Here is a 71,485-nt window from a genome sequence, read left to right as displayed (position 1 = left end):
AGGAAACAAACTCAACAGATTCGGACCTGAGCAAACAAACTATAAGTGTAAAATGCCTTTAAATGAACAGTTTGAATTATGAGGATGTTGCATCTCTTCCTAGGAGTAAACATTCCGCAAAGATCACACCTAAAGTGCAATGCTGATCAAAGCAAACATTGATGCTATTTTTGGTGGAACTGCATAATGCTCATGTTGTTCGGAGGAGGGGAAAAGGCGGTGTGTGATTTTAACTTATCTGTGAAGCATGATGGAGGGAGCATGGAGGCCAAATAGCAAAACTGTATTAAGGTTTTAAGGCATTTTAAAGGGTGATTGAATTGCTTTAAAATCTAAATACTGACCACTTGTATAGAATGTCTAATATAATGATTTATTTCTGCCTAAATACCGGTCGTTCAGGTAAAGGGGGTCACTAACTTTACAAAGGTCAGTGATTTATACGCTATAGATGAAAAAAATACCACTCAATAGCAGCAAATGTGAAAATACAACATACCAGCGCCGAGATTCTGAACTCCTCGCTTCGAAACTTGGTGGGTTGGGCGCCATCTAGCGGGCATAATTGGCAGTGCCTGTAGCAGACACATTTCTGCTAAGGTGGGATGACCGGTCTCTGCGGGTGGGGTCTGATCGGCAGATAGAGAGGTGTCTGTGCAGAGGGCTGCACGCAAGTCGGAGGGGACGCGAGCAGCAATTTACCCACCTCAACTGCAATCAGGGATCCACAGCACTCTCACTCTCTCACTTATCCAGTCAGGGTCGCAGGGGGGTGCTGGAGCCTATCCCAGCTTTTCAATGGGCGCAAGGCACACAGCAACACCCTGGACGGGGCGCAAATCCATCGCAGGGCAGACACACACACACACACACACCAATTCACCTATAGGGCAATTCAGTGTCTCCAGTTAACCTGACTGCGTGTTTTTGGACTGCGGGAGGACACCGGAGCTCCCGGAGGAAACCCACACAGACACGGGGAGGGATCCACAGCAGCGGAAGACAAATGGGAGAAAATGCATAAATAAAATAGAGAAAAAAATAATAATAACAATAAACAACATTCTAGAAATGATAAATTATAATAGTTTTATTTTATTATGATTTAATTTGTAATAAAAAAAAAAAAACACTCATCCAGTACTAGTCAAAAAAAAAGATTTGCATTTGTGCTCCTTAAATCACTCGCCAATCACGGTACTGGAAGTTGGTGCCACGCCGAGACGTGTATTGCAGAGACCAGTGTTTGATTGTACGTGTATCCCGATGCCAGTCGTGCCAGGACGAATTTGAAAAAGACGCCCCGCCGAGGCCGCTCAAAAGACCGAAATACTTTGTGAAGAAAATAACAGTTAGTCGCTCGAGCTTCACCCGGCCTGGGAAACGCCTCGGTTTACTGCGCCGCGGATGCTAAAGTGCCGCTGGAAATTGCATGTTCGGATTTGAAGCCACAGCTGCCTTTTGATGGGCTTCGTTCACACTGCGGGATTAAGTAGGTTTCTCTGCTGGATTGATTTCCGGTTCAACACAAATGGATGGAAGAAGAACTCGACACCGGGGAGCATATACATCTGCTTAGTATTTGTCCAAAAGTGTTTGGACACCTGACCGTGAGCTCGTTGGACGTCCCGTTTCAAGAACAAATGCTATTAAAGAAGTGAGCTCTGATCTTTTATCACTATGGCAGCATTTGATGTTGGTCAAGAAAGCCTCAGTTGGTATTCCAGTTCATTTCAAAGCTGTTCAGTGGGGCTGAGGTCATGCAGGAAAAAGGAAAGGGCCTTCCCTAAACTGTTGCTGCAAAGTTGGAAGCATATAATTTCCTAAACACCTACTAACACCACCTATTAGCAATTACTGTGGCTGACACACGAGTGGGTAAACTGCACCAGCCCACTACAGCTACCCAGGGTTCAAATCCCCAGCTGTTCTGTGGGCCGGTCGGACAAGCATACAGGTGGATTGGTTACATCTGAGGCTGTCCAGGATGTGTTACTGCATTGTGTCCAGCGATTGATTCCAGGGAAATCTGGACCCACTACGACCCTGACCAGGACAAAGTGGTGGTAAGACATGAAAAGAAATTTTAAAAAGGCTAATTTAATAATTCGGTTGAATTTTTAAGCCGTAGATTTACCAGATACAGATCGGATTTGCAAACTATGTGTGACTGTCACAGATTGAGATAAAAATGCCACATATCTGTACCTGCAGTGTGAACGAAGCCCAGTTTAACAGATATAAAGATGCCCAGAAATGCCCAAAAAACATGTCGGGTAAAGAAAAATGAGCTTGGTGACTCGTCCAGCCCATCGTAGCCTGCGCAGCTGATTTAAAAAGCATGTCGATCGCAATTCTGCCTGCAAGTCCAGCTCATTCTAGCTTGTGTATTTAGGAACGACGCAATCCGCAGTTACAGCATGCTTAAAACGGCACTGTCTGACCAGACTGCGTAGATTTGATCAGTTTCGATTGCTACTTGGGCTCGCGCTGTTTGGGCACGCCGCGTTTCAGGCAGTCCTCGGTCACCCCCTGCGCTGCCAGCTCGGCCAGGACGTTGTCCAAGTAGTTGGGGTCGGGGTAACCGTGACCCGACACGTTGGACATCATCTCGGTCTTGTGGTGGATCTCGTTCCACACCACGGTGTCGGGCTCGCCTGTCGTGCTGGACGTGCCCACTGTGAAGATCAGCCGCCGCGTCCACGCCACCTTCAGTAGCTCCAGGACCTAAGGGCGGAGCGCAGACGATCAAAAACTGATACGAGCTGAAAGCCTTGACAGCAGTCTAATGCACTAGATCAGGGTTTTCCAAACTGATCTTTACTGCAACCCAGGCAACACAAATAATGCATCAATTTCAAAACACAAATTGATGAAATTGGTGGCAATCTGCTCCCACTGTGGTTTACAAGGTGTAACATAAAGCCTCCACAAGGGGGCGCTAGTGTACAATTTGTTTATTTAATTATTATTATTATTTTTCTCTGCAGGGTGATCCTGCACTAGCCCATCACTTAGATCTCGAGCTTTTGCTATCTGTGCTTTCAACCGGCCAGGTGCGTACACAGAAATGGCCGTGTCTGAATGAGGGAGCGGTCAAACGAGTGGGGCCAAGCATGTCTCTCTGTACACAATAAGGCTCCTAACGCGAACCCTATACTGGCAGGTGCTAAGAAGACCGGACACGAGGATTCACAATCGGGAATTGGGAATGACCAGACTGGGAGATAAAGGGGGAAAATCCAGAATGCAAAAGGAACTTAAAAAAGTGAACCAGCAGATATTGCAACATTACTTTAGAATAGAATTTGCCCACCTTTCTACCCTTCTCGTTATCAGGCAGGAAGCAGAGGCGAGGAAAGCCTCGACTGGTGTACGCCTGGCCAGGTTTCGGGTGCTCCGGGCCCTGAGGACAGAGAAAAGAAAATCCAAGGGCATCTGAGGAAGATGAGTACATTCCCTGTAGCTAGACTGACATGAAGAGGCAGCGGCACGCCGAGGTTTCAACGAGCCGGAACCAAAATAAAATACTAAACACATTTATGCAGAAGAGAATGAGGAATGCACGGCTGGATAACATAGTTTAATGTGGTACCTGTATCCCGGGTGGGACGTTGTAGATGATCTGGATGGTGCCGCAGTCCGAGTGGCCGGGGAGGGACAGGGGGACGCAGTAGATCTCCATCTTGCCTTTTGGTTGGGTGCCAGTCTTTTCTCCGTAGATTGTCTTGCATGAGGGGCACTGCAGGCTGCCATCCTGATACAACACAAACAGGAAGTTTGAATCGATGCTGATATTTCTGCTAATGAAAGTGTTCCGAATATACCGACTTGCATAGAAATAATAAATACATAAATGTATATAGCCCACTAGCGCTGGGATCCAGGGTTTGAATCCCCAGCGGTGCTTTAAACGGACACGATTGGCTGTGTCTGAGGGGGAGTTCGAGTCCTGCCCGGAGTGTGTGGCCAAGAGCATGACCCACCACAACCCTGACCAGGATGCAGTCTCATACGAAATGGATTTCTGTTCATCTCCCCCCCCCCCCGAGAACTCCCAAGATACTCCCGAGAAGAGGGCATGTCTAAATACTCAGATCCCTTAAAATGCTGCCTACTGAGGCGCCCTAATTCCCCCTAATTGAGGGAGCGTCTGATGCTTCCTAAAAGGCGAGGGCGATCCCAGCATTCAGTGCGGCACGACTTTTCTCACAGAAAATGACAAACATGCCGGACGAATGTGGAGCAACTAACAGAGTTCTGTCATTCAGGTGTCATTTATTCGGGCTCGTCAGGGACAGTTTAACCGTTCTCGATACACGGAGGGTGACGTAAGCTGGCATGCTAGCGGGTTGTGGCGCCTCGGCACATTGGTTTGAATGGCCTGAGGCTAACCGTGTTAGCTTAGTGAGTGAAAACTGCAGTGAGAACGAAGTACAGCATCTAAATTCTAAATACCCAAGTAGGCAGCAGGCAGCTCACTAGGGTATAAGATAAGGGTTTTGAACTGGTACCTTGTTTCCGTTGTTGTACATGGCCAGCATGCAGAGCATGTGCAGGGTGTGGCCGCACTTGGTAAACTTCCCCACCATGTTGGGCTTCAGGGACCGGCCGCCGTCTTCAGGGTTGTCGTAACCGGAGAGGCAAGACAGGCGCTCCATGCAGATCATACAGTCCTGAACGAGCAGCCACGGTCAATAAATCAGAGCAAGAACAAACAGATGCACGTCAATAAGGAATAAATCAACTGCTATTCATAGGACAACAGCTGAATCAGAGATACGACTTGTACACACGTTTATTAATAGTTAATTAATACAGTAGCGAAGGGATATTTTTCTTTATTGTACCTCGTCAGGAATAGTAGACACTTCCTCCATGTATCTCTTAATGACTTCCTCTGGTTTCTGGCCAGCTGGGGACACAATGGAAACATTTGCACACATCACCTGTTGTACCTTAATCGCTTCATTCAAGCACAAACATTTAGCTCCACTAAGATGCTGAACAGGAATACTTCTGCCTTTAAAATAAAGCCGCCTTGCACTGCTGCACATATGTAAAGAGCATACGGGTGTCCTTATATGACACTGGAGCTTTTCCATCCAGCCGTCCATCGGTTTTCCCAATAAGAGCATGTCAAAAGATGTAGGCGTCTGTATTATGCAGGGGTTGAACTCAACTCACAAGTATGAGCATAAGTCTAGCAGCATAAACTGCATATAATCTATTTATGTATTTATCTGATTATTTTAATATGTTTTACACTTGGGTTACATTCATGACAGAACAGTTCATCACTGGTTGCACAAGATTTATCTCCAATTCACCTGACAGCATGTCTGGCTGTGGGAGGAAACCCAGAGGGGACCCACGCAGATACGGGGAGAACATGCAAACCCCACACAGAAAGGACCCGGATCTCCCCACGTGGGGATCGAACCCAGGACCTTCTTGCTGTGAGGCGACAGCGCTACCCACCGGGCCACGGTGCTGTTCTAACTGTATATGAAGTATACAAGGCAGCATAAAGTAATTCATTGTAGTGTCTGCAACAACACAGTAACTAGTGCAGTAACACTACTGGTGGGTTTTCAGTTCTTTTCTCTACTGTGGACTGAAGAGTAAATAATAATGGTACTTTTTAAAGCTTGGGCATTCTACTATTATGCCTGGCTATTTAAGAGCAGAAAAGCAGGGCTACTGACTTTGGAGCTGTATCCTCCTCACAAGCTGTGTTTCTAACTGTATAATATCATACTATAACAGAATAACCTTGATTACTAACAGACTGGTTGACTAAAGTATTATTTAGCACTTCGAATTAGATTACTTCCCAAGGCTGCGTAGACAAGGACATATTCGGCATCTGGTTCAGAGGGAGGGACGGTGGGTTGGGAATTCCCTCACACAGGGCTTACTGTCGGGGCTCAGGCTTGAGTTGGGGAGGTACACGGAGGGTTGTCTAACCTCCATGCAAGAATCAGAATTGTTGGAGGAAGGGGCGCACATCAGAGCTGACATCTCGAACTTGTCGGTTCGAATCTCAGCTCTGCTACCGGCAGGCTGGGCGCCTACACAAACGACGATTAGCTTGTTGTTCAAGGGAGGGCGTCAGCGTGGATCGATGCAATTACGACCTGTGCTGGCTGATCGATGGTGCCTGCACAGAGACGAGGGACGATGGGATCAGGGTGTGTCTGTCCGTGCACAAAGCTGATGCACATACGTACTTGCACATGTGTCAGAGGGGGCGTGTGTTAGTCACGGCTCTCCTCAGTCAGAGTGGAGGTCAGCATCAGTAGAGAGGAAGTGTAATGCAATCAAGGTATTGGATACGACTGGACTGGGAGGAAAATTGAGGGGAAAATGCCAAAAAAATAAAGAAATAAACTGTTTTAGCCAGGGTGGGGGGTTGTGTTTGACGCAGAGGTTGTGATTGCAATCGAAAAATTGAAACCAGAGGAGAAAAAGGAAACCAGCATCTCGTAAACACGTCGTCTGGATGCTGAGAAAGTCCTTGTGAACGTGGCCTACATGTATTGTTACGTTTATGAGATTATTCTGTACGTGTAAACTTACCAACTGTTATTAAACACAGTGTGAATCAAAAACAAAAAGTACACAGAAAGGAAAAACTGTGCCAACGTTAAACAGTAAGCAGCTCAGGATGCCATACTCTCGGAAAGCGCCTCGCTGCCAAACATTCGCTTAAAGAAATTGTGATTGAATGTGCTGAAGAATCATCGTGTCGCACTTTCGGAGAGTAATAGGATCTTGATATGCAATATGTGCTGATTTAGGTCTCCTGAGATCCCAGTGCGTTTTAACGACACAAGAGCTGGGCACACGCTGGGCACAGTCAGCATCCGGTGACGAAACAACGCGGACGTTAAATTGCGTTTTTGGTTAGCTGATATTAGGAATAAGCGTCTGACTGTATGACCTTAGAACGCCAAGCGGTGAGTCGGTTTAGGTTGTGTGACTGGTAGAGGAGATTTTTCACAGATTAGGAGCGTCTCATGCAAACAATGAGGACAGACAGACAGACAGACAGACAAACGTGATGTACTGATGTAATGACTCAACCAGAGCGGCGATGCAGGACAACAAAACAAACACGTGAGAAGTTTCCCGAAAGTACAAAATGACTCCATACTTTCGAGCAAAATTGCAACTCTGCGTGGAAATGAAGCAGCATTCAGAGCAAAGCGAGAACACAAGGGGGCGGGCAGCGGGAAAGGGCGGGCAGCTGGCGTGAGGTTTGGATTCAGGGTTTTGGCGAGGCTGAACTACCTGTCCTGTGCTGTCTCTTTGCCCTCTTAACGGAGCCGGCCTGGGCTTGGCTGGGCTTGCTGGGGGGCCCGGTGATGAAGCGAACTCCCAGTCCTGCTGCTGACATCAAAATGGAAGCCATGCCTGGATAGTAGCCGGCCCCGAGGGCCAGGTGGAGAACATGCGGGGAGGGGAGGGGAGGAAAGGGGAAAGGAAGGGTGGGGAGGGGAGAGGAAGAATGATGAGCCAAAAGTGGAGCAAGCCAACCACAAGTGTGTAGGGCGGGTGGTGGTTGCATGCTGTGATGATGGTGTGGCTCGGAGCTTCTCTGAAGGGGGCCGCCGCGTCCCTCCACGTTAAGGAAGTCTGACGGCGAGCGTCGTTCATCTGATTAAAGAGTTACGGTGTCTGAGAGGTCCGAACCCTTCCTGCGCACCACGGAGGGCAACAACAAACAGAGATTTGTCTTTCTGCACTTCTTCCTTCCTAGTGGATAATAATAGCGGCTCTGAAACATCCTCAGCATCCTGTCAACTCCAGATTTAAACTACTGAGTCTAGGAGGTTAAAATAGGTCTGCAGACATGAGACGTACACTATAGACGTACACTGATTTATTACACCTGTTAGCAATCGTTATGACTGGAATATGAATTCAATCATTAGAAAGGGTGTCCCAATACTTTTGTCCATAAGAGAATCCAGAGCAAACATGATCTGATACCAGCTGCACTAATGTGAGTCTAAGACCCCTGAATAGTGAAGCTTTTATGTACACTGATCAACCATAACATTAAAACCACCTCCTTGTTTCCATTTTATCAGCTCCGCTTACCATATAGAAGCACTTTGTAGTTCTACAATTACTGACTGTAGTCCATCTGTTTCTCTGCATGCTTTGTTAGCCCCCTTTCATGCTGTTCTTCAATGGTCAGGACCCCCTCAGGACCACTACAGAGCAGGTATTATTTAGGTGGTGGATCATTCTCAGTACTGCAGTGACACTGACATGGTGGTGGTGTGTTAGTGTGTGTTGTGCTGGTACGAGTGGATCAGACAGTTTTTAAACACCGCACTGTCACTGCTGGACTGAGAATAGTCCACCAACCAAAAACATCCACCCAACAGCGCCCCGTGGGCAGACCACTGATGAAGGTCTAGAAGATGACCGACTCAAACAGCAGCAGTAGATGAGCGATCGTCTCTGACTTTACATCTACGAGGTGGACCGACTAGGTAGGAGTGTCTAATAGAGTGGACAGTGAGTGGACACGGTGTTTAAAAACCAGCACAACACACACTAACACACCAGCACCATGTCAGTGTCACTGCAGTGCTGAGAACGATCCACCACCTAAATAATACCTCAGCCCCGGTTCTGGACCGCTTTGCTTGGGGGGCAGTAAAACCCAGGTGCGTCGTAGTGGGGGGGCAAAGTGGGATAGAGTCACCAGGGCCCCAAATCGGGGGAGGGCCCTAGAGGGCACAATGAGAAAAGAAACGTAGAAATAGAGCACCCGATGTGGATCGGCAGTCCGGCATCCGAGCGCAGGTTCACTAAGGGGAGGGGGGCGTGGCGGAGGAATACGGGACCGAGCGCAGGTTCACCAAGAGCGACCGCGGTTCGAAGGGGGCCCACGGTCGCTTCTTGTGCATAAGGCCCAGAATTTGGTGCTACGCCCCTGCTTGGGGGGGGGGGGGGCAAAGACACAATTTGGGGGGGCAATGCCCCCCTCAGCCCCCCCCCAGCGCCGGCCCTGTAATACCTGCTCTGTGGTGGTCCTGAACATTGAAGAACAGCATGAAAGGGGGTAACAAAGATTGCAGAGAAACAGATGGACTACAGTCAGTAATTGTAGAACTACAAAGTGCTCCTATATGGTAAGTGGAGCTGATAAAATGGACAGTGAGTGTAGAAACAAGGAGGTGGTTTTAATGTTATGGCTGATCGGTATACGTCCCAATATATTTTCCACCATACGTCTATATTAAATAGTAAAGTCTGAATAATATAAAACAAACTCGGTCTTCATACATCTATAATTTATACGTCTGCCTCACGTACTAGCTCGTAGGTGTGGAGACCGGATTCAAGTCTCAGTCTTCTTGCTCTGCAGTCGTATGGAAAGCCAACAAGACAAGAGCACAGTCTATTCCTCATCTATGACCAACAAGGTTCCGATCTGCTCATGCTAAGCCTAAATAAGCACCAAAACTTGAGAACAACCAGAGTCTCAACTCTCTCTCTCTCTCTCTCTCTCTCTCTCTCTCTCTCTCTCTCTGAATGTCTGGAGCAAATTCATGACAGAAAATACTCGTCAGACAATCCTGGCCTTTTATCTACTCACCGACTGACTGACACTCACAAGAAACCTTTGAACTGTTGCACTTTGATACGTCTGTACGCGACGGCTCACGAGTGTAAGTGTGGGATAGAGGAACTGAACAAGGACACATGAAGGAGCTGTTTTGAAGATGTGCGTGTAACGGTACCTGCCAGGGCGGCACTCACGCTGCTGGAGCCGTTCAGCTGCAGGGGAATAGCTGTGACGCTGTGGGAACACGAAGACGAAAACAAAATCAAACATCATTTAGAAATAATATTTTCTCTGCCATGATGATGCAATTTGCATTTTTTCGTGTCAAGTTTTGCATAAACTGTAAGCTTGGATATATCCAACTCCCTTATGCACTCACTCGCACGACCCCTGCCACGCGTCTTTTGGCCAAGGAGAGTTGCAGGTGGCACACACTCTTTAACAAAGAGCTTTAACAAGTTCCAGATCTGTTAATGCCTCAACCGGACAGTAGATGTCACTGCCGCAGCAACAAGTCGACATTCCGTTCTAAATCCTTGGCTCCCGCCTTTACAGCTTTAACAGCCTCCACTCTTCTGGCAAGATTCAGCCCAGAGAGCATTTGTGCACTCGGGTGGCACAGCAATCCATTACCCACCACCAAGCTGGTCATGCACTCAAGACGACTCCCTATTGGCCTTCCCTCTTACGGACACGGCCCATAGTGTCTGTAGGGGAGACCTGCACTTGTCCATTCGACTGCTGCTCCACCCAAATCCATGAGTATCTCGTGGAATGTCCAAGACTAGAGCAGAATTTCATTGAACTTGCTGTTCTACCATCGCTTTATCCCGGTCAGGGACGCGGCAGGTGTTGGTTCACCTGAATAAATGTGCGGTAACACACCTTGGCACCTGATAAAGAAATAGCCAATCACGACTGTACGTAGATGCCCGGCTGATGGCAACACTGGGGATTCGACCCTGGATCTCAGTGGTATCTTGGCATAATTTAACACTGCGCCATCCTAGCGCCCTGCTAGTGAATTATTGATAGTTTATAATTAATAGTGCCACTGTTTTGATCTTCCCTACTTCAAGTTGGTAACAAGATACGTCTTGTTTATACACTGAAGGAAAAGCATTCTGTCTGCAGACACATAATGCAGTCTTGCTCTGCTTCTGTTGGTCTCTATTGGCCAAGCGTGACTTCCTACTTCTAACTGAATAATGACACTGTGGTCTAAAATAACCATCGCTAAAAACAGGTTCTTCCTGGTCGTCAGCTCAACCAAGCTAACGAAAGGCAAAAAAAGCATTGCGGTGTGAATCTGTGATGTTCATTTCTCGCTCTACATTAAGGCTGCGACCCTGAATTCCCCCACGCTTCCTGAGCCGGGCCTCCGTTCAGACCTCAATCGGAACTAAAAGGAGAACGTCCTTCACTCACGGCTGACGCGGTATCATACGTAACTGCAGAACAGAAACCAAGATGATGTTTTCATGACCCGGTAACAGAGTGTGTTGACTTGATGTGGATTTTCAATTATGGCTCGGTCATTTCTATATTTCATTCGGACATTGATCTCGAAGCGCCAATGTTTAACTCCCTACGCAGCACGACCTCATTTACGGGATGTAATAAAAATGTAATAAAGTGTAAAGAGTTTTGCTGCCCACTGGAGCAGAGTAAGCAAATCTGAGGCTCAGCTCCTGTACCTTGACAGAGCCACATAACAAAGAGGAGAAATTCAGCAAACTGAGTGTTATTTGATTTTTAGAGGGGAATGTGGAGTCAGATTGAAGCTGAATAATGTGTAGAATGATATTCAATATAAATGACTTACATTCATCGCTTGATGTCTGTATAAATGTAGTCTTACAACTAGGGATGTAACGATGCACCACAAGACAGTTAAAAATCAGTTTACATGTATAAAGAATCGATATTCACTTTAAACAGCAGAGGGCGCTGGCGCTATTCACCTTGCCCGGTTGACGTCACTACAGGGTTGCCAGGTTCGGAATTTATTCATGTGAGGATATTTTCTTTATTTGTATTGTTCATTTATTAAAAAATAAATTTTTAAAAATTCGGGAAACAATCGTATCATGAATCGCATCGCATCATGAGTGCAACTACAGTTTTTTGTTGAAATGTGTATATACTTTAGCCCCTTTGTATATAGATATACAGTATATACTGTGTCGAATTTAACTACAGGAGAATGCATATTTATTTACAGGTTTTACATTACATATGTACACATTTATTTAAGTTGTTCATTTTACTGTTGATCATACGTGCATGTTTAGCACTTTTGTGGACCTTAGTGATGTGTTTTTGTATGTTTTCGCACCCCATGGGAACAAAAACCCTTGCTATTTCGGACAATCGCATTTTACGGACCACTGCTTCCCCCTTTTAGTCTCTTAAATCGAGGTTCCTCTGTATTTAGATGTAATATATAATTATGTATGACGTAGCGATCTGCAAAAAAGGTCAGCACTCTCACCTTAATCCGTTTGCGTTCGTAGAGAATGAATGCGACGGCCCTGGAGGCTGACCCATAGACGAAGCTGCCGGGCTCCATGGGCCTCCCAACGCCATGTGCCCTACAGACAGCGGCCTTCTGGGATACGGCGAGTACGACGGTCCGGCCCCACCCGAGAAAGAGTTGCGGGACCGGCCGGGCATGGGACCGTGGTTTAAGCACTGATGGCACATGCACGCAGCGCCTGAATGGATGACGGAGCCGGAGGCTGAACCCGCGTTCGAGCCAGACGCAGAGGGGTAGCCGACGCCGGACTGCCTGCGCACGCGGCGCCTGTAGCCCGATTTCTTGTTGATCTGCTCGAGCGTTAGGAGCTCTATGACGTAGTTGTGGCCCTGCGGAGCCAGGTCCACCGAGGCTTGGCGGGTTTGGTAGCTGTGCTCCAGGAGGAGGGAGGTGTGCATCTCGTAGGCCGTCCAGCCTCCTTCGTCGTTGGCCCATTCCCAGAGCACACCGCTGCTCAGGGCGGAGGACTGTGGGTACAGGCTGCGCCGTACAGAGCGCATCTTACCTGTGAGATGAGAAAGAAAACGTTTTAAACCAATAATGCCGCCAAGGAAAAATAACCACAAGCAATTCGTAATATTCTTATAACCTGATGTATTTTGTATTATACATTTTGACAATGTATTCAATAACTACAATCAAATACACTGATATAGTTCTTGGTTTTATAGATTTTGTGTAATGTTTGTTTACTTGCGCCGTAAGATACACATGCACCACTTTTGTAATCTCTCTTTACCTCTATTTAACAATACAAGGTAGAAATTTTATTTTTTCATCATTTACAACATGCTCGAAGGATCTAAAACATTTGGGTGGACACGGTACTAATAACAACCCTTAAACAAACAGGCTATACAATACTACTATACACTTAGACCATACAGTCTGCTAAAGCCTATTTCCTGCTATTATTTTCCCTATGGCCATCCTGTTCGGTCTGCAGGGTGCTGGTGTCACAGGTCTTCAGGAAACCAAACTGCAGCTGTGGCGACCACATTAAAGAGAGCTGGCAGCAGCATATCTCGCCCCACAGACAGCATTTATCTATATGATGCCACGGAAAAGGTCAACTGTCAAACAGAAACTTTCCACAAGCTGGGCCTGTCCGTGTTGGCACGAGGCTGTACTGGATTCCAGGGTACAATACGTATTTATGAGAATTTTTTTAGTATTAAGTCCTACCAGACTGGATTGACTGTTTTATGAGTCGTCACAATGGCTTTGTTCACGCTGCAAGATTCAGTGCTCGGCTCATTAAATCTGTTCATATTACTGTATGTATTAATGTACTCTGTGTCCATCACTAGTCTAAACCGATTGTGCCCTTGAACCAACTTCCACCAGAGCTTCAGCAAGGACAAAACACGTCCTTGGTTCAAGGCCCCGAGATGGAGTGGCATCCTGTCCGGGGTGTGTTACTGCATTGCAGCCAGCGATTCCATGGAAGCCAAACCCTCGAAGTGTTGGCTTTATATTTACCATGTTATTACTACACAAATTGTTCATTTTCTATTTATAGAGCAAGTAGGTAAATAACACCCTCCATTATTCTGATAAGGCTCTCCATTGAATTTTGGACTGTCTGTGGGAATTTGTGCTTATTCAGTCAAAGGGTATTTGGAAGGTCAGGCACCGATGTGGAACAAGAAGGCCTGTTACAATTTATATCCCAAAAGTATTAAAAGTGTATTAAAGTGCTCTCTTTTACACATCTTTTATACAATCTTAGGGCAGTGGTGGCTCAGTGGTCAAAGCACTTGACTAGTAAACAGAAGGTTGCTGGTTCAAGCCCCACCACCAAACTGCCACTGTTCTCCATAAGTGTACATCTCAATAATTAATAATTAGAAGCTAAATACATATTGTCAGATGGATCTACCTAGGGCAGTCGCAGCACAGTGGTTAAGGTACTGGACTGGAAATCGAAAGGTCACTGGTTCAAGTACTTGACTAGTAAACAGAAGGTTGCTGGTTCAAGCCCCTCCACAAAACTGCCACTGTTCTCCATAACTGTAATTCTCAATAATTAATAATTAGAAGCTAAATACATAGTGTCAGATGGATCTATCAATGGCAGATGCAGCATAGCGGTTAAGGTACTGGACTAGTGATCGAAAGGTCGCTGGTTCAAGCCCCACCACTGCCAGGTTGCTACTGTTGGGCCCTTAAGAAAGGCCCTTAACCCTCAATTGCTTAGACAGTATAATGTCACAGTACTGTAAGTCGCTTTGGATAAAGGCGTCTATTAAATGCTGAACACAAAATTTTAGGGCAGTGATGGCTTACTGGTTAAAGTACTTGACTAGTTAACAGAAGGTTGCTGGTTCAAGTCCCACCATCAAACTGCCACTGTTTTCCAAAAGTGTAAATCTCAACAATTAATAATTAGAAGCTAAATACATATTGTCAGATAGATCTATCAATGGCAGTTGCAGCACAGTGGTTAAGGTACTGGACTAGTGATCGAAAGGTTGCTGGTTCAAGTCCCACCACCAAACTGCCACTGTTTTCCATAAATGTAAATCTCAATAATTAGACTGATCTACCTAAGACAGTTGTAGCCTAGCGGTTAAGGTACTGGAAGATCTTACTCACCGCTGTCCTGTCGGAACTGTTTCAGGTTCGGTATATCGATGATGTAGGCTGACAGGCTGGGATCGGACTGACCCAGGGAGATGCTGCTGATGGCCGGACAGCCCGGCCGCTGCTGCTGCTGGAGACACTGCTCGATAAAACAACTCACCTGGCTGCTATAAGGCCGCCACAAACCCGAATAGTCCTGCCATTCCCAGACCATCACCATGGGCTGAGCCTGGCTGGCTGATCCGGAGGAGGACGCGGAGACAGACGGGCCACTTCTGGAGCCGTTTACACCCGAGGAGAAGCCTGGAGCGGTGGCCATGTTGCTAACGATAACTGGCTAGCTAGTTTCAGGGCGAGATACCCGTTTTAAAGCTAAACAGCCGTTAGCTGACGAGTTTCATTTGTTTGTTCGCCCGAGATTAAACCTAAGAAATAATTCAAAGTTAACAGTTTAGCTACATATTCACTGCACTGGCGTTAAGCTAACCGACCTGCATCTTTTGTCGCCTACCAGCTGATCGCAAAGCTAACAGGCTAACCTCCGAATGCTAGCTTTCCCCTCAGAAAACGAAACCGTCAACTGTGAAATTAAAACATGTCAAAATACAATAAAATTAACCAAAGTTGTGAGGAAAACACAACGTCTTAGACGATACTGTAAGCATTGCTGTGTCCTGTGCGCCACTTCTCTACTCGTCGCCTTCAGGGTTCCGCTAAACATCCAAAACAAACCCACACCGCTCAGCTATGTGATCCGAAACTAAAGAGTCGACTCTCTGGTTGTAGCAAACAAAAACCCAGAATCGACTCAATCTTAGGAGTCGATTTCACTCGAATTGACTCCGTAAAAAGGGTCGATAAACTGCGCTCATATGACCAGAAAAATCAAATAAATTAAAACATTTGCGCTTTTTGTGCAGTTTTCAAAAATATGACTACAGTTCATGCATGATACGTGAAGCTTTTCTCTAAAGCAAACTGATATGATACCAAAAGGAGTCAAAAGTCTAGGTTTTGAAATGTGAGAGTCGACTCCGTATCTATTTTTAAGGTTGATTCACCACAGTGAAATTGATTGAAATTGAGATAAACTCGAATTAATCCAAAAATATTACAAAACAATTATTTTGTCGTTTGTGTCTGGACAGCACAATTGCACAGCAGGTAGTGTTTGTGTGTACTTTATTAATATAAGTTTTTAATATATATTTTTAATATAATAAATTTATGCATCGATATAACAGGTATGTAATTACTGATTTACATCCTATTCATTCATCCTATTAAACAGATTCCTGCCTCTATATGTTACCCTATATGTTAATATATATTACTCTATATGTTAATATATATTACTCTATATGTTACTCTATATGTTAATATATATTACTCTATATGTTACCCTATATGTTAATATATATTACTCTATATGTTAATATATATTACTCTATATGTTACTCTATATGTTAATATATATTACTCTATATGTTACCCTATTACTCTGTTACCCTATATGTTAATATATATTACTCTATATGTTACTCTATATGATAATATATATTACTCTATATGTTACCCTATATGTTAATATATATTACTCTATATGTTACTCTATGTTAATATATATTACTCTATGTTACCCTATATGTTAATATACGTATATTACTCTATGTTAATATATATTACTCTATATGTTACTCTATGTTAATATATATTACTCTATATGTTAATATATATTACTCCATATGTTACTCTATATGTTAATATACATTACTCTATATGTTAATATATATTTTTAATATAATACATTTATGCATCGATATAACCGGTATGTAATTACTAATTTAAATCCTATTCATTCATCCTATTAAACAGATTCCTGCCTCTATATGTTACTCTATATGTTAATATATATTACTCTATATGTTATATATAGACAATATAAACACAGTAAAAACTACGTGGTATGAGTTAGCTGCTTGGTGGTGATACGCCGTGATGGTAACGTTGTGAGAAAGTGAAGCACCAGAAACAATAAACCAGACCGCTTTAAACAACTGAATTTATCTACAACCCTACTGCGAGCAGCTACTTAATAAAAATATATGTATTACAATAATACACTTAAAGGTCATGAAAATTCAGTATCGGCGATACTGGCCCTGTATTTACTTGGTATCAGATCAATACCAAATTTTGCAGTATCGCACACCACTACTTTTCAGGTGGCACATGACCTTCTGCGACCCTGATCGGAACGTGGCGGGTATTAAAAACAGTCGAACGAATGAATGCAATGTGTATGACAGCAGTAATAACTACACTCCAAAACAATGAACGCAAGGCATCACATTTTATTTGAAAGGCCTAAATGGCATTAAGGTACAGCGTATAAATATCAGTGATTCCAGAAACTGTCCATACTGTCCGTACAACATTATGTTGTTTTATCCTTTACATACAATACATTCATGTCTTCTCAAGGAGCTACAACATAATAATAACGATAAAAAAGATTTTCATTGGAATATAAGTTAGTGCTATTATGTTAAAATATTCCACCTTCAGATCGTGAACTCCTGCAGAAAAAATAAAAATACTAAATACTAAATAACAATAATACACCTCTCGGTGTACGTACAGTGTTTATGTTCTGGAGTTAGCAGTAATGTCGTTTAGCACTTGACATTTTATACTGAATTGTACATTCCCTGCATATACAAGTTCCATTCTTTTTATCTCAATAAATAAATAAATAATACAACATTTAGCTAAGCATAATAACCCAGCTCCTACATGAGGAATACGAACTATGTGTGTTCAGCACCAGCCGGGTTTATTTTAATCCTATGGATAACTGATAACAGCGTGGAAACAGAGTTATAATTGGCTGCGGTGAAATACAATGTATAATTTAGCGGTAATGATGTGGAATTACGGCAGCTCACCAGCACTCTTGAATTTCAATTCTTTCTGTGACTGATTTAACGGAACGTGCACATTTTTGTCCAAAACATTTTGATTAATTCAAATTTAGGTTCCTTTAGGTTTCCGAATATAACAAAACCTGCTGGGTCTATTACTTAAAGCAACAACTTGTGGTGTCAAAAAGTACTATAATGTCATTTACCTTTATAATTGTGATTAACTTTTCTGTACCCGTATACATAGGGATAGTATGACTATATGTACATAATAATATGTACAGTGTATCACAAAAGTGAGTACACCCCTCACATTTCTGCAGATATTTAAGTATATCTTTTCATGGGACAACACTGACAAAATGACACTTTGACACAATGAAAAGTAGTCTGTGTGCAGCTTATATAACAGTGTAAATTTATTCTTCCCTCAAAATAACTCAATATACAGCCATTAATGTCTAAACCATCGGCAACAAAAGTGAGTACACCCCTAAGAGACTACACCCCTAAATGTCCAAATTGAGCACTGCTTGTCATTTTCCCTCCAAAATGTCATGTGATTTGTTAGTGTTACTAGGTCTCAGGTGTGCATAGGGAGTAGGTGTGTTCAATTTAGTAGTACAGCTCTCACACTCTCTCATACTGGTCACTGAAAGTTCCAACATGGCACCTCATGGCAAAGAACTCTCTGAGGATCTTAAAAGACGAATTGTTGCGCTACATGAAGATGGCCAAGGCTACAAGAAGATTGCCAACACCCTGAAACTGAGCTGCAGCACAGTGGCCAAGATCATCCAGCATTTTAAAAGAGCAGGGTCCACTCAGAACAGACCTCGTGTTGGTCGTCCAAAGAAGCTGAGTGCACGTGCTCAGCGTCACATCCAGCTGCTGTCTTTGAAAGATAGGCGCAGGAGTGCTGTCAGCATTGCTGCAGAGATTGAAAAGGTGGGGGGTCAGCCTGTCAGTGCTCAGACCATACGCCGCACACTACATCAAATTGGTCTGCATGGCTGTCACCCCAGAAGGAAGCCTCTTCTGAAGTCTCTACACAAGAAAGCCCGCAAACAGTTTGCTGAAGACATGTCAACAAAGGACATGGATTACTGGAACCATGTCCTATGGTCTGATGAGACCAAGATTAATTTGTTTGGTTCAGATGGTCTCAAGCATGTGTGGCGGCAATCAGGTGAGGAGTACAAAGATAAGTGTGTCATGCCTACAGTCAAGCATGGTGGTGGGAATGCCATGGTCTGGGGCTGCATGAGTGCAGCAGGTGTTGGGGAGTTACATTTCATTGAGGGACACATGAACTCCAATATGTACTGTGAAATACTGAGCAGAGCATGATCCCCTCCCTCCGGAAACTGGGTCGCAGGGCAGTGTTCCAGCATGATAATGACCCCAAACACACCTCTAAGACGACCACTGCTTTATTGAAGAGGCTGAGGGTAAAGGTGATGGACTGGCCAAGCATGTTTCCAGACCTAAACCCAATAGAACATCTTTGGGGCATCCTCAAGCGGAAGGTGGAGGAACGCAAAATCTCGAATATCCGCCGGCTCCGTGATGTCGTCATGGAGGAGTGGAAAAGCATTCCAGTGGCAACCTGTGAAGCTCTGGTAAACTCCATGCCCAGGAGAGTTAAGGCAGTTCTGGGAAATAATGGTGGCCACACAAAATATTGACACTTCAGGAACTTTCACTAAGGGGTGTACTCACTTTTGTTGCCGGTGGTTTAGACATTAATGGCTGTATATTGAGTTATTTTGAGGGAAGAATAAATTTACACTGTTATATAAGCTGCACACAGACTACTTTTCATTGTGTCAAAGTGTAATTTTGTCAGTGTTGTCCCATGAAAAGATATACTTAAATATCTGCAAAAATGTGAGGGGTGTACTCACTTTTGTGATACACTGTATATGACACTAGCACACTACTGCTGGGTCCCAGGGTTTGAATCCCCAGCAGTGCTATCGACCGCTTGGGACATGATTGGCTATATCTGAGAGGGAGAGGGATGAATTGGGATCCTGTCCGGGGTGTGTTACTGCATTGCACCCAGTGATTCTGGGGAAACCGAACCCACCATGACCCTGACCAGTGGTACATTTACATTTGCGACATTTAGCAGACGCCTTTATCTAATTGTGACTGAATGCAACGCAACGCAAGGTCTTGCCCAACAGTGGCAACTTGGCAGTGGTGGGGTTTAAACCGGCAACCTTCTGATCATGAAACCATTAAAAAATAATATAATAATAAAATGTCAGGAAAGGCATCAGGCGTGAAAACTGTGCCAAATAAACTATGCAGCCGACTGATCCGCTGCAGTGTTGCCTAACTGGAGCAGCCAAAATGAATCATTTCTTTAGTGTATATGGGTACAGAGAAATCACCAGCTATCAGTCAGTCCGTATAACTAACTTTATTCACTACAAAATTCATTGAATTTTAGTTTTTTCACAAGGAACTTATTTAATATGAATAATTATTGATTAATAATGATTAATGTCCCAATCAAATATTCACAGAATCAAAAACAGTTGCCGAACTGATGGAAATAACAATCCTGCCCTGGTGACTGTACTTGCATTATCCTTATACATGGTAGAAAAACTCCCAACTATACTGAACAGCTGAAGTTAATGTTTCCCTGCTGGTGTCTTCAAAGTCTTAATGTTTTGAATTTGCTCCGTATTACCCAGTAACACATTAGCTTTAGTTTACACCAACCTGGCAACCCAGTCGGTATTTACCCAAATCGACCCTTTCACACGTAACACCCACCCGGTACATTTCGGTTTAATATGTTGTGTACTAAAAAAAAGAACACTCCGCACTTCCCGGAAATAAAGCACTGACAGATCTGGGATGTAACCGTCTGAGTCATTTAGCACTGAAGCGTGATGAGCACCTCCTCGATGATGATGAGTTCATGATTGCCAGCATCCACACGGGTGCATTACAGAGCGTAATCAGACTCTTTTCATAGACTGATTTGATATCAGATACGAGTCTGACCGCGTTTCCTGCCTGATTCTTCACCCTTCAGAGGGGCATCGGGTTGTGGATTAGTAATTCACCTTCCCTGGAACTTGGACGTTGACTCCGCTGTAGTCCACCATGTACATGGGCCACTGCTAAATAAGGAGAAAGAAAGTATATTTATTAGGGCTGGGTATCGCCACTAATTTCCTGGATCGATTTTCGATTCAATTTCGATTCAACACATTTAGGCATATTTGAGTTACATTAACAGGTTTTGTTTAAATATGGACAGATGTTCAGAGAACGAATGTGATAATTGTACAAAGAACACTCATTATTAAAAATATTTGTGTATTTTGTTTACATAAATAATTAATCCAAAACAGAAAACAGTAACATTCATTTTTTATTATTATTTTATATGTCTGACACGCTACAACATTGTAAATGTAATGTAAACATACACCTGGCTGTTGAACAGCTTATGCCAAGTTTACACTACACGACACTCTGATTAACACCTGGTCGCTGTAATGTTCACACTACACGACTGATCGGCGATGGGGGGTTTTACACTACACCATCTATCACCAGGGGGAATCACAGGCGAGCTTCTCTGCTCTCCAAAACTACGTTTTGTCACGAAAACACACGTGAGAAGTGATGAAAGGTTTAATGATACCACGTCCAAACATGCACATCAACAAGTAGTGAGAGATGAAAGTGTGTGGGCTGATTAAATAAATGAATCTGAGTGGATTTGGCAACACGAGCAGCATGGCTTGTTCTATAGTGAGTTGGAGGTTAATAAATATTTTGTTTTGTAGAGAACGATCAGGTCAGAAATACTGTAAAACTCGCGTGTGCTGATGTATTCTGATAGAAACTATATTGCGCTCCACCTGTTTACAACCTCGCCCCTGTGTTTCCCCTCGCTGTTTCTCACATCGATCGAGAGCCGAGTTTTGATCGCAGAGCGAACACCGAGTTCCTCCCGAATCCAGCACCAACCCGTCGCCGAGCGAAAATCAGTGCAAAAAGTTGTGTAGTGTGAACTAGACATAACTTGAGCTTCTGCCATGCTGAACTGATGTGCAGGTCAGATCTCGTTGCATGAAAAAACACTGGCTGGTCACGCGAAATTAAAGGGGGTAACAGATTTCCGTGTGCACCGTAAAAAGGGGCGTATTTAAAAGATCGATCTCGCGTTTATATGAATCGATATCGGATCGTTCAAATAAAGATCGATTCGAATCGAAAAATCGATTTTATAAACCCACCCCTAATATTTATATACTAAATATTCCTCTCTAAAGTATAGGCACATTTATTTAAATATATTGCTTTTATTCAGTGCTATACCCCTCGGCATATTTATGATTTCAGATTGTGTCCCAAAAAATGATAAGACTCCACTGCACCACACTGAGAGCCACGATTCGTAAGAGAACGAAATCTGGAACCATGATGAATATATACAAGAGGATTTCTCCAAAATCAGCAGCAACACATTACGGGTTCCTTCTAGCCTCAGTTTAGGTTAGGAAACAGACGAGGGGGAAATAAAAGTGTAAAAAAATAAACACTTGGACAACCCCAAGCTCTTCTGGTATAATGATCTACAAGCAAAGGCATCAAAATTTAAAGTCTTTCGGACAGGGGTCTCATTAGGTCCGGAGACAAGGTTGTGCAAGCGGCTGCGGATTCACAATCGGGAATTGGAAATGACTAAATTGGGAAATAAAGGGGGAACAATCGGGGGAAAATGCCACATCAATTACTTTTTGCATTTAAATTTTTTTAGCATTTAGCAGATGTTTTATCCAAAGCATCTTACAAATGACTGAATACAGTTTAAGCAATTGAGAGTTAAGGGCCTTGCTCAGGGGCCCAACATTGGCAACCTGGCATTAGTGAGGCTTGAACCTGCAACCTTCTTATTACTAGTTTATTACCTTAACCACACCTCTGTGTGTATTATATAGTAAAGAATCCACCACAGTTTGTAGATTTGGTCCCTTATCACACAGATTGAGCTTGTTAGATAATAGTTATTAATATTTGCTATTAGCCTTTGAAAGGACAGTTAGTTCGTACCATTACTGGAATCTGATTGGCTGGAGCAGCAGTGTCCTTAGCAGCTCCTGAGCGTGGGGGTGCTTGACTGCTGTCCAGCATTAGTTTACGCTTCCTTCGATGAATTGAGACTTCATTTCCTTCTGCAAGCAATTAGAAGAAGAATTCATTACAAACTGTGTGTATATATATACAGTGTATCACAAAAGTGAGTACACCCCTCACATTTCTGCAGATATTTAAGTATATCTTTTCATGGGACAACACTGACAAAATGACACTTTGACACAATGAAAAGTAGTCTGTGTGCAGCTTATATAACAGTGTAAATTTATTCTTCCCTCAAAATAACTCAATATACAGCCATTAATGTCTAAACCACCGGCAACAAAAGTGAGTACACCCCTAAGAGACTACACCCCTAAATGTCCAAATTGAGCACTGCTTGTCATTTTCCCTCCAAAATGTCATGTGATTTGTTAGTGTTACTAGGTCTCAGGTGTGCATAGGGAGCAGGTGTGTTCAATTTAGTAGTACAGCTCTCACACTCTCTCATACTGGTCACTGAAAGTTCCAACATGGCACCTCATGGCAAAGAACTCTCTGAGGATCTTAAAAGACGAATTGTTGCGCTACATGAAGATGGCCAAGGCTACAAGAAGATTGCCAACACCCTGAAACTGAGCTGCAGCACAGTGGCCAAGATCATCCAGCGTTTTAAAAGAGCAGGGTCCACTCAGAACAGACCTCGCGTTGGTCGTCCAAAGAAGCTGAGTGCACGTGCTCAGCGTCACATCCAACTGCTGTCTTTGAAAGATAGGTGCAGGAGTGCTGTCAGCATTGCTGCAGAGATTGAAAAGGTGGGGGGTCAGCCTGTCAGTGCTCAGACCATACGCCGCACACTACATCAAATTAGTCTGCATGGCTGTCACCCCAGAAGGAAGCCTCTTCTGAAGTCTCTACACAAGAAAGCCCGCAAACAGTATGCTGAAGACATGTCAACAAAGGACATGGATTACTGGAACCATGTCCTATGGTCTGATGAGACCAAGATTAATTTATTTGGTTCAGATGGTCTCAAGCATGTGTGGCGGCAATCAGGTGAGAAGTACAAAGATAAGTGTGTCATGCCTACAGTCAAGCATGGTGGTGGGAATGCCATGGTCTGGGGCTGCATGAGTGCAGCAGGTGTTGGGGAGTTACATTTCATTGAGGGACACATGAACTCCAATATGTACTGTGAAATACTGAAGCAGAGCATGATCCCCTCCCTCCGGAAACTGGGTCGCAGGGCAGTGTTCCAGCATGATAATGACCCCAAACACACCTCTAAGACGACCACTGCTTTATTGAAGAGGCTGAGGGTAAAGGTGATGGACTGGCCAAGCATGTCTCCAGACCTAAACCCAATAGAACATCTTTGGGGCATCCTCAAGCGGAAGGTGGAGGAGCGCAAAGTCTCGAATATCCGCCAGCTCCGTGATGTCGTCATGGAGGAGTGGAAAAGCATTCCAGTGGCAACCTGTGAAGCTCTGGTAAACTCCATGCCCAGGAGAGTTAAGGCAGTTCTGGGAAATAATGGTGGCCACACAAAATATTGACACTTCAGGAACTTTCACTAAGGGGTGTACTCACTTTTGTTGCCAGTGGTTTAGACATTAATGGCTGTATATTGAGTTATTTTGAGGGAAGAATAAATTTACACTGTTATATAAGCTGCACACAGACTACTTTTCATTGTGTCAAAGTGTCATTTTGTCAGTGTTGTCCCATGAAAAGATATACTTAAATATCTGCAGAAATGTGAGGGGTGTACTCACTTTTGTGATACACTGTATATATATATATACTATATGTGTGTGTGTCTGTTTTTAATTCTATTTCAGCGTTTCTCTCTATATATGGATTGTAATTGTAATGTAATGTACTGTAATGTAATGGATTGTAATTGTAATGTAATGTAATGTAATGGATCGTATGGCAACGTATTATTGGAACGTACCTGAACCTGACGTTGGAGGACAAAGCTGTACAAAAGGCCTAAACAGAAATATAAAACAACATTTTAGACAGACATCAATTATTCATCACAAACAAATAACTTGATGTTAATAATTAATACAGCTCAACAGTGATTGGCTGTCCAACTATAAACTTACTGTAAAGGTGTTTTGATACTGATGCTGATGTCATCTCTGGCCTGAAGGATCTTCTCTAATCGGACCAGGTCGTAGGTGTTGGGGTTTCTAAAGGGAACCTCCTCCGGAAGTCCTCGAACCTCTATGGAGTCCGGATTGGCCCGGATCAGCTTGTACGGGACCACAACAGGTCGATCCAAACATAAAGCTTCGCCTGAACATATCACGTATAAACAAAAATCATATTACTTATATATGAAACCTTCGATACAGGAAACTTGAGACAGGATGTGAAATGGACAGAGAAAGCAATGATTTGTACTATTTTTATTTAAATGCAGATACAAGTGAATTAAACCCTCTGCCTTTTTTTGTATTTCACATTCTGTCCATACTTTTTGAGGTTAGGATGAGAGCAGAAGAAAATCCCAGTATACTGACCGTATTTCTTGTTGAACAATTCTTTCACTTGTTCCCGTAGTAGGACCTTTTCACCCATTCGACTGGCCTCTTCATCATCTGTTAAACCAAATCATTGACATGTTTTGGCCGCAATTCTTTACTAAATTCAAATGTATATAATACAAAAAATAATAATAAAAATCTCTGCTATACTGCTACGTCTGCATTTCTGCCAACTTGCGCCAGCTGTTGTAGCTGGATCTAAGCATGGGTAACGGCCACCAAATGCTACCGGTGGCGGCAAGTCTGTATTTTACCTTGTACTGTAATAATTATTATTACTATTACTACTACTATTATTATTCTATAGTTGTTTATTGTTATATTATTATTGTGTTGTTATTATCATATAAAGTCATTCCCCCTTTTTTCAGGCATAGTCAATATTGTCTGTAGACGCTCGACCAGCTGAGAGCACATCTGGGGATTCGAACTCTGGATCCCAGCCGTAGTGGCCAAGCACAATTTACCACTGTGCCACCCGAGCACCCTACTGTTTTGCTATAACTAACATTTAAATTATTAATGATTACATAAATACTTAAAAACATTCTTACCACTTGTTGATGAATACGTTTTCTTTAATAAAGTGATTCTTCGCGGTGCTAGCAATAAGAACAACATGCACTTTAAAAACAAGCTTTTTAAGCAGTGATAAACATTCTATTCTTAGATGAGTTTGTACCTGGTTTGGGGATAAGTCCTTGGAAAGGCCTGGGGAAACAAAATGAGTATTGTGGTTAAACTGCAACCTGCTTTGTTAGAACACAGTACAGTGTTACAGCATCTATAATGCTTGTACAAATGTCGAACCAGCAAAGCTGGAACAGTTCTTGGCAGATACCTCATGATGGTGAAAGAGATTTTATCAGCCACCGCCAGTATCCTCTCTAAATTCTGTGAGCCGAAGGTGCATGGTTTTCGGAAGGGGATTCCCGGAGGCAGGCCCTCGATGATCACAGAGCCGGGGTTACTCTTGATCCTCTTGTAAGGCACTTGCACGGGATATTTGATGCCCAGTGCTTCGCCGTACTTTCTGTTGAACAGGTCCTGGACCTGCTCCCTTAGGGTGTTGGCCAAGTCGATCCGAGAGAGCTTCGCTTCTAAGCTATCTGTGAAACGAAAGATAGCGAAGGTGTTACTTAGATCGTTTGAATAGTTTCATGATCCTTTACTGGTTAATACTGGTTACCTAGGAATGCAGGACGTTTGGAGGCAGGTCCAGGATCTTCTGGAAGGTTGTCTATAGAATCAGACTCTATAGGGGGGAAACAGACCGAACTCTCGGCTACCTGTCCAGGTGACGGCTCGTCCGAATAAACGGCAACTGTTAACCACATGACGTGCATTTAAAGTTCAAGTAAAGTAGGTAATGTGCAAGCGTATTTTTTCACTGGTCCACCCAAGCGCACACTTATTAATGTTATTAAATATAGACTAACCTAGCGTTAACATTAGCTATACAGTATGTACTCTGGCCCAGGTGCTCAAAATTGTGCATGCAACCAATATAAAAATTCAGATAAATTATGATATGTTATCTGTTTGTGGTTCATTCTGATTACCTGAGTCGGACGCCGGCTGAGGTGGAGGTTCGTTCTTGAGCTGAGTGTCTGTTAACAGCTCCGGCCTGAAACACACAAACATCATTCTCATTATAATACAGTTCTCTGTGATGGTAGTGTGGATGTCACACAGCTTCAGAATCATGGCAACCTGGGTTTGATCCTCAGCCCTGTGTGTACTCCAGTTCTCCCACTTTCCAGAAATATGCCAACAGGCCAAATAGATTGGTTGGGTACTAAATTGCCCCTAGGTTTACTCTGAGAGTGATGCTGAATTTCTCATTGCTAAGCAACCCACCGTGTCTTGGGTCAACGGATTATTCTGGTAGTGGTGATGTGATGTGGGTGATGTTTTCTTGGCACACCAGTTGAGAATGAGCCAGTATTTCAGCATTTAGCAGATGCTTTTATCCAAAAAGACCTACAGTACTGTGACAGTAAACACTCAAGCAATTGAGGGTTAAGGGCCTTGCTCAAGGGTCCAACAGTGGCAGCCTGGCAGTGATGGTGCTTGAACCAGCAACCTTTTGATTACTAGTCCAGTACCTTAACCACTAGGATACAACTGCCTATAATGAAGCCTTTATGAACATGACAATGAGCTGAATGTAATTTAACAGCCTTCCCAGTCACCAGATCTGAATCCAGTGGCATAAATGTGCAGCAAATATGTGATTCAATCAAGTCAACATGAGCCATATTTCCCAAAGAATTAAAGCTGTCTGAAGAGCAAAGGGGTTCCTACAGAGTGTTATCATGGTGTTCCTAATAATACAGTCAATGAGAGTAAATGTGGCCACGTGGTTTATCCTCAGTACCTTTCAGACCCACCTTTTTATGACAAACTGGATGTGGTTACTGGCACTGAGGATCCTGCGAAGCTTGGCTGCCCCGAAGCAGTTCGGTCTTCGGAATGTCGTCCCCTCTGGCAGTCCGGTGATGAACAGGTCCTCGGGATACATCTGGAACTTGGAATAGGGAACCTTCACTGGTTCGGGCAGACCAAGAGCTTCAGCTAGGGAGGGAAATACAAAGTGGAAAATGATCTTACAAAATCGTCAAATCTGATCAAAATTTGACCTGATGTTTATAGGGCGTAGTCAAAAAATGCACAGACATGACAAGGAGAAACTGATTCTCACTGTTTTATGAAACTCTGAACTGCTACAACTGGCTGTGTGTCTGTACAGGGAGGGACAAAGGCTGAAACAGGGTTCCTTGTCATTGGGGCCGTTAGACAGTATACACTCTGAGCAACTGAGGGTGAAAAGCCTTGCTCAAGGGCCCAACAGCAGAAACCTGGCAGTGGTGGGGCTTAAACCAGCGATCCTCTGATTACTAGTCCAGTACCCTAACCGCTAGGCTGACAGGTGAAAATAAACCATGGGTGGCTTTGCTTGTGTAGGAAGCATTAGCTCTGATTGGCTATGACTGGATTGGGTAAAAAAGGGGGTAAAAAACAGATTTGATTCCTCACCGTATTTCGTACTGAAGAGACCCTCAACCTGCTTCCTCAGCTGCAGGATCATCTCCCCAATGTCTTCTAAAAGAAAGTCCAAACAATCACATGGAGCGACCACCGACATTCGAACCCCAGTGATCAGAGTTCATTAAGTGTGGCTTACCTTCAACTACTCTCTTAAGCCCTGGTGGTGTGGCCTTCTGCGCCAAGTCTTCCACTAAAGGTCACAGAATCATCCATCAGTAATGCAAAGTGATGCGGCCCGGCTTTATAAATAATAAGCATGTCTAAAACTAATAAAAGCGCTTTTCTTAATAGTCCCGGACTCACCTGCTGTTTACTCCAGTGACCATTTGTGTAAAGCAGACTTTAAAATAACATAAAATTAATCAAAGGAAATGAAACGAAATGAAGAACGGTGAGTTAATATGAAAAGCTCGACTCTGGCTGTGCAGCTACAGGTTCATTTGAAACCTGACTTCCACCTAGTTGGGCATCAACACCCCCAACCTCCCTTCTCAGAAGTAATTTGTTCCAATTTACTTCAAAAAAGCATTTAAAAGGTCAGGTCCTCTGTTGAACAAGAAGGTCCGACTGGCAACTGATGTTGTAATTAATCCAAAAAGTGTTCAATAGGGTTGAAGTCAGGGATGTGACCTCAACAAATCAAGTCTTTGTTGTTGATTTACGCCCATGAGGACAGTCTTACAGGGAACAGAACGTCTTCTTTAAATTGTTCCTATGAGTTTAGCAGTATATGATACACCTGACTTTTTGGCTATATAATGTAGCTGCATCAGGACCGAGTTGAGCTTTCTTATTAACCCGCACTGCAATACTGTGTCATGGGGTCCAGGAGAGGGAGTTTACAGTAGGAACGCTCTACTATTGGGAGAGTTTTGTAAATGGAACAGTCTTATTCAGGGCAGAAAATGAGGAAATCAGGTGCTGGTAACTAGGCTGAAAGCTATGGGATGATTATCTAGGATGGGATGTTCTAAGCTTCTTGTTTTGTTTGTTATGATCTGCCACTATAAGGGAAACAAAGAAAGTACCAGTCCAGAAGCCGCTGTGTCCTCGATCCTGGTGGAAAAAGGAGCAGTTACCTGTTAATGGTTCCAGGGGGCGCCGAAGATCAGAGGTCACGGGTTCAGTGTGAGGTTCGTTTGGCTCGTCTGAGGATGCATTAGGTTCGGGAATAGCTAAAGAGAGAGAGAGAGAGAGAGAGAGAGAGAGAGAGTGAGAGTGAGTAATAGAAAAGAGTGATTGTGTTGTGATGTGACGCCTTCTGTTCTGTATTCTCTTCCATGCTTGTTTATGCATCAGTTGGCATCAGTACAAGCAACATTAAGCAAGGTGATGAAATCCAAATAATCACAGGAGGGGAAGTTAGCTGCAGAGCAGGAAGGGACTGAAAGCAAATCTGTACCAGTTAGATGAGAGAGGTTTGTGAAATATGGCCTCAAAATTACATCCTGCTTACATTTACATTTATTATTATTATTATTATTATAGGAAAAAAGGGAGCAGGTACCACATCTGGTACTGTCACTTATTATAATAATTATTATTACTATGATTATTATTATTTGTATTATTGTTATTATTATTATTATTATTGTTATTATTTTTATTATTATTATTATTAGTAGTAGTAGTAGTAGTAGTAGTATTATTGTTATTATTATTGTTATTTGTATTATTGTTATTATTATTATTGTTATTATTATTGTTATTATTATTATTGTTATTATTATTATTTTTATTATTATTATTATTATTGTTATTGTTATTATTATTATTATTATTATTATTATTATTATTATTATTGGAGGAAGAAAAGGAACCAGATATCATACCTGGTACAGTCACTTGAATAATTTCTCCATCTGGTGGTTCTGTTTTGATCTTTTTGACAGGTATACAGTCTCCAGAGGGCCCTGAAAAAGAAGCAGATTTTTTATTTTCCTAAAATCACGTTCCATGTACAAAACAGAAAAGAACAAAGTAGCGTGTGTTGGTGCCTTACCTGCTTCACACTCTACTAACGGACTGACGCAGGAACTGGTGGATCTTAAAGACACAGACATCAAACAAAATGATGAGCCTGAAGCAGCGTGGTGAGTAAACACTGCAAAGCCTGACTGAAGAGGAGATATTTAAGATTCTTATTGATGCTGTTTTAAATTGTGTGTTTGCTTCTCCAGGACATACATCCGGTGTCTCACTTTAACTGGAACTGAAAGGTTGATGTTATGGAGTGCTGCAATATTTGAACCTGTTGTTGTAGCCTACTGTTCTTGGCCAGTACTGTTCTTGTTGTAGGCCATTGGCTCAGCAGTGTTTCAGTGTTTCATTAACAAGTCAACAAGGTGTGTCCACCTGCAATACTGCCACTCACTGGATGTTTTTGCACCATTCTGTGTAAACTCTAAAGACTTATGGGTGTTAAAATCCCAGATCAGCAGTTCCTGACAAACTCAAGCCAGCCCTGAGGTAAAAAAATTGGAAGGCAGCTGGTTCAAGCCACTGTTGGGCCACTGAGCGTGATGCACTGCAGTCACATGACTAATGTTGATCAATAACAGCTCCTATAAGCTTTACATTAGCCTTACAATTCCTGTATACGAATAAATTAGCTAATGTCTCAGCCTTGACACGTACCTGCTGCTGTGAGTGTTGCTGACCAGTTCCAGAGTGGCGTTTGGCACCCTGAGGCCCTCTGGAAAGCAGTCCTCGAGGGCAGAACTGTCCTGCTTCCCCTCCTCCTTAGCGACCTTCCCTGCTGCTGATAAAGCATCGCAGAAATGAGCTGCCGCTGAGCGAGCGCTCAACCCCAAGCGTATCGGCTTTAAGGCAACGAGAGCCTCGCTGCGAGAGGTAATTCAGCAAATCTGTCACTCACCTGTAAAGATCCGCTCATCAAACATCCTGCGAAGAGACAAACAAGTCCGTAAACACACCACGGCTGGAGAGAGGCTCGCTGCTCGGCATATCGAAACGCTTGATTTGGATGCGCCAGGCCGACGGCTCAGCGGGAGATTTCCTGATCGTGCCAAATCATCAGGCACAGGCTGGAGTAAGGATGGCAGCGGTTACCACACCCAGCGGGTGGCAACGACGCTTTGGATAGCAAACGCCAGTCTGCCAGATGGCACTCGGTGGCCTGAAGTTTGCTTTTATTAATTCATAAAGAAATTATAATCAACAAGATCCTGACAGCCTTGGTGTGACTGTTGCAAATTAAAACACTCGATTATGGGGTTTTCCAAAAATTTAAGACTCCTTCATCAGGCCAGGGCGTCCCGATAGAACCTGTAGGTACTTGTTGTAGACTTTGAGTCCTGTTTTGAAGTTAGCCAAGCAAGTTTGGTGGCACTGCAGTTTAGGTACTTGGTTGAATAACACAGGTCAGTGTTCAGTGCGATACTGTCCACCTGTGCTAATATAAAAGACCACCATAAATGTGGGCACTTTTTAAAAGAAACGCCTTTAAGATCTCTTACCGTCTGACCACAAAGCGAACACTGTGTCTCTCCTCCAGTATCCGTTTGAGCTTGGGCACTCCGTAGGTGCACGGCCTCTTGAAGGGAATCTTGTCCGGTATTCCTATAATCTCCACTGCTTCTGGATCACAGGCGATCTTCCGGTATGGCACGGGAACCATGTGATCCAAACCCAACGCTTCAGCTGACAATTAAAAATAGACCTGGTTACCTCTGGTTCCTATATAATTAGTCATTTAAACAAGGATTTGTGGTGAAACATGGCAACCATTAGGCTTATTACTGGGTGATTGTGTCCTCCACAGTGCATGACATCATGAAAAGATCCAGTGGATCCAGAAAAATCTTTATCACTAGTAAAAAACACAGCGATAAATTACTCAAGCCCATCACCGCTGACATCCAGGGTTTGAGTCCTCAGCGGTGCTATACATATATATAGACACGATTGGCTATGTCTGGGGGATTGGCTTCCCGACTGGGGTGTCTTATTGCAATGTGCCCAGTGAATCAGGAAAGACCCGACCCACCGTGACCCTGACCATGTTCGAGCTGCTTTCAATTCAACCCAGATCAAAGTAAGTGAACGTCTGCAAATCAGATTAATAATATTCCAATTAATAATATTTTATAAATAAATTAAAAATAAATTATTATTAAATCAATAACATTTAAAAATATATATTATAATAATTTATTATAAATTAATTATTAAAAATAATTTGTTATGCATTAATTATTTAATAATTATTGTTATTATTATTTTAATTAAATACTAATTATTATTATAATAATTTGCAGCTGGTTGATGAGTGAAACTTTACGTTTAGTGTTGTGGTTAATAGCCTGAAACTGACTCACCATAGCGGCTGTTGAAGAGGATCTGGACACATTCTCGCAACGTGTTGATGTCCTCTGTTTCTCTGATAAACGATTCCCATTTTTCTGCACAAAGTAATACAGTAATATGACTAGGGCCCGACTAAATTCACTGGAATATGTCTCTCGTCCGTGTTTTAACCTCCTCCCCCACTTTGCGTCCACAGAACTGGTTGTGTGATTCTAGCTGCTTCAGACTTTGACATCTTGGACATTTTGATTAAGCGATTATTGCTAACTGAATTGCCGTAGGATCGCTAGGACGCCTCATAGTGCGAATGAACCAGTAATCTGAACCAGTAATTGGAATTTCACAGTAAATTGCGTATTACACAGAAACGGCTCGGTTCACGGTCCGTGACGTGATTTTCACGGTCGTGAATTAGGTAGGACCTTAATTATAACCAAGCAACGCTCCCGAGCACTCAAGTGCTTCAATCGGCCGTGTTTGAGGTGGGGTGGGTGATTTTGGCCAGACAGCCTAGCTACTGGGAAGAGCACTTGTCAGTGGGCTCACTGTGCCGTTCCCATGCCCGGCTGAAAATAAGGCTGATCAGTTATGTATGTGGAACACAATGATCCGCTGTGGCGACCCCTGGATACAGGAGCGTGAGTGTGTTTGCGATCTGCTGCACACCTGATTTTTCGTGTACTATGGAGAACAGAAGGCGCTTGGAGATGTGGATGCTGGGGGGATTCTGGGTGACGTCACCCGTCAGTGATATCCGCTCACCTGCGACACACACAGGGCAACAATATCAACCATGATCGTTAAGGCCCTACTTAATTCACGGCTGTGAAAATAGCTTCATGGACTGTAATTCAGACTTGTGTGTGTTTGTGTTTACCAGTTTAACATTTAACATCCCGTTTACTAGCTCATTTCATGACACAAGAATTATGTAGGGCCCTATTCATACGACTAGTATACTGAAAACTCTGAACTGAGGCCATTAGGATCTCTGCGATACGCCAAAGTTACAGTAGAATATGTGAAAAACATCCACCATTAACCAACAGTCCGTCTCTTGTCATGCTCTGGTATAAGTACAGGGAGGAACCGCTCACCGCTGTCTGTGCCGTCTGTATGCGGCGTTCCTTTCTCCTCGCCTGCCATCCATGCCGGCGGTCTCTCCTTGATCAGGCCGTGCGCGGCACAAGATTTCGGATCCTGTTTGCCATCCTGGTGCGTCTGGGAGGGCGCCGGCATGGCGTACAGGAAACTGGAAAGCACCGAGCTGCTGGCGAGCGCTTCCTGCGACGGAGCTTTGATGGGAGTGTGGTTGCTACCTACAGCGGGCTTGGCGGTAGGGGAGCCGTGGTGGGTGGTTTCCGGACCGACTTTGCCATCGCCCTGAGGTTCGTCTGGGGTTCTGGGTTCAAGACAAGATCTTGTATTAGTTTTATCTGCATTGAGCCATGATCAAAACAACATCGACCTACGTAATTGGTCTATGTTAGCCCTGTTAGCACAGTTGGGCTAATTAGCCTTTGACATTATTTACGGCTACTGTACTCCAGGCTCTGAGCCTCAAATAAGACTGTGATCTTGAGTTTAGGCATTTGCTGGGCTCGGTTATTGCTGGCGAATATTCAAGTACATTACTAATTAAAGCCAGTCTGGATTAACACAGTTAATTAGCCGACTAGCGCTTCGTGCTTTTGGATTTCAGCTTTGATGAATGTGTTCTTAAAAAAAAACAGGACTCACTTCGGCCCCCTCCATCGTCAGACACAGCCAATCATGTCTAGGCTGAGTGATAGCACTGCTGAGATTCTAACCCAGATCTCTTTGAATTAATGATTAATGTCTTATTAAAATATTAAGCATTATAAGTAGTGATAATAGAGCCGTAACAACTAATTAATTACATTTTATTATCAATATTAAGAGTTTACAGTAATACAGATCAATTTAAGAGCAATTTTCTTTTTGTTTTTGGCTGCACTAGCGCATTAGTCTACACATATTGGTAATTCCATCTGGTTTCAATAGCCAAATTACAGCCTCTAAGCCCTTTGTGATTGTCTGTGGTTTTATTTACGCACAGTTCACAGCACTGACCGTTTGACGATGAAGCGGATGCGGTTGCTATGTTCCAGAATCTTCATTAAAGTCTTGGTGTCGTACTCGGCGGGTCTCCGCAGGGTCACTCCGTCGGGCAGGCCGTGAACAGTCATGGCGCCGGGATCCTTCAGGATCCACTCGTAAGGCACGGGGACCAGGCTGCTCTTCCCTACAGCCTCACCTGCGACACATCACACATACAGTCTTAACTTACACATAAGCTTTACAGTAAAGTACATCTAGTTCAAGCATGAGACTGTTGGACATCCCATTCCAAAAAACATGAGTATTAATATAGAGTTTCCCTTCCAATTGCAGCTATAACAGCCTCTACTGTTCTGAAAACAAAATCTCGGACTGTATCCTTGGTCATTTGGGCACATTCAGTCAAAACAGCCTTTGTAAGATCAGACACTATGTTCACTCCTGGTCCTGACATCCAACTTCTTAACTTCTTGCCACAAACAAACGCTTTCACCTTCACCTTTCACCTTCCTCATGGACTGACGTCTCCCCCCTACTCTATGGCATTAGGACGCACCAGAAACGTTCTTCCAAAAGCAGGGCTTGAACAGTCTGCTACAGAGCTCTATAAAGAAACTCCACTGGCCTGCACAGAACCCTGACTTCAGCCCCACTGAAAAGCTCTGGAATGAACTGGAACATCAAGCGAGGATTCCTTGACCAACGCGAGTGCCCAGATTACAAATCGTGTCATCGTTTGACTAAATGGACACAAATTCCCACAGACATACTTAAAAACATAAAATCTTGTGAGAAGCCTGCTGTGTTATAGCAGAAAAAAAGTTCACATAAAGGTCACTCTATTATAACACCACTTGCTTTTAAAATAAGATTTATAATAAGCTCATGGCCAGGTGTCCAAATACTTTTGGTCAGAAAGTCTATATCCTTTTTTAAAGTTTGTGTAAAATGAATGCAGATTTGCTTGTACAAGGTTCATGTTCTCACTATAAAGCACGCTGAAGACTTCCTCCACCATCTTCCTCAGGACGAAGGTATTGGAGTGGGTCTCCGTTAAGGCCCGCTGCTTTACCGGCGCTGCCCCGTCTTTACCGGCCCGGCTGCAGTCTGCGTCTGGAGCTTTGGTGTGGGAGTTGACTGAATTTAGCGCCTGCAGACAGGACACCCCTGCGGAGAGTGAATCAGAGGGAGATGATTTGTATCGGTGAACGACATCAGCTGTATATCTGTAACGTTAGATGTAACGTTATGATTTAGAAATCAAGACTCACGGCAGAACTTGTGAAAGTCGCTCTGTATTTCCTTCCTCGAATTCAGAAAAATTCTCCCCTTCTCGGTTCCCATGGCGATCACGCTGTCCTCGTGCACGGTGACGCACGCCACCTCGGCGTTCAGCTTGGACATAGCAAAGCACTGAGAAGGAACACGATAAACGGTCACAATGTTTCATGATGTGCACCTGTAGCGGACATAAAGTCAACAGAGGTGACCGTACCACAGAGTCCAGGGCCGACACCAGACTGGTGAGGATCTCGTGTCTGGCGGAAACCTGAGGGCCTCTGGGGTCGGCGCGGGAGTTTAGTCTCAGCCCATCGCATCCGAGCTTCCGCAGCTGCGCCATCCCGCTATTGAAGACGCACGGTTATAAATGACATTAAATACAATATAAAAAAATATACACAGAAAATGATTTGCACAACAATTTGTGTAGCGACATCAACATTATTAACGTGACCAACAGATTTCCAATGTTGTTACAGATTAATATAAACAAATTTAGAATTTGATGCCTGCAACACACAGAAAAGTTGGGAGAGAGGCGTGTTTAGCACTGTGTTCCATCACCCTTCCTATCAGTGAGACTTTTTAATTATTTGGGAACTGGTGACACTAACTGGTGCAGTTTTGCATGAGGAGCAGTCCATGGGCGCCACTTCTGACTCTCCTGTACATGATGCACCAAACATTTTCAACAGGAGGCAGATCTGAACTGCAGGCATGACAATCAAGCACATGCACCATTGCGAACAGGCATATGAAATCCAACTCTCATTCAAACTGAATTATTATTGATATCCCACTTTTGACATCAGCTGTGTATCGGTATTGTTCAGTATTAAATGATGTTCATGCTTTTTTAACGGTGTGTATCGATCCCAAACATTTCCGACACCTCTGTTCATCGATCATCAGACCCACAATCCTCAATCAGAGACACTTTCAAACACACGGACCAATAAAACAAGAACGAGTGGGCTGTTCGGGGAAGAAAACAAGATCGCAATCCTAATTCCGGGCCCTGCGTTCCTATGGCAACGGCAATCCGTCTCCTTGGAAACTAATCTCGAGGCACGCGAACAATGCGGCCCAGGCTTTTTAATCTGTGCAGACGCTCGGAGCCTTTATGCCGGCTTCGGGGCCGAGCCAAAAAAAAACACACACGCTAAACCTGCTGTTACTCCTCCGAATCGGGGTCTGGAGCCACGGAGGCCTTTCCGAGAGCCAGTACGGTTCAGAGATGAACGGCTTCGACTGATAGTGGTGCTTTTGCATGCATTTGTAAAACCGAAGTCTGTATGAATGAGGTCAAGTGCTGGTACCGCTTTATAATTTCAGTTTTATTAGACTGGATGCAGACGAAAGATATCTGAGGTTACTGTGCATAAGATGAATATGAGATGGATACGCCAATTATTGCTCCATTATTCAGGAGCATCAATGCAGCTGAAGTGGTGGGTCATACTGGGGGGAAAAAACAACTAATGCTCTGGTAATAAATAAAGTTTAAAGACTTGTTCATATGAAACATCATTTGTGACTCTTTATATGTTAATAAGACGCCCTAAGCTTGTCGGTTAACAGTTCGACTAACCATCGACTAACGGCAATCAGTTATCGCTTAAAAGAAACCAATGTTCACCAGTCCAAAGTACCCTTATAGAGCTCCTCGGAACTGTCTAAAATGAAACCATGACTTTGTCTCTTACAGTGTTTAACCCCAACAAGCCCACAAACACACTTCTAGCAGCAAAAGGACATCATCCGTTTGTGAACTATCCTAAACTCAGAGCAGGACAGACTCACGTACTCATAATAATCACCACCGTTTTCCTTTTTCCAGCCATCTAATCACTGGCAGAGACATCCTGTTAGCCTTTCCTCGCTGACTAACTGCCCATACGGTACTTCGGAGACGTTATCACGGATGTAAAGTGTGTCTCGAACTCCTCTGCGGATTTGCTCGCGGCTCTGGATGCCACTGATACACTAATGGCCCTAACCAGCACTTGTACAAAATTCCTCCACTGGCGGCCCAAACGGTTCCGGGGGGGCAGTGTCACCGGTGCGGTGGCATTTCCTTCCAGGCACGGTTTAGCACGAAATACGTCTCGAGTCTGGCACTTTCTGGAGAAGTCGCGCTCAGAGCCGCAGGGAAGAAATGAAATTTATAGTGGTACGGTGCAGTAAAAATCTGTTCCATCTGTTTCATTTATTTTTGTATATTTGCCACAATTGATTCGGACATTGAAACTAAATTTAATATAAGAGAACACAAAGCAGGAGAGCAAGTCTTCTTTTGGGCGGCTGTAATGAATAAATGAAGGTCTATATATATATATATATATAGTCCCATGTAATTAAAAGGTAATAACTACATTAAATAACGGTTTTATTAAAAAAAAAAAAACAATTTATAGTGAAAATATGTTAATATTTATAAATTGTTAATGTTAACATCTGTATGTTAATGATAATATACTTTGCAGAAGCCCCTTTGGAAGCAATTACAGCTGTAGTCTAAGTCTACACTTTGTCTGGGCCATTCAAATAAACTTAGATACTTGCCCCGAAGCAACCCTAGACAGTGTCACCAGTGTTCCAGAAGCTGTTCATTCCTCCCAGACCTGTCTGTTGGTGCTTCAACGTTGCATTCCAAAAAATATTTATTAACCTCCAACTCACTATAGAACAATCCCTGCTGTTCCCGTAGCCAAATCCACTCAGATTCTTTTATTTTTTCTCCTTGATTTTACATCAGCGCACAAACTTTGATCATTCACTACTCGTCCACGTGCATTTTTAGACGTGGTATCGTTAAACCCCTCGTCACTTCTCGCGTGTGTTTTCGTGACTACACGTAGTTTGGGAGAGCAGAGAAGCTCGCCTGCGATTCCAGTTGGTGATAGATGGTGTAGTGTGTGACCCCCTATCGCAGATCAGTCGTGTAGTGTGAAATACACACCGACTTCAAAGACTCCCGATTACAAGAGATCCGGTCGTGTAGTGTGAACTGTCGTGTAGTGTGAACTTGGCATAAGCTGACTTGTACTTACTAATGCTCTAATTCATTTCCTGGAAAAAAAACCACACTAACTTTGGTTCTAACAGAGTTTTAGTAGACTTGTGTTCTTGGACTGGTGTTTACGTAAACTAGAGTAAGGTAAAGTTTACTGTGGAAGCTCTTCTGTAAGTCGCTCTGGATGAGAGCGTCTGCTAAATGTAAATGTGCAACGGTAATTTTACATTTACGTTTTCGGCATTTAGCAGACGCCTTTATCCAAAGCGACTTACAATACAGTTACAGTATACAGTCTGAGCAACTGAGGGTCAAGGGCCTTGCTCAAGGGCCCAACAACAACCTGGCAGTGGTGGGGCTTGAACTAGCTACCTTCTGGTTACTAGTCCAGTACCTTAACCACTACGCTACAGCACGGGAATGGCAGCGGTAGCTCAGTGGTTAAGGTAATGGACTAGTAAACAGAAGGTTGCCGGTTCGAGTCCCGCCACCACCAAGTTGCCACTGTTGGGTCCCTGAGCAAGGCCCTTAACGCTCAATTGCTCAGAAAATATACTGTAAGTCGCTTTGGATAAAAGCGTTTGCTAAATGCTGAAAATGTTTATGTTTTTTGATGGATAAATATCGGATAAATGTGTGTTCAATATTTAACAGTCGCAGATTAAGAACAGATATAGAAATTATTCAAATTCAGAGACTTCTGACTAGTTATAAGTTACAGTAAGACGCTATATTACTCAAACAAAACAATTATCAATGAGGAAAAGTATCACGGTGTGATATATCGCGATATTTACTTGATAATATCGGTCAGCTGTAGCGGGTCTCTGTTTAACGGTGACACCAGCAATTAGCTTTATAAGAGCCGATTAGCCGAATGTAATTCAAGTCTATTTGACATTGTAAAAATGACCTTCTTAATTCGACATACATTTAATATTCGTGGCTATTTAATTAAACACAAATTTGTGCCTAAGCTGTCAAATTTGCATGTTTTTTTCTCGTATCTATTTGGATAACTGTTAACAACAGGCAACAATGGAAAGTGTTCAGTTTGCAAGTTGCTAGCAAAAAAAATACAGGTAGCGCCGCCTACAAGCAAAACAACGCATTCTAGTTAAAACAATGTAAGAGAAATATATATAAAACCTGGATATAATGATTTAAATACGTTTAAATAGTGTTAATGAATAACGCGCAGATTAAAATAATGTATCCTGTGGCGTCCTTCTTGTTAGCATCGATGCTAACCGACCTCCTCCCCCCGAGAATTATAATCTCTAATTCCTCCAACAAAACAGCCGTTTAAAAAGTCGCACGCTCGCTAAATATCCACATATAAACACGATATAAGTGAATAAAAACACAAACAAGTTACTAAATGTAGTCGGTTTGGTTAAATCTTACCTAATTTTGTCAATCCGGGACTGCTTTTATTCTCCGTGTAATCCAACCTTCCCTCTAAAGCACAGCCACACCGACTCTATCAAATCCCCTAATCTGGAGCATGTTCCTCCTTATTTCCTAATTTCCCCCCCAAAACAACGATAAAATATGATCAGTTTGGGTCTTTTTTCCTCCTTGTTGACTATAAAGCACCGACAGTGTCCCCTTTCCCCCTTTCTTTGTTCTGTAATCCAGTAAAATTGAAAGTCATTCGCTTTCGCTAATCCCAGCCCAGCACAACAGCAGCATCCATTGGCTGTCATTTACATACAGGATTATTAAAACACTCTCAGAGGAAGCAAGAAATCACAAAAAACTTCATTCCAAACTGCTCTAAACGATACCCTTTAACATTTTAACACTTTACTAGGAACACCGTGCACACTTGTCACTCTTGCTTTGATTAAAGTGCCTTCCCAGTCACCAGATCGGAATCTAACAAATCTAACACGATTGAATGCATGCTCAATAATCCAGGTACACAAATCCACAAAGTTGAATCAGTTCATCTGGACACAAGTTTGTTGTAGAGATACGTTTCGTCACTCAATCCGAAGATTGAGTGACGAAACGTATCTCTACAACAAACTTGTGTCCAGATGAACTGATTCAACTTTGTGGATTGAATTTGTGGTTTATTACATGAATGGGGCGGCACGGTGGGTAGCACTGTCACCTCACGGCAAGAAGGTCCTGGGTTCGATCTGTGTGAAGTTTGCATGTTCTCCCGTGTCTGTGTGGGTTTCCCCCGGGAGCTCCGGTTTCCTTCCACAGGAGGTGAATTGGAGATACAAAATTGTCCATAACTTGTGAACTAACAAATCTTGTGTAATGAGTAACTACCGTTCCTGTCATGAATGTAACCGAAGTGTAAAACATGACGTTAAAATCCTAATAAATAAATAAATATTACATGAATAAGTAAGTGTACATGTGTGTACATTAGTGACCAGTAAGAGTATGAAATAGTTCCTATTTGTTTCAGCATAGACCAACAATTCTAAATGGTAATTATATGGTAATAACTGGTGGGTCTACTTAAACATGTTACCTAACTAACCCCCCACAAAACTGTTGTTTTTATTTCTTTTGGGTGGTCCTAGTATTACTTAGGAGGGTCAGAACACCCAATCCCACATGTTATTCAAACCATGGTTAAAGCCTTATGTATAGATGACTCCAGCTATATGAAATTTATTGTTCTTCTTATTATTATTATTAGAATAAGTTGTAGTAGTATTATTTATATTAGCTCTCGAATTTTCCTTTTAATTCGTCTTAAAGGAGAATAGTTGGGTTGAAGTCAATGCTTGGTGAAGCCTCTTGAGTTCCTCCATACCAAACTCATCAAACCTTCATTGCAAGGGTCTTTATGGACCTCGCTTTGAGCAGAGAGACACAGTCATCCAGGGACAAAACGTTCAGCACAAATGAAGAAGGAATAGAGCTGTCTATATACTGTATGTGCTATATAGCAGAACAACGGCCTCTCTTGACATTTAATATATCTCTGACTGTGACATTTACAGGTACATTTTTAAAGGGTGGTCATAATTTTTTGGCTGACAGATGATGGGTGCATGTTGGATGAATAAATATATCTGTTGTGTTCTCACTATTTAGACAAAAATGCAATAACAAAGGCTATTACAAAGTTTAAATACTCCAATTATAAAATTTCTATAAACATTCATTATATAATAATTTAATCTAATAAAACATCACAAAGCAACAGGATCTGATTTTTTTTTTTTTAGTTTAATGATTGAGATTTTGGGAACAGTACAGCTAGAGCAAAGAAAACTGGAATATTTATAACAATGTAAGACCATCAAACAGCTTAATGCTTTGTTCGCAAACATGGGGGCCAGCCCTATCATCTCATCCGTTCCTATTGATATGATTACATTAGAAAAGAGCTCATTATTATAACAATATACAGTCTTATGTAATTGTTCGGACACCCATGGTCAAATACCATCCATGGTTTGTAAATTTTTGAAGTAAAATATGGTCATATTTCTGCCAATTTAGTTGCACAATATTAATATTAACCAGAAAATTAGTAATTATTCATTAAATTGTGCAACAGTGGATGAGGATGTGGCAAAATGGCATAGCTGTCTAATATGCCAACCCACCACCACTGAGACCCAGGATTAGGTCTCAATAGTGGCATGATTTGGCACTCTATAGAATCAATTATACATGACTGTTGGAGGAAAGGTTAAATTGGTAGTCATCTGCTTTAGTTCAATCAGTTCTAGAACTGACTGGCATGTGCAGACATGATCCTATATTTGTGTTAGAACATTCTGTACAAACCATCAACACCCAGTTTAAGAAGTGACCAGAGTTCCAGTTTCGGTTGTGCTACCAGCCAATATTACAATTGAGGATTCGAACCCTGGATCCCAGCAGTAGTGAGCTAGCATGAGTGTGATTTACTGCTGTGCCACTCAATTGTCTAATTACTAGAGTAAATAGAACTGACTAAAAAAGAGGGAAAAAAGACCCAAAACAAAACGTGTTCATGTGTGTTGGAGGAGGCTTGTGCTAAAAAAGAGGGGACATGCACAAAACCCAACAAAGGATAGATTGGGGTGTCCAAAGCTTTGCATAAAACTGTACGTGTATAAAGAAAATCTGCCATTTGAATCAAGCCGATAATTTGACAGAAGAATTTATGATGTACTTAATCAGAAACATTCATTAAAACTTTATTTTTCATGTTTACTGAGATAACAAAAGTTCAAAGCCCAAATTTAAGTCGATTAGGCATTCAATGTTTGCAGCATACAGTATGTGACACACACATATACAGCAATGACACGTAACTACCGGAGTTCCAAACTCAAATCTGCGTATATTGTTTTCCATCAAGTCCTTTCGGTAAAACAGTGAGAAATCCGTACACTTAATACGCTGCGCTGGCATTCTTAACGTTACAATGCAGTCTTGGAGGGTGGCATACAGATAAATGGTAGAACACTGTAGTCGTTTCTAGCTGCATCCTCACGGGACAATATTGTGAAGCCTCATGCTAGTCAGAAGAAGCCGGCTAGACCAGAAATAAAAAAATAATGCACATTATCTTTAAATTTAAATTAAATCAAACCCTTTCGGAATAGTAAACAAGCCCAACAGTAGCTCTAAATCTAAATATAATGAAATAACTCACACAAACAAATCACACTCAGTTTAAGCTTTAACAATTCCCAGTTAACGTAGCTCTTTTTACCCAGTTACACTTAGCTTTGCGCATTTAAAGCATAATCAGAGCAGTGCAGCATTTCTGAGATTTGTAAAAGTTGTGTGTAACATTTCCAATGCTTAAACTTTCTAGTAAACCTCATTAACCACTAGCAATCAACTCAGCTATTATTAGTCAGTCAAAAAATGTGTTGTGTGCACTATGCAGTAGCTAGCTAACTTAAATAAGCTGATGCTATCTAGCTAACTTAAATTAATCAAAAGCCAGCTTTAGTATCAGTAGCTCGAAAACATTAAGTATGAGCAGTACATGAAACATGTAGTAAGTAACGTTTCCAATTCTAACTAAGTAACTTACATTAATCAGTACTTAGCATAGTTATTGATTAATGAGCTAAACAACATGGGCTTTGTCTGGCTAAGCAGTTAGCGGTTCAGACATTCTGTGCTTTTTTGTGTAGTGACTTAATAATGTTAGCTTGGAATTAGCTAGCTTTGCAGATATTTTCTAGCTTAGTAACAGTATTTGTAATACATATATTATGGGCTAATAATTCTGTAGTGTTTAAGTCACATTGGTACTCCTAGTGTAAGTAGTTTGGTATGTTCTCTGTGTCTACATGGCTCCACAGAAACTGACTGCCTTAGATTGGCGACGTCCTGTCCAGGGTGCATTTCGAAGCTCCGGACTCACCTGACCCTGATCTAGCGGTCACTAAAAAGGAACATATGTATAAAAATGGTACTTATCGTAGCTTTTTTAAAAACTTGTATATCATTTTTCTCTATAATGAAAGCAAAGCTTCTCGTCAAAGATATTAAATGTAACCTATAAACCAGAGGTGCCCAATACTTCGATCGCAATCGACCGGTCGATCACACTGCATGCTGGTAGATCGCGCCTCATTCAAACAGGTCAACGTGATCGACATGAAATGTGGCCACTCTTTCTTTAATTTGCGGTTTGTTACCACAGCTACACCTCAGCCCGCCTAAAGCACGGTGAATCTAGAAAGTTTTCATTCACCAGTAGCCAGTTTGCCCTATTTTTTCATTTTTGCGCAACCAAGCACAAAGAAACCAAAAACAGTTCGATTCAGGCAAGAACGCTGCAGAGACGCTGTTTCATTCATAGGTGGAAGAAGCTAAAGGAGAATATTCAGATCTCATGTTACAAGCAGACATTTAAAACCCTACAATCTGTATAATAGATAGTAGATCTCAAGCCATGGAAGTATGGGCACCTGCTATAAACAATTAGTATGAAAACAAATGAATACATTTAATTGTATTTTTTCTTTATTCCATTGACCAGCCTGAAGCTTCTTGCCCAAGCTAAGTTTGATGTGTGAGGCTGCAGCTAGACGTCACTAGAACACTGTGGCATGTGTACAGTACATGAAGAATAAGAGCACAAGAATTCAGAGTCCCATTTTTTAATCGACTACACAGTCTAACAGAGAGAAGCCTTTCAAGGCGAAAAATCAGAGCACTATCGAGTCTAGCTTCAACAGCATGAAAGGCAAATAAATTAAACACGCATAAATCCAGGCCAGAGTTGTCCTCATAGTATCCTGGTCAGTCTGGAGCATTATGGAGGACCGATGCTTGCTTTCCTTCTGGTGAATGCTCGTCCATACTGGAGGTAGTTTTCAGGTTGGATCAGTGGTCCGAAACTAAAACCGCAACCCAAACGTACCTCTTCATGGTTAAATAGCATCTCACACATTGTTTACATGTCGTTCCATTTACTATCAAGTCATGGTGTCGCTAAACGTGAACAAAAAATGAGAAGACGTCCAGTGAGGCATTAGTTGGCTCCTCATTCAGCTTTGCCTCAGCGTCCCCATCATCAGTGCTGTTCCTAAAATAGAGTAGAGGACATGTCTACTCAGATACCATTAATAGATAAAGAGTACAACAGTGAATCATTTAGTGAATCAACTACCTTGCAAACGTTTGGTCAAAAATGACGATGAATCTGATTCATGATTCTTTCGAATTAAATTGTTTTGATTCACACTATGGATGTTTTTTGGGGGGGGTATTCCCCCCCCCCCCCCCCCCCCCCACAAAAAAAGTTCATAGTACGTACAAACAGTCATGTATTCTATTTATTTTGAGTAGTTTCAGTCCTCAGTATATTGTCTAAGCAATTGAGGGTTAGGGGCTCAACAGGGGCAACCTGGCAGTAGTGGGGCTTAAACCAGCAACCTTTTGATTACTGGTCCAATATCTTAACCACTAGGCTACAACTGCCCAGGTTTATTACCTTATCAGGTGTTTATTAGGTGCTAAACAGAAACATTTTCTTACACTATGGACAAAAGTATTGGGACACCCTTTTCAATTTGGAATCAAACATCAGACAGTTTTTAAGCAACATCCAGTCTCCATCCACTGTATTATAAAAACTGAGAAAACAGCATCTGTACAAATACCGGGCTGGATTGTTTACATTAGTCCTGTCTGTCATGTTATACACATGCACCCAAATGCACTTTATCCTTCATCACAAATGAAAACATGACAGACGTTCTTCCTGAATGGCTTACATTCGTATATTACTCTAGAGTCTAAATTCTACCTCATGCACCTTTAAATCACTAAAATGAACCATATAGCAGTCAAATAATGAACTATGTAGAGCAAAAAAATGTATCTGATATTAGTATGAACCTCTGTGGTGAAGGTGGCGTCTCATTGATGGATCCCATTGGCAGAATTTGCGCTGCTGTACGCCTGTGAAGAGTGAAACGAACGCAGTTAATGTAGGAACATTTTTACCCAGTGATCTCTCTACATAGAAACATATAATGTCATCCTACGCTCCTGAGAAGAGGGCATGTCTAAATTCTTAAGATAGCCAAAGGAAGGGGGGGCATCCAAGCTCACAAGGCTTTCATACAGACTCGATGATCTAGAGCTGGAGATTCTAGAGGCCTGGTGGCGTCTGCTCGGCTTTTACCTGGCTTTTATCCGGGCGGGTTCTCATGGCCTGTACCAGCTGGTCTACTTGCTGGTTATGCTCCAGCGCGTTCCTCAGGGCTTCCTCCGTGCTGAGGAGCCGCTGGCGCAGCCGTGCCACCTCGGCGTCCGTCCCTGTGGCCTCCATCATGGAAAATCGTCGGTGCTCGGGTGACGACCTCTCCCGTCCCTGAGGTCAGAGGAGGGCAGAAGAGACATAAAGTTACCGGGTGATGTCATGAAACGACAGTGGGTTTTCTCCAGGTACTTTAATGTGCTCCCACCTTCCCAAAACAGGATTGGTTTCTCGGAACTGCCTGTGGAAGTGTGTGTTGCCCGACTATGGATTAGCCACTATCGATGAGTCCAGGGTGTACCTACAGCCCTGAGTCCAAAAAAACCCATATTTTTCAAATTATGAGGTAAAAAATATGCGGACAGCCCACCTAATTATTACGTTCAAGTGTTTGTCACACTCCAAGTTGCTTGTGACCAATAATTTTTAAACGCATGGCCACAAATCCCCACAGACACATTCTGAAATCGTGTAGGCTGTTGAAGCTGCAATAAAGATGGAAAACGCCTCTCATGGGTCTCACCAGCAGCAGAAGTTTCTCTCTCAGGCTCTTGATGTCGTCCTGCAGCTTCTGCTCCTTCACCTTCCACTCGGCCTTGTGCCCGTCGCGACTCAGGTCGCGCTCCACGCCCGCGGAGTGGCGCGGCGAGTCGAGCAGCAGGACGCGCAGCTCGTTCAGACTCCTAACACACACAAAATACAGGATCAGGAACAACGTCATGTTTAGCCAGTAACATACTACCAATATGGTCATTTACAACTCCCTATTAAAGTTCCACTGGCTGAAGAGAGTCACAGACTAGCACTCGCTTCCTCGGTCATGTATTCAGCCGTCAGGCTGAAACATGTGCTCCTCTACTTCTCGAGCAGGAGTCTCAGAGGCAGTGAGGAGCAACCCTATACGACCTTTTATTTTCTCAGGCTAAGCAAGCTGTGTCTGTCAGGTGTCCGGCCAGGCCGGTAGCACCACTGAGACTCCAGAGCAGTCAGACATGATTGGCTATGTCTGATGTGGGGGGTGGACGAAGACCTGTGAAGGATGGGCGACCTGTCTGAGGTGAATTTCTGCCTGTGCCCAGTTATTCCAGGGAAACAACAACCACCACGACCCTGATCAAGATCAAGTGATGGTAAAAAATTACTGGTACCACTGTTTAGTACTGCGGTACGTTGAATATCTGATCAGCTGTTGAGTATCACTTTATTGGGTCGTTCCTTGCATCTTAATGGACATTAATTCTGAATCAGGACGGGGCATCGATCAGAGCGAGTAAATATCCTTAACGAGACGCTAAAATCAAACGGAACGTCCTCATTAACCCAAATGGTCCTTAAGTGGATTAAAGAGTGAAAGGAGAAGCGTTTATGTGTGCGCTGCAGGATGGAAACAACAATAATGAATGAATGAGGGATACACTATATGGCCAAAAGTATTCGGACATTAAAAAAACAACTAATGATAATAAAATAAGGACCAATATTTTCTTCTGAAAAGGCTTTGCACAAGACTCTGAAGTACAGTATATCTGTGGGAATGTGTATCCATTCACTAGTACACAAGAGCATTTGTACGGCTGGGCTTCGACTTAGTGGGGTTGAGGTCAGGGCTCTGTGCAGGACACTGGAGTTTCTTTAAACTGAGCTTTTCTTCATAGAGAGCTTTTGTCTTTATAGAGAGGCACAGTCATGCTGGCACAGGGCTGAAACAGGAAAGGGCCTTCCCTAAACTGTTGCTGTTATATATAATTGATTTCTTACACCTATTAAGAAGTATTGTCGCTGAAACACATGAATTAAAATAATCTGAAGCGGTGTCCCAATACTTCTGTTCATATAGTGTGTGAGTGTGTGTGTGTCCAGTCTCCATATGGCTCGTGTCCTTCAGTGGACAGGTCTTAAATCCCCATACCTCTCTTTCTTCAAAAGCTCCTGGCTAATGACGACCAGCTGGCCCGATGCATCGTGGGATTTCTTGGTGATGGCCTCCAGCTCGGACTCCAGACGGGCCTTCTCCCCGAGGAGGGCGTCAGTCTTCTTCTCTCCCGTGTGGATTTTACCCTCTAATGCTAGAAGTATAACAGAGAGAAGGACATCGTGATGGAGGATACGTTTATGTCTTTGAGGCATTGAGGTCATTCTTTTGAGGGCTTGAACAGGCTGGTAGCACCGCAGGCTTATTGTTTACTGCCCCCTGTCTGTGCTGGTTGGGCTGCCTACCCCAATTTTTTTGTGAAAGGCCGAGATTAGGACAAGCGAGTCATTATTCTTGGCACAGTGCTCACCTGATTGCAACGGTCAGACAAATAAAACGGGTCCAAAAGGTATGTGAACACCTGACTGTGAGCTTGTTGGACACCACAGTTCAAAACAATAAAGTGCTATAAAGTTGCTGCCACTTTGTGGCTATAACAGTCTCCACTCATCCAGAAAAGCGTTATATAAGAACAGGTGTATTAGAGTAAGGTCATAATAGACAATGGTTTGAGCAGTTTGGCGTTGAGGAACTGCAGTGGCCTGCAAAGCTATCCTGTCCTGACATAAACAAAACTGACCAGTTTCTGGAACATCTACTGTGAGCCGGACATCAGGGTCACACTGCAAAATCCATCAGAAAGAATGACAACCTGATGGTAAGGTGTCCACATACTTTTGACAATATAGTCCAGGGTTTTTCAAAGGGTCACAAGCCAAAGTAAAATAACACATTTTAACATGAGGCACATGAACATAAAATGAACTTGTACAAAAATGCCCCCTTGTGGAGGCTTTACGTTACATCTTGTAAACCACAGTGGGACCAGATTGGCACCTTTTTTTTTTATTTTTTATGGAGTTTTGGGTTTAGTTCTGATGCGTCGTTTGTGTTGCCTGGGTCGCGGTGAAAATCACAGACAAAATGTGGGTCACAAAACCCCTGATGAGTTCGAACATCAGCTCTGCTACCGGTCGGCTGGGCGCCCCCTAGCGGGCATAACTGGCAGTGCCCGCAGCAGACAAAATTGGCCATTAAAGTCTGCCGGGTGGGAAAAGACCGGAATGAAAGTGGGTGGGGTCTTCGACGCTGTGCAAGGACCCTTGTTAGTAGCCCGAGGCACCTGTATAGAAAGTGGAGGAGCCCGGAGATCAGGGCGTGGCTCTCTGAAAGTACAGGCGTATAAGAAGGGGTCGGAGGGAGTGTGAGGCAGGCAAAAATACCCTCCTCGGACACGACCAAACACGAGTCTCCAGCGGCGAGAGAGAAGGGCAGAAATTACCTGCGATCTGCGTTTTGAGGTCGTCCACTTGTGTGGTAAGAGTGGACACTTCTTTTTCTCGCTTCGCCAGCTTCTCCAACGTTTCTGTGAAGACACACGAGCATGAAACAATCTGATGATGTTATTATTATTTTTTTTTAATGCATTTTCTCCCCATTTTCCTCCCGACTTAGTGACTCAATTTGTCTTCCTCTGCTGAGAGATACCCGATTGCATCCGAGGAGAGCACGTCGCTGTACACGCCTCTTCCGACACGTGTACAGCCCTCCTCTTCTCGCCCATGCGTTCTGCACAGGCGTCTCTTCCGCCAATCAGGGTCCTACACAGTGTTTGAAGACCCACCCACCCACACATAGTCCGGCCCCCACCCTGCAGATACGGTGGCCAATTAGTATCTGCTGCAGGCACTGCCAATTATGCCCGCTAGATGTGCTGGTGTGCAAGCGGAATGTCCCACTGCGCCACCTGGGCGCCTTCTGATGATGTTATTTAAAAAAAAACAGGGTCGACGATAGACAACGGAAAGTCCCATTTTTGTTTAAAAACAAAAAGACAAACCTTCCATGTTCTGCTTTAACGTGATCTTCTCTTCGGAGGTGTCGTTGTTTTCTATCACCTGAGAAAGAAAACATGGTGCTCGGGGTTAGATTTGTTGAGTATCAGCTTTACATTTCGAGAACCATATAAGAAGGCCGTGCCTATCGAAGTATGGTTGGCACGTGGGTGGAACTCCCTACATTTTCATCCGAAGGCCATTGCTGTTGGCCCATACAGTTAACGTCTAAGGACGTGTGTTCTCTCCATAGTTATTAATATACTTTTTATATAATCCTGAGTCTGAAAACACTGGTACGAATCATGCGACCGACTTACTTTGTCATCCTGGCCGATACGATCGGCGTCCACGGCCTGAAGTCGGTTCTCGCTGACCCTCAGCCTCTCCTGCAGGTCTCGGATTTCGGCCTTGCTCTGCGCCTCGGCGCTCTGCAGCGCCTCGTAGTCTGCCATCTTCTTCTCGGCCAGCTCCAGCCGCCCCCTCAGCTCGGCCGCCCTCAGCTCGGCCTCCTGGAGCTTCTCGGGCGGATCCAGGAACTCCTGTCCGCTCTCCTCCAGCTTGTCCTGAAGCTCCTGGACCTTGGCTCGAAGCTCTTCGCGCTCCTTGGCCAGCACGGCGATCTCGATCTCGTGCTTGGCCTTGAGGTTCTCCGTCTCCAGCTGCTGCTCCATCCTCAGGCTCTCCACGGCGGCCCTCGTTTCGGGCACGGGCCCTTCTCCGTCCGCTCCGTCGGACCCGGGGGCTTTGGGGTCGCCCAGCAGCGAGGATTTGAGCTCCTCCAGGGCGCGCTGGTGGTCCCCGACCAGACCGTCCAGCTTGGTCTTCCAGCCGTCCATCATCTCCATGTTCTCGCGCGTGGCCTGCTGGAGCCTCTGACGTAGCTTGGTGAGCTCCGCGGCCTGGCGCTCGGTGGTGGCGCGGAGTCGCTCCGTTTCCTGACGCCCGGCGCTCAGCATGGTCTCGTAGCGCTCGCGCAGCTGGGTGCTCTCCTCGCGCCGGGCAGATTCCAGGCGCTCTCGCAGAGCGAGGGCCTCCGAGCTGGGGGTGGCGTCCTCGCCCTCCGCCTCTGGGGACGCCCTATGCAGCCTGGCCTGCAGCTCCTCCACCTCGGCCTTACGCAGGGTTAATTCCTCCTCCAGCAGCATCACACGGCTTTTCTCCTCGACCGTAGATTGCTGGCGGACAGAAAATAGATTTTTATACCTTGTTTCTCGTGCTAACGAGGGCAAAAACCCAACCTATAGCAGAACATTTCTACATTGTGGGGTTTTTTTTGGAAGTGGGGGCCAAAATTTAATAAGCCTTATCAAGCCACACTCAGGAGTGTGCAGTAGCCGAACGCTTCTTTTCACTTGCACGGGTCGGGTTCACATGGAGATCCGTATCGCGCACGGAGAGTCTTGTAAGGTATCTCTATGGCCCACCTCCCTCAGACCAACCAATCGTTGTCCATGTAGGTAGTGAGACTTAACCTCACAAGCTCAAAGGCTAGTGAGCTTTAACGTTACGCCTCATGGGCACGTCATGTGGTGATCAAGTCATGTGAAGATCCGTATAGCGCATGGAGAGTCACGCACCAATCCCCATTATCCCCGTCTCTGTGCAGCCGGCCTCTCTCAGACTAGCCAGTCGTTGTCCGTGTAGGAAGCTCGAAGGATGGCGTGCTTTACAGCTCCGCCACCTGAGCGCCCCTAATATATTTGAAGGTACTAGATCAAGTCATGTGGAGATCCGTATCGCGCACGGAGAGGCTCCGTGCAGCCGGCAGAGGTCAGAAGGAATCCCTACAGCCTGTCTCTTGATGTGCTTCCAATTGACTTTCACAATGTGAAATGTTCTGCAGAGTTGGGCACCAAAACAGAAGAACTCATGGCTTAGCACATGCACACTCGCCCGCTGTCCTATTGAGAAGCATCTCTTATAAAGCTCAAAACACAATCCTCAAGCTAACAGGCAAAGAAATTCCGTCGTAAAGAGGAGACAAACCAACCCAAGCAAGCCATTCTGTGCATTTTTTGAAGGCAGCCAAGCAAACGTGAGATGATGCACAACACACAGAGAGAGATCTACCGAGCTGTTAGAAGAACCATGAAAGAACCATGAAAGAACCCCAGGGTTTGAAGGAAAAGACTGTGGGTCTGTGTGAAAACCTAGTGATCTGCCTACATAGACGCATTTTATGTCATCCTACACTCCCGAGAGGAAGGCGTGTCTAAAGTAAATTCTTACATGCATTAAAATGCTGCCTACTGAGAATCGTCTCTACTTAGGCAGCTCACTAGGTTTTCAGACAGACCCCAAGTGTTAGTTCTCACAGAGAAAAGTCATTGGTGTAGATGTGAAAGGTTTATTTATTGTCCAGGAAATCACCATAGATACGTGCTATCGGATATCCGACCCACACAAAGAAGAGAGAAATCAGAGCAATCGCGCCGTTCGTCTCAGGTTTCGCTTCTGATTCAGGAAGATGTTTAGAAAGGTTGAAGACGAGCACAGGATTAGCAGAATACGTGAGTATTATTTCACCTCGATGCTCTTACCCAACCTCATGGGTGTTGGCTGATGCCTCCTTCTGCCCTGTTAATAAATAGCAAAGCTTGAATTGAAATCGGCGTTCACCGAACCCTCATCAGCCGTCATGAATCAGCGTTACGGAAAAGTGGATCCACCAAGGGTACCATCTGTGCTATAAACATGTCTCGGCTCTAGATTCTGAGCTACAGGGTTCGAATCTCGGCTCTGCTACCGGTCAGCTGAGCGCCCTCTAGCTGGGTTGGAAAGACCCGAATAAGGGGGTGGAGTTATCAATGCTGTGTAAGGAACCTGGTTGCCCAGGGTGGCTGTACAGAAAGAAATCGGGGCGTGGCTCTTTGTACGCGAAGCCAACTTTACGTGCAGATCCACTGTATGGGAAGTATGGAAGAGTAAGACGGGATTGGTGGACAGAGCACACGTCAGAGAGAGTGCGTGTCAAGCAGCCTCGTGTCTTACAAAACTACATAGTAATCTGTCGAGATATAGGAAATGTGGAAAAAGCTGATGCTCAGGGGTCCAGCCTTTGTGCTCCTTACACCATGTATGAAATGCCAGCTCTGCCCTGAGTGATTCTGTGGTCATTATCATGCTCCTAAAATCATAACCATTCTGGTCTGGAGCTTAACAGACACAGCTGGCTGTGTCTGAGGGAGGGAGGGTACACTATGGAATCACTGGTGCTACAACAGCTACCCCTACTGTCTGGTTGAAGCAATCTAGCGTGATACTCGGGTTGTGTCAGACCTTTCTGTATAAATCCGCCACTGGACGGTGTAGGACTGCCTGGTCAATTGGGGTGTGGTCAAGCGACCCACATTTTGTCCATGATTTTTACGGCGATCCATGTTAAACTTAATTAATAAAAATGTGGCAATCTGGTCCCACTGTGGTTTACAAGATGTAACATGAAGCCTTCACAAGGGGGCACTCGTTTATTTAATTATTATTATTTTTCTCTGTGACCCATTACTGAACTGTGGGCCCTCTCAGCCAGCAGCAGTCTAGTGCAAGCAACACTGGTCACCTAAGTACATAAAGTCTCAATTTTAGTACTACTGTTACTACGGTAACAATTCATGCTTAAATTTGGATGGATGAAACAATGCAGTGCCTATATAGGTATGTTAAAACACATTAATGAGTTAAAACATTATGACCACACCCTTAAATGTAATAGCAAAACTCAGTTCGTTTCGTAATACTGGCTCATTTTATGGTCCGAGATTTAATACATGTTGTGTGTAAAGACCTGATTGAGTCTTATAAGATTGTAATTACAGCGGAACCTTGTAACTCAACGTACCCTAAACTTCCAATCTTTGAAACTCAACGTTTCCCTTAAACTCAACGTGTTCAGTTTTTTTTTTTTTTAGTTTAGTTATTTATTTCCAAATTAACAATGAACAGCCGCTTTGTTCTGCACTCGGCTTCATCAAAGCGCGAATATGAGACAAATCTGCATTTGTGTGGAATAACCATCAGATCCAGTCTGATCCCGGTACCTTGAAACTCAACGCCTTTTAAACTCAACACCAGTCCCAGAACCGAATGATGTTAAGTTTCAAGGTACCGCTGTATTGGAATGAAGTTTCTGACTGTGGTCAGAGGCGGGACAAACCACGAATCAGCGACGGGTTGTTGGGCGGCCAAGTCTCATCGATTCCAAAGTCTGATACGCACCAACAAAAGAGCTACAGATACTTGTCTTAGGGTCCCAATTCACGTTGGGACCCAGTTTGTCGCTGACCTTTTCAAAGCGCCTCCAATGAGACAAACTGTTTGATATGACGCAGTAAAAGATACTCAGGCAGAAGAACAAAGCCTAACGTGACTTATTGTATTAAAACCACGAGTGAGGAATTTCATTAGTGGAGAGAACTTATGAGCAATAATAATGAAGAGAAGTTTACTTCTCCTGTCTCCTTCTTTTAATACTTTAAACCTCGTTAAGCTTTATTTTTAACGATAAGCGTTTTAGACTCTCGGAAAAGCCGAGTCTGAGCCCTTACTGTAAATCAAACTCTGTTTTTTTGACAGCCAGTCAAACTGCCCATGCTAATCCCTGTCCACTGTCGAAAGATCCAGTTTTCTCCTGAATGAATTACCAAAAACCACAGGACACCGTGGTGCTGTGCTCTGATTAGGCGGGTGGTCATAATGTTTTGGCTCATGCGGGTATCCTGACAGAGCAGAACTCCAGACAAAAGGAAACGATGGAGACCTTTATGAGTGCAAAGCTCAAGCGGCGCTGGTGAGTTACGGGACGACGCTTCCTGCGACACAGACTCAATGAGGCAGGACAAAACGAAAAAGAGGAAGGGGGGGAAGTGTGTAAGGGAGGGGGGGGGCGTTTGGCTACAGGCAGACAGGACATCTGATCTCGCTGCACGTTTACCATCTTCTCCTCTAACTCTTTTTGAAGCTTGTCTGCTTTGGACTTTTCCAAACGCAGATTCCGCTCGAGCTGCCGAATACGGGCATGCTCCAGTTTGGTCTGAGTCTACGTGGAGATGAAAACAGTGAAAGGAGACAGGAAAGATACACTGATACACCGATACACAGCTAACATCAGTTCAAGCACTTCTAGTCATGTGACTTACACTGTATGTACACTAGTTGTTAATTGTGCTGTAAAATACCTCGAGATCTCCTTTGGTGATGGATTCCTCCTCCACTCTGAACTGCAGGTCCTCCACTTTCCTGTTAGTAACGCAAACAATCCACTAGAAGTCACACAAGCTTCTCGTTCACTGGGACACAAATCCCTACAGTACAGTTATAACACGGTATAGAAAACAGCCCTTCACTGAATGAAAAGAAGTTCTACCTTTTCTCCTCTTCAAGCTGATTGGCCAGTTCCACTTTATCTCTTTGCGCGTTGGCCAATAAGCTTTGTACCTGCTGCAGGCTGCTCTCTGTTTCCGTCACATACTGTTGCATAAAATGTAAACAAAACAAAATCTTGCATTATTGTCATGTTCAATAGTGTCGACTTGATTTAGGCTGGTATTTGTCACACAGAAGGTGGACAAAAAATCGGAAACAGCCAACAAAAAAGTCAAGCCAGCGCACCAGACCTGGGCCCAAAGGAAAATCGTCCAGTTGGGCGTGTACTGGCCTCCAGAGCTTCCTGTAAAGCCATGATGAGTTTCAAATCGGGGATTTCAAAAGGGCGGGGTAGGAGTCTGACTCCATTCTTGTGTCCATCAAATCCCTTTTGGGCTATTTTAGCATCATGCACAGGCGCATTATCATCGTGTGATGCTGAAATACCATTAGCAATGTGTTCACACCATAGGGTGCACCTGCCGTTCTGCCATATTACTTTTCCTTCAATGCTTAAAGGTCTAAGTTTTGTGCACTTTACACCAAGTTTTTGGTGCACATCTTTGCACATTGGCCAGATTTTATAATAAATGTCACATAGAGCTTAGTGTGGCTCTCCGTACGTGATACGACTCTGGGTGGGAACCCAACACTGGCGGGTGATAAGTACCCGTGCTACCCATCGAGCCACTGTGCCGCCCACCACACCTACATGTCGGACCCCTCCACACAGAAAGGACCCGGACCGCTCCACATGGGGATCGAACCCAGGACCTTCTTGCTGTGAGGCGACAGTGCTACCCACCGAGCCACCGTGCCGCCCCCCACACCTACATGTCGGATCCCGGCAAAGATATACAAATAACATCAAGGGGTCAGACCCAGATGACATTTTAGCTGACGCTTTTATCCAAAGCAACTTACAGTCCTGTGAACCCAACACTAGCGAGTGATAAGTAGTGGTAGCAGATCGGACACGTGTCGAGGGGGCGTGTGGTGACCCGGGTCTCCTAGATCAGACCAGGGTCGTGCAAGCCGTCCTGAATTCGCTGTCGGGAATTGGAAACGACTAAATTGGAAAATAAATGGGACTAGAGGACTAGAACTCAGAACACGTGTCTATATTTTAGTCCTGACAGACTGACCTGTAGGTGCTGAGCCTTGAGCGCGCTCAGTTCCTTCTCCACCTCGCAGATATGACTGGTGGCTTTGGCCACCTCGGCGCGTTCCAGGTCTCGCTCGGCCAGGAGCTGCTCGATGTGCTGCTGCTTCTCCTTCAGGGCCTCCTGGAGCGCCGTGGTGCCCGAGATCTTGCGAGCGTACCGCGACGACGTCTCCGTGAGCTGGGGACAGATAAGGACACGGAGCCGCCACCGTCAGATAAGAAACCAAACCCGTAACCAACAGAGCGTAAGACTCTGGAAATTAAAACCAAGAGAAGGTCACCGAGCTGTGTAGAAAAAGTATTTGCCCCCCCCCCCCCCCCCCCCCTTTCTGATCCCTCTGTTATTGTATATGTCACACTGAATAGTTTGGATTATTTATTTAATGGAACAAAGTTATCAAACACCCATATCACCCTTGTAAAAATAACGTCCACCTTAACTGGTTTCACTCCTGTTTTTGTTTAACACGTGGACAATAACAGGGCGCGGCACGGTGGCACTGCCGCCTGACAGTGAGAAGGTCCTGGGTTCGATTCCCAGGTGTACTGGCCCAGGTCCTTTCTGTGTGGAGTTTGCATGTTCTCCCTGCGTCTACGTGGGTTTCCTCCGGGAGTTCCGGTTTCCTCCCGCAATCCAAATTCCAAATAAATAAACTAATACACAATAACAGAGGCGATCAGAAATGGGGGCGTGTACTTTTTTAACGATACAAATAAAGGAGACGCCCTCCCTCTCACCAGGCCGGTACGGCTGGGTCTGCCGCCCACGCTGGAGGCCACCGAGCTGACGGAGCTGATGGACGAGCTGCTGGGACTGTGAGCCAGCGAGGACACGCCCATGGCCACGCGCTTGCTCTTCTTAGCCTTGGCCGGACTGGTGGACGGGAAGCCGATGCGGATCACCTTGTGGATCGGGGCGAACAGGCCGAACTTGTGCGGGCACTGGAAGTACCTGAGGAGAGACGAACGATGAAGGGAAGCAACGAGTACGTAAAGAAGTAAACGAGCGGCGACCTGTACTGAGCAGCTCACTAAGTCTGCGGACAGACCCCTAGAGCGCATCTTTGCTGTTTTACTAACAAATACTTGGCCAATTTTTTACCACTGTGTTACTATGGCAACAGGCAATGTATCATTTTATTGTTTCCCACACGTATGCATATCATGTGGGGAAAGAAATCAGACCTGGTCCCGGCCACGGCTCCGTCGTTCTTCCCGAGAGGCTCGTCCAGCTCCACGCCACACCACTCGCCCTTGGCGAAGTCCGTCTCGCCCACGTAGCGCACCACGCCGGTTTTAGTTCCGCCCACCTGAAGAGGGAACAGAAACAACACGAGGGCTCGGAGATGATGAGGGATTGATGACTAGAACTAACACGGTTCGGCTGGTTTCCAGACGACAGTGGGCGTGGTCGGGCTAAGATGGGAAAATTGAAGCTGGAAATGAACCCGTTGTGGTTTGGCTAGCAGTTGAATCGTCATCTAGTATCTTTGCTAAGCCAATCTGCGCCGCTTCTTATCACCTGCAAGCGTCGGGTTTCTACGTGACCCCAGCTTGCACAGGCGCCCAGACCAGTCCTGTAGATTGCTTATCGCCATGGTAGGAGGAAAACGTGGGTAGCACTGTCGCCCCACAGAAAGAAGGTCCTGGGTTCGATCCCCAGGTGGGGCGGTCCGGGTCCTTTCTGTGCGGACTTTGCATGTTCTCACATGTTTGCACAGTCCAAAAACATGCAGCCAGGCTAATTGGAGACGCCGAATTGTCCTGTAGGTACCGAGCCGCTAGGATGCATAAACCAGTGCACTGTAGTGCCGGTCCCAAGCCCGGGTAAATAGGGAGGGTCGTGTCAGGAAGGGCATCCGGGGTAAAAATTGTGCCAATTCAGTAATGCAGATCATGAGAGATGGTAGCAGGAAAACACCTGGACCTCAGTGGTATGATAGCATGTTATACCGCTGCGCCAACTGTGCTGCCCATTTAGTCATTTAAGGACAACTGACATGAAGACATTCACGCTGGCATAAGCGCCCGTACGATTTGGCAAGCTCGTGTCCTGACCTACAAGGACATCTGCCCTACGTGCTTGCGAAAGTGGGCCAATCCAGTCTGAGATGTGCTAACACAACGTCCCGCTTCCAGCCAAATCAAACGAATCACTTTAAGCCCGGAATGTGGCCTGGATAGCGATCCAAAATCTGCCTAGTACGGAGTGAGCGAGCGAAAATCAGGGCAAAAACGGTGGCAGCACCGAGACCAGCGAGCTGCTGGGGTGAGATGTTGCTGAGTAGGATGACACTGAGGAGCCGCTGCGCTGTTATTCAGTCTGCTCAGAAACTACGCGGACACGGGGAGAACATGCCAACTCCACACAGAAAGGACCCGGGCGGCTCCACATGGGGATCGAACCCAGGACCTTCTTGCTGTGAGGCGACAGTGCTACCCACCGAGCCACCGTGCCGCCCCCCACACCTACATGTCGGAGTCCAACCCAGACGACGTTTAGCTGACGCTTTTATCCAAAGCGACTTACAGTACTGAGACAGTATACTGTCTAAGCAATTGAGGTTCAAGGGCCTTGCTCAAGGGCCCGACAGTGACAACCTGGCTCACTTTACCTTTTGATTACTAGTGCACTACCTTAACCACTAGGCTACAACTCCCCTGCCCTGCTTTGGTGAACTGGTTTTAATAAATGTTCATTATGTTTTTGAGATGGTTGCTCAGGTGGTCCAGGGTTCGGATCCTTATTGGCGCCATCGGGTGGTCGGGCGTCTACATACAGACAGTGCACCCAGGGATTCTGGGGACCCTGACCAGGATACAGCGATAGTAAACGTGACTAACATGAGTAAATGAAATGATGCACGTTCATCGCTTCGACTGAACTAGATGACCCGTGAAGTCCGGCATCTCCAGGAGCGGACCGTACCGTGTGGCCCGAACTCCGCCCGGTCAACCCGAGTCTGGCGACACGTCAATGATGCTCTAAAGTTGACATCTGAGCGCCGCTGATCGAAGGCTGGCCGTCGTGGGGGCTTCTTGAGGTAATCCCATTTGATTAGCGCTATTGACCGCTCAGAAGGCTTTTAGCCAGCGCTGGGCTGGGCTGGACGGACGGCTTTCTGACCCTAAGCCAATCGAGGGAAAGCGGGCTGGCTGTTAATTACCTGTCGTCGGGAAGCTGACACGCGGCCTTTCCAGCTACACGGAGATTAATCGGATCGATGCCGAGGCAGCGTCTCATTTAACATCTTAGGCAAGGCCTTAAACTTGCTGCCTACCATCGCACCCCAACAACTAACCTGACAGAACGTATCCAAAAACTCTACTGGCTGGAACATGCCAGTCATGGTTCAACCCAATATTAATCTTCTGGGTGGCGCCAACAAAAAAACAACACACCCAGACTTACCAGAACACGGTCCCCGACTCTCAGATCCTTCTCCCCGCCCTTCTTCACCGAGCCGCTGTCGGACATGTTGGATCCGGACTCGTTGCCTGTCTTCGTGGCGCTGTTTAGTATCCCCTCTCTCAAAGGCATGACCACACGCTGCCCGCCCGCGCCCGTCTGGCAGTTCGGCCCTGCCAGGGGGTCCCCCGGGTCGCCCCCGTCGGCCGCGGGCTGGCGCGTGAGTTTGGAGGGCCGGGTGAATATACCCTGCAGCGGGAGGCACTCGAAGTAGCGCACGCCACCCACCGAGCCGTCGTTCTTCCCCACGGGCTCGTCCAGGACGACGCCGGCCCACTGTCCCGGGGCGAACTGGGTCTCGCCCAGATAGGCCACGCGGCCCGGCTTCACGCCGTTCACCCACACGCACTCGGCCAGGGAGAAGTCGCTGGGCGCTTCGTCGCCCACTTCTGAGGCTTTTGAGCTGGACTTGTCCGAGGCGTTGCTGCTCGGGGTCGTCTGGGGCTGCTTGTGTAGAACATCTGGAAAGAGATTCAGATTCAATCTGTCAATCAATCAACAAAGACAGACAGATATAGACAGGCAGACAGATTAACATACAGATAGACAGACAGACAGACAATGAGACAGACAGACAAATTAACAGACAGACAGATAGATAGACAGACAGATATATAATAAGATAGAGATAGATAGATAAATAAAAAGATAGATAGACATATAGACAGACTGACAGACAGACACAGATAGATAGACAGACAGACAGATTAACAGACAGACAGATTAAAAGACATACATATAGACAAACAGACAGACATAGACAGACAAATTAACAGACAGATAGACAGATTAACAAACAAGTAGACAGACAGACAGACAGACAGACAGATAGACACAGACACACCAATTAACAGATAGATAGATAGATAGATAGATAGATAGATAGATAGATAGATAGATAGATAGATAGATAGAAAGACAGACAGAAACAGACAGATAGGCAGATAGACAGACAGATAGACAGACAGACAAACAGATAGATAGATGATAGATAGATAGATAGATAGATAGATAGATAGATAGATAGATAGATAGATAGATAGATAGATAGAGACAGACAGACAGACAGACAGACCAATATGATAGATAGATAGATAGATAGATAGATAGATAGATAGATAGATAGATAGATAGATAGATTAACAGATGGAGAGACAGATAAACAGACAGACAGAAAGACAGACAGATTAACAGACAGACAGACAGATTAACAGACAGACAGACAGACACAGACAGAAACAGACAGGTAGGCAGAAAGACAGACAGATAGACAGACAGACAGACAAACAGATAGATAGATGATAGATAGATAGATAGATAGATAGATAGATAGATAGATAGATAGATAGATAGATAGACATACAGATAGATAGATAGACAGGGAGACAGATAGACAGGTAGACAGACAGATTAACAGTATTCAGTGATAATCAGAAAATGGGGCGCTCGAGGGGTGCAGCGCTAGCCCACTGCAGCTGGAAGGTTCGAATCTCAGCGGTGCTATCGGCCGGTCAGGCATCTACACAGACCTGATTTGCTATGTCTAGGGAGGGTGGATAGTCGAACAGCCTAGTCATTGTGATGCGCCCAGACAAAAATAAGTAGGTTAGTGTCAGGAAGGAACGATCCGGTGTGGAGAATCTTAAATCCCCGATTTAAAATAAAAAATAAAAAAGCACAAAAGAAAAAGACAGAATTGTGTTTATACGCTTTATAGACACCGATTATCTACCACGGTGCATCTGCAGTGCGTCTCTCACACGTGCAGCTGAGTCTCTAATGCAACAGTGATGTGTTAGGAACGCAACCCAATACCCTGCGGTCCCGCTGGGCCTGTGGACGCGTGTGCGTGCGGCGCGGAGTTAAGACGGGAGGGACAATTAGCTGCGCCGCGATGGCTTCCATATGTCTGACTGGCAGAATGTTTGATATCTGGATACAGATGTTACGATGTTACTGGCCGCGAGACACTGAAGCGGGTGGAGAGTGAAAGTGGCGCTGCCCGGGTCCCGGGCCAGATTTTGGAGAAAGAGCTGAAAGCTTGACGCGTCGCCGACCCGAGCGGCCAGGTCGCCATGGTAACGGTGGATGGGGAAGGACACGCTGTGGGGACTATTGTCCTGCTTTAACCTCTTGAATCCCACCATTGAGGAAAAGCCAGGCGCGATGACCTCGACTTAGCCTTACACCCCCAACACACACACACACACACACAGCTATTAATGTTCATGTTTGTCAGTGGTCGACCGCTGAGCACTTTATTAGGTACACTTTATTGGGTATACAATTACTGTGCAGTAATATCTCAGTGGTTAAGGTACTTGACTAGTAATCAGAAGGTTGCTGGTTCAGGCCCCACCACCACCTAGTTACCACTGTTGGGCCCCTGGGCAAGGCTCTCAAGTGTCCTACTTGTACACCAACAGGGTGTGTGTTCCTAATAAAGAGGCCAGTAATTATGAACAGTATTTGAGAATCCCAACAACACTGCTGCACCTGCTACCATGTCGTTAAATACCACCTGGTTAGTAGGGCGTCCCTTTCCATTGATAAACAGGGTACAGGGTAGCTCAGTGGTTAAGGTACACACACATCTATTAATGTTCATGTTTGTTAGTGGTCGACCATTGAGCACTTTATTAGGTACACTTTGTTGGGTATACAATTACTGACTGTATCCCATCTGTTGCTCTGTATACATTGTCATCCGCTGTTTACCAATCGAAAATGACCACACCTAATACCCCCATTCATCAGATAATGAGGACAGTGGTAGCTCAGTGGTTAAGGTACTTGACTAGTAATCAGAAGGTTGCTGGTTCAGGCCCCACCTCCACCTAGTTACCACTGTTGGGCCCCTGCGCAAGGCTCTCAACCCCTTAACAGCTCAAATTGTATTCAATGATAACGGTAAGTGGCTTTGGATAATAACACGCTAGTGTGTGTTGTTCTGCTGTGAGTGCATCAGGTGCAGCTGTGTTGTTGGGTTCTTTGAAGTAGCGCTCCAGCCAAAAATATAAAGTCGGCAGCATCTGGTGATCAAAAAGTGTCCAAAGATAAAAAACAAGATTAAGATTAAAAAGAAACTGGCTCCAGTGTATTGCTTGTACACCAACAACCAGTGCTGTTTCTAATAAAGAGGCCAGTAAGTAGAAACAGTATTTGAGAATCCTAACAACGCTGCTGCACCTGCTACCATGTCGTTATCATATTACTGTGTCATTGCAGAACTGAAAATGGTCCACCACCCAAATACCATCTGGTTAGTAGTGGGTCCCTTTCGATTAATAAACAGGGTACAGGGTAGCTCAGCGGTTATGGTACTGGACTAGTAATCAGAAGGTTGCTGGTTCGAGCCCCACCACAGAGCAGCAAACAGGCTACGGTCAGTATTTGTATACCCACATGATTTATCTGTATGTTAGGTCAATGAATATGTATCGCTGTATGTATAAACAGACCTGTATTACTGAAATGTATTAGCAGCAGGGCACAGCAGTCTGATCAGGACGATTATAGTGAAAGTGATAAGGAAAAGTACCTGGACCTTATATAGATCTTGTTCAAGATTAATGACCCGAAGCTACACTGGAGGGGTTGAAATAGAGGCGATTCATATCCCTTAAGAGTCCTGATCTCTATTTTTTACAGATTTAAGTCTCAGTTATAATGAACTAGGCCTTAAATTTAAAGAATTCTTTAATACTACATAGTTTGATTTTATTTTTGGTCTTCTTAACAAAATTGCTGGCTCAAAAAAAGAAAAAATAATCAGTCGAATAAAAATGGGTTAAAAAATGGGTTTGCTAGAGCTGTAAGTGTATAAATGTATTGATTACTAACAGTCTGTACTGGTGCTGTCCCTAAACAACGGCTCTTTACAGACATTGTGCAGTCAGAGACATTAACAGTGCAGCTTTTCACTCAGCCAGACTTCACTTCCTGTGTTTCTGCTTTTTCCCGCTCAAAGCATTCCACAGCTGAGCTGGACCGTGCCGTCCCTCTGGGTGACACGCACAGTTCAGAATCCCGGTACACGGGGGCCGTTTCTGGGCTGTTGATTTAACTGGGTCACAGAGAATCTGGTAAACCATTAACATGCTAACGGTCTGCTATAAGCTTCAGTCTTGGTTTGGTGTGCATGAGTAAAAGACACCGGTCAGCCAAAACATTAGGACCACCGCACAAGAAACATGCCTGGCAAAGCCAAATTCATAACAAAAGACCTGAGGGCCTTTGATAGGGGCCAAATCTTTATGGCCAGACACCTGGGTTGAAGCATCTCCGAAACCCACAGACGACGGACTGAGGAGGGACAAGCCGCAAGCACAAGTTAGACTGGCGTCGAAGTCGCACGTACCCAGTCTGGGGTTTGAGCCTCAGTACACCGGGGGTCTGTCTGAAAACCTCGTGATCTCTCTACATAAAAGAGGGCGTGTCTAAATTCCTAGATCCCTTAAAATGCTCCTACTGAGGCGCCTTAATTCTGAGTCTGACGGCTCCTCAGCACTGATGGCAATCCCAGAATTCAGTGCGGCACAACTTCTCCCACAAGAAAAAGACAAAAGCCAATGACACATGTCATTTATTTGTAAATTCAGGCTCGTCATGGAACGGTTTAACCATTTTCGGTATCCGGAGGGAGACGTTAGCTGGCATGGTAGCGGGTCGTGCCGCCTCAGCCCGTCGGTTTGAATGGCCTGAGGCTAACCGTGTTAGCTTAGTTAGAGAAAACTGAGGTGACGTAAGGGTCAAGAGAGTCATTTAAGAGAGGCATTCAATGACTGAGGCAGCTGCCCAGGTAGGCAGTAGGCAGCAAGGCAGCTCACTAGGTTTTCATGAATCGTGAACTCAGGCATGTCGATGGAACAGACAAACGGACTTACTGTCTTTCTGGGATGCAGGGGAGGACGCCTGCACCGTGGCGTTGCGTCCGGCTGAGCTGGAGTGCTTCGGACCCCTGCCGGGGATCTTCAGGGCTCCTGACTTTAGCATGTTCATGGTGTCCGACGCAGAGGGATATATTCGGAAGGCACTAGAGGGTCAGATGGTGCGTCACTCTTTCCATTTTACCTGTAGGACTATGGATACAAAAATAGGTCAAATGATTGCATTAGTAGTGTGGTAGTGTGGTAGTTTTCTTTTACCCCTCAAAAACATACCCTAAGTGTGAGTGAATGTGTAAATGGGTACGTCTAAGATGCCCTGGGAAGGCTTGGCATCCAGTACAGGTAATATTTTGCCCTGTGTGTTATAAAAATGTGTAATAATAATGTTAATAACACGTTTATGATCTTCTACTTGATAGCTTTCATCCAACTGGCAGCATGCCCCAACGTTTCTGAGCATGTAAACAATACTAATAGGAAACAGCTTAAAGCTACAACATGCAGTGTTACTTATTGTACCTTTAATGTTTGATCTAATGACAAAACACTCATTATTTGGGAGTTCTTTCCAACTGGAAGCATGTCCTAACACCTTTAATATGAGATATACACTTAAAGGTGGTAGAGTTGACCCGCTGTTTGGAAGGTCTGTGCCAATAGGCAGCATCTCCTGAGTGTTTAATACATAATACGCACTGCAATTCAATATTGCAGGTTCATTGTTGCCTACTGCACCATTACTTTCAAATAAAACAACGTAACACAATGATGAGCTATTATTGGAAAGGTCTCATCCCCTGAACAGCGTATTCTGTTGTAACATTATATACTGAATAACAATAACATTAATAGCATCAACAATAAGATGAATTAAAATCTTTATATACCTTTAAAACAACAAAACGCTCCATGGGAGGGGCAATGCATAGTCTTAATATATCTGACCATATACAATTATTGGACCTTTAATGTCAGCATGGTGGACCATGGCAAATGTACTCTGGAGGTCTGTGCCAATGGGCAGCATGTATAATTCTAGGTATTTATGATGATGATGATGATACTAATAATAGTAGTAGTTAAGCCAGTGACTAAACACAACATTTTATGTTACTTATTGTATCTTTAATGTCAGACAACATGGCGAACCATGGCAAAAGTAATCTGGAGGTCTGTGCCAATGGGCAGCATGTCATAATTCTACATATTTATATTGATAATAATAATAAAACTAATAGTAAAATCAGTGACAATGTTAAACACAACATTTTATGTTACTTATTGTACCTTTAATGTAAGATAGCATGGCAAACCATGGCAAAGGTACTCTGGGGGTCTGTGCCAATTGGCAGCATGTATAATTCTAGCTATTTATGATGATAATAATAGAAAAAATAATAATAGTAAAGCCAGTGACTATGTTAAAACACAACATTTTATGTTACTTATTGTACCTTTAATGTCAGATAGATAGATGGCAAACCATGGCAAAAGTACTCTGGGGGTCTGTGCCAATTGGCAGCATGTATAATTCTATGTATTTATAATGATAATAATAATAATAATAGTAGTAGTTGTGAAGCCAGTTACTATGTTAAACAACATTTTATGTTACTTATTGTACCTTTAATGTCAGATAGATGGCAAACCATGGCAAAAGTACTCTGGGGGTCTGTGCCAATGGGCAGTATGTCATAATTCTAGAATTTTATGATAATAATAGTAAAAATAATAATAGTAAAGCCAGTGGCTATGTTAAATACAACATTTTATGTTACTAATTGTACCTTTAATGTCAGATAGATGGCAAACCATGGCAAAAGTACTCTGGGGGTCTGTGCCAATGGGCAGTATGTCATAATTCTACATATTTATAATGATAATAATAATAATAACAATGTTATACACACTGGTTTAATTAGTATTACTATTAATATTACTTATTTCACCTTTAATCTTAGATCAAATGACACAATGCTCTGTAGATGTCTGTCAATAAGCATGTCCAACCATTTGTAACAATTCTGACAGATAATAAGACAATAATTAGGATAAAAATGATAATAATTGTCATTCGTACACCTTAAATGTGAGATTTGAAAACGATAATCAAATCCCCCATAACAGATACAGAAAAGAGGTTCTATTCCAAAAACAGGTCGTAGGCTTTTATTATATCCAGCTAACCAGACCTAGATACCGTGTAAGACCTTAAAACTAGTCCTTTAAGTTAAAAATGTAAAAAATGTGTGATATTTATGTGTATAAAGGTTTAATTTTGGTGTTTATGAAGCTGTGAGCATTGCAGGCTACACTGGGCTCTATTGTTTTGGCTATTGCGGCGTGTTTGGCCCTATCAGAACACACACGGATTATAAAGCTCACACAAAAGCAAACTCACCTCATACAGTCCAGATTTAATAACCGCACAGGCACAAAAACTTCAGCTTTTCTTCTGAATGAAATAATCCCAATCTGCCGGCATGAGGTTGGAGAGTAGCAGCCACTCCCTGCACACACACACACACACTCTCTTTCACACACACACACACACACACACACACACACACACACGGCGGCTCGGATGTGGAAAACATGGATGCTGAGGCGGAGGGTGGAGTGTAGCGGGATGCTAACTGCAGCAAAAGCCGGTCACATTGTCCCGCTACCGGCTCGTTTTAGGCCCAATTCTTCACAAAATGAACAATTTTAAGCTCGTTTCTCTCACATATTGCTTATTTTTACGACTTTTGATCCCCAGACACGTTTTTTTTTGTAGTTTAATGGTGTAAGTTTGGGTGGGTAAAGTGCAGATAAGCAGTTTCAGCAGAATCATGAGCCTGCTGAATTAAAGCAGAATTAATGGTTACACAAAACACTAAACTACAAAACACTAAACTACAAAGCATTAAAGGTTTTTGTCTACTTCTTGTGCTAGCATTTAGCCCAAGAGTCTGTCATGTTTTGCGTTTGTGAAACACAAAGCTCTTGGTGGCTGTTTTAGGTGATAATATGTCTGGTTTCTTTAAAACTGGCCACTAAATTGCAATAAAAATCAACAAAATTAAACATTAAAAGGTTTGTCGTTTACTTCTTGTCCTCACAGTGCTGGCATTTAGCACAGGAGTTGTGTTGTGAAACACAAAGCCCTTGCTGGCTGTTTTGGGTGATAATATATCGGGTTTCTTTAAAACTAGCCACTAAATTGCTATAAAGCTGAACAAAATTGAACATTAAAAGGTTTTTTGTTCACTTCTTGCACTAGCATTTAGCACTGGAGTCTGTCATGCTTTGTGTTTTTAAAACACAAAGCTCTTGGTGGCTGTTTTAAGTGATTGTATGTTGGTTTTCTTTAAAGCTAGCCAGTTAATTGCAATAAAACTGATCAAAATTAAACATTAAAAGGTTTTTTGTTTACTTCTTGCACCACCAGTGCTGGTATTTAGCCCAAGAGTCTGTCATGCTTTGTGTTTTTAAAACACAAAGCTCTTGGTGGCTGTTTTGAGTGATTATATGTTGGCTTTCTTTAAAACTGGCCACTAAATTGCTATAAAACTGAACAAAATTGAACATTTAAAGTTTTTGTTTACTTCTTGCACTAGCATTTAGCGCTGTAGTCTATCATGCTTTGCGTTTGTGAAACACAAAGCTCTTGGTGGCTGTTTTAAGTGATTATATGTCGAGTTTCTTTAAAACTGGCCTCTTAATTGCAATAAAACTCAACAAAATTAAACACTGAAAGGTTTGTTGTTTACTTCTTGTACCACCAGTGCTGGCATTTAGCACAGGAGTCTTGTTTCGCGTTTGTGAAACACAAAGCTCTTGGTGGCTCTTCAAAATGCTGTGTATTCTAGGACTGGGTTTAATCCCTGTCTGTGAAACCAACCCAATATGTTTTACTGGTTATTTGTTAAGAAATTATTAAGAAGTTCAAATTGTTAAACAGTTTGAGTGGAAGTAATTATTTTGCAAGTAAATAAAAAGGATTTTGACTATCTTTTGTTGTTTTAAATTGTATTTTATCATAATTATGTAATTAGAATAACCATGTACTTCAGGAAAAAAGACATCACCCTGATAACACCATTTGTCTGTCCTAAATCCCAATTAACTGGCTGTGATTTCCCCCTTTTTGCCTTCCAGTTAATCTTATTTTTACCTAGTCTTTGACTTTTACAACAAATTGCTACTGAACCTACGAACAAAGGCTGTGACTGGCCACTCCTGGGTAGATTTTCCATTGTTCCAAGTTTACTGCTTGATGGTAAAGGTAGTTAGTAGGTACGATTCTTATTTTAAAATCAAGCCTGGTTGTGTTTGATTAGCTTATCTGGCTTATCAACTGGTAAACTGATTGACTAAGTAATGATATGCATGTTCGATAACTTTGTTTATTGGATGAATACAAATATGTTGTTCTAAAACCTCTTTAGAACAAATATATTGTTATATTGTTTAATTCAGTGTGATAAAACCTGAGTTCAGCGTTTTTTCCCTATAAACCATTTTTAGCCCAGTTTAATTTAAAAATACAGCCAACTGCTGCATGGCCTAAGTTTGAACGAATCTCACACTTGAGCATCTTTGCAATGTTTAACACAGATGGACTGAAGTGCTGCATCAGGAATTTGCTCCTGGAATTTCTCCACTTCCGGTGAGTCAGTCCTGAGTCATTCATTACTCAAGTAGACTGATCCGGAAAGCGGACCACATTTTCCCAGAGTGCAGATAGTAAAGCAGATAGTATTTTTTGGAATGCCTGTTTTCTATTTAGACTGTGTCCTAAGATCACATGAACAGATTAATTGCATAGGCTAATTAATCTCCAGCTATAAGAAGTCTTCTGCTGACCAAGGAGAGCTGCACACTATCACACACTCTATTCATCACCAGCCGCCTCTTATACACCAACCAGTGGTGGCTTCTCACCAGAGCTATACTGTAGACATATGCAACATATGTTCAAAATTATTAGGTCATCATATAGCCATGGCTTAGAACCTGCTATGCAAGAAAAAGCCCCTGAAGATGCAGGTTTGTTACTTATAATGTGTTTTGTTTTTTAATTATTTAGGCACAGAGAGACTTCTGCTGTACATAGATTGCCTAAATGTGCCACCAGTGCTGATCTGCTGTGTGTGGGAAGCAGATTAGAGAAGCACATGGACGGTTCAAGTTTCACAGGCGTAAACAGGAAGCACATTCCTTCTTCAGCCCATCAGCTTTTACAATGGAGCTGCTTTCATGAAAAAGAAGCAAGCGTGCAATGCTTATATACTTCAGACTTTATTAACCTGTCGCCATGTGCATCACGTTTTGTGTTAGGTCTGTAGACATTGTACAAGCAAGCAGGCCTGAATAGTAGTAAAACACTAGATCTGTATGTGGTATGTTATTTCTTTTATTAGCTTTTGTATAATACAACCTCAGATATGTGGAAAATGAATAAAAAAAGGATAAATACAATACTGTATCACGTTTAATGTTCTATTATGCAATCTCTGCCTGCCATACAACACCCTTGCTAACCTAGCTTGTGCAAAGGCTTTAACCACAGCACATGCGACCAGGCTGATAGCACTGCTGAGACTTGGACTTAGGAGTTACGGCAGATTTAAATGCTTTATTTTTCCAGTTACATTCCATGAATAAACAATAATTGTTTATTGAAATGGGTAGAGGTTTGTTCCCTCACTTCTCTTATTTAGAAAATCTTAAGCAATAAGCTTTAAAATGGAAGGGGGGGGGTCCACTTAATAGATAATAGTATCATGTGGCGTGAATCTAACAATCCAAATCAGCCAGGTAACACCACTTTAAAGTGTGGTGGTGGTAGCATAATGGTTTTAGGAGCAGACATTAGCAGTCTGGTGAAGGATTTTTAGCACACCGGTCCTTCTTGAGTTACTCAAAACACTGACGTGATTTTAACCACTTGGCAGAAATACATTAGAAATACAGTCTTTAATACAAAAGGTTTAGAGACATAATACATACAAAATATACAGCTGACAGG

At 43.8% G+C, this 71,485-nt stretch overlaps 3 protein-coding genes across 7 annotated transcripts; all 3 read right to left on the bottom strand.

Moving 5' to 3' along the window:
- Window positions 1-1,075: 1,075 nt before the first annotated feature.
- Window positions 1,076-15,459, bottom strand: dtx2 (deltex 2, E3 ubiquitin ligase). 2 transcript variants are annotated; one of them, XM_062988554.1, is made up of 9 exons: window positions 14,730-15,459; window positions 12,087-12,636; window positions 9,768-9,826; window positions 7,297-7,419; window positions 4,851-4,915; window positions 4,515-4,676; window positions 3,596-3,757; window positions 3,317-3,406; window positions 1,076-2,727 (listed from the first exon to the last, which is right to left on the bottom strand). In XM_062988554.1, the coding sequence occupies exons 1-9, from the start codon at window positions 15,034-15,036 to the stop codon at window positions 2,476-2,478; spliced, it is 1,770 nt and encodes a 589-aa protein (XP_062844624.1). In that variant the 5' UTR covers window positions 15,037-15,459; the 3' UTR covers window positions 1,076-2,475. The 2 variants fall into 2 exon arrangements, with proteins under 2 accessions (XP_062844624.1, XP_062844625.1); XM_062988555.1 differs by lacking the exon at window positions 7,297-7,419.
- Window positions 15,460-19,590: 4,131 nt separating this feature from the next.
- On the bottom strand, window positions 19,591-40,541 carry gtf2ird1 (GTF2I repeat domain containing 1). Of its 3 annotated transcripts, none has more exons than XM_062988300.1 (27): window positions 40,481-40,541; window positions 36,272-36,401; window positions 36,048-36,189; window positions 35,764-35,943; window positions 34,789-34,972; window positions 33,792-34,096; window positions 33,361-33,456; window positions 32,706-32,789; window positions 31,845-32,028; window positions 31,244-31,269; window positions 31,003-31,126; window positions 30,368-30,411; window positions 30,198-30,278; window positions 29,445-29,540; window positions 28,502-28,555; window positions 28,354-28,419; window positions 27,708-27,891; window positions 26,877-26,941; window positions 26,504-26,638; window positions 26,156-26,423; window positions 25,997-26,025; window positions 25,869-25,916; window positions 25,291-25,368; window positions 24,871-25,063; window positions 24,714-24,751; window positions 22,733-22,854; window positions 19,591-20,787 (listed from the first exon to the last, which is right to left on the bottom strand). In XM_062988300.1, exons 2-27 carry the CDS (start codon window positions 36,395-36,397, stop codon window positions 20,719-20,721), a joined length of 3,021 nt encoding a protein of 1,006 aa, XP_062844370.1. In that variant the 5' UTR covers window positions 36,398-36,401; window positions 40,481-40,541; the 3' UTR covers window positions 19,591-20,718. The 3 variants fall into 3 exon arrangements, with proteins under 3 accessions (XP_062844370.1, XP_062844371.1, XP_062844372.1); XM_062988301.1 differs by having other exon boundaries at window positions 22,733-22,851; XM_062988302.1 differs by having other exon boundaries at window positions 31,003-31,123.
- Window positions 40,542-45,013: 4,472 nt separating this feature from the next.
- Window positions 45,014-67,991, bottom strand: clip2 (CAP-GLY domain containing linker protein 2). 2 transcript variants are annotated; one of them, XM_062988842.1, is made up of 17 exons: window positions 67,871-67,991; window positions 65,467-65,661; window positions 60,524-61,041; window positions 58,297-58,421; window positions 57,850-58,063; window positions 57,092-57,289; window positions 55,948-56,051; window positions 55,760-55,820; window positions 55,516-55,620; window positions 50,903-51,760; window positions 50,588-50,645; window positions 50,030-50,113; window positions 48,685-48,841; window positions 47,299-47,458; window positions 46,701-46,889; window positions 46,412-46,474; window positions 45,014-45,596 (listed from the first exon to the last, which is right to left on the bottom strand). In XM_062988842.1, the coding sequence occupies exons 2-16, from the start codon at window positions 65,579-65,581 to the stop codon at window positions 46,433-46,435; spliced, it is 2,988 nt and encodes a 995-aa protein (XP_062844912.1). In that variant the 5' UTR covers window positions 65,582-65,661; window positions 67,871-67,991; the 3' UTR covers window positions 45,014-45,596; window positions 46,412-46,432. The 2 variants fall into 2 exon arrangements, with proteins under 2 accessions (XP_062844912.1, XP_062844913.1); XM_062988843.1 differs by lacking the exon at window positions 55,516-55,620.
- Between the last annotated feature and the right edge of the window lie 3,494 nt (window positions 67,992-71,485).

Source organism: Trichomycterus rosablanca, chromosome 26 (assembly GCF_030014385.1).
Source record: "Trichomycterus rosablanca isolate fTriRos1 chromosome 26, fTriRos1.hap1, whole genome shotgun sequence".
Taxonomy (NCBI): domain Eukaryota; kingdom Metazoa; phylum Chordata; class Actinopteri; order Siluriformes; family Trichomycteridae; genus Trichomycterus; species Trichomycterus rosablanca.
Note: the sequence above shows the minus strand (reverse complement) of the source record. Positions and strands in the feature narration are given on the sequence as shown.

Excerpts from the sequence above, each read along its gene's own strand:
- dtx2 (XM_062988554.1), bottom strand. The coding sequence starts at position 15,036 with ATGGCCACCGCTCCAGGCTTCTCCTCGGGTGTAAACGGCTCCAGAAGT. Across the intron at positions 4,916-7,296 it reads AAAGAGACAGCACAGGACAG|CTGGCCAGAAACCAGAGGAA; the intron begins GTAGTTCAGCCT and ends TTGTGTCCCCAG. Across the intron at positions 4,677-4,850 it reads TGTCTACTATTCCTGACGAG|GACTGTATGATCTGCATGGA; the intron begins GTACAATAAAGA and ends CTGCTCGTTCAG.
- gtf2ird1 (XM_062988300.1), bottom strand. The coding sequence starts at position 36,397 with ATGGCGCAGCTGCGGAAGCTCGGATGCGATGGGCTGAGACTAAACTCC. Across the intron at positions 28,420-28,501 it reads GCTTAAGAGAGTAGTTGAAG|AAGACATTGGGGAGATGATC; the intron begins GTAAGCCACACT and ends ACTTTCTTTTAG. Across the intron at positions 20,788-22,732 it reads CCAATCAGATTCCAGTAATG|CAGTGGCCCATGTACATGGT; the intron begins GTACGAACTAAC and ends CTCCTTATTTAG.
- clip2 (XM_062988842.1), bottom strand. The coding sequence starts at position 65,581 with ATGAACATGCTAAAGTCAGGAGCCCTGAAGATCCCCGGCAGGGGTCCG. Across the intron at positions 61,042-65,466 it reads CCCTGCATCCCAGAAAGACA|ATGTTCTACACAAGCAGCCC; the intron begins GTAAGTCCGTTT and ends ATCTCTTTCCAG. Across the intron at positions 50,114-50,587 it reads GTTAAAGCAGAACATGGAAG|AAACGTTGGAGAAGCTGGCG; the intron begins GTTTGTCTTTTT and ends GTGTCTTCACAG.